Source organism: Cinclus cinclus, chromosome 9 (assembly GCF_963662255.1).
Source record: "Cinclus cinclus chromosome 9, bCinCin1.1, whole genome shotgun sequence".
Taxonomy (NCBI): domain Eukaryota; kingdom Metazoa; phylum Chordata; class Aves; order Passeriformes; family Cinclidae; genus Cinclus; species Cinclus cinclus.
In genome coordinates this window covers 5666215-5738303 of record NC_085054.1, presented here as the reverse complement: position 1 = coordinate 5738303, position 72089 = coordinate 5666215, and the positions used below count along the sequence as shown (strand labels likewise).

The following is a 72089-nucleotide window of genomic DNA, read 5'->3' as shown; positions in this document are numbered from 1 at the left end:
TACCAGGTGAAACAGCTGTGCTTTGTCTGAAGCCAGACCCCTGTGATTTCTTCTCCTCCTCCGTGAAAGGATCCATAGGCAAGATGGAATAATCTAGAAATCCCATTATTTTTGTTATCTGCACGTGTTGCCTTGAAGACAAATTGGACATTTTCACAGCTGACATTTTCCTTTGTAGCTAAGAGAAAAATCTAATTTTCTCATGGATGCCAAATACTTTAATTTTTCAATCTTTGAGCCAATGTTGAATCATGCTCCTCTGGCCACAGGGAGACAATCATGACTGGAATCACAGGAGTGTATCTCCCCACTTCAGAGCAGAACTAACCTATTTCTGATAGATGCTTTCCTCTAGCACCTTCTCAGAAATCGTCCATGACTCCACAGTCTCACAGACAAGCTGCTTTATTGTTGCACTGCACTTAGGAGGGTGTGGTAATCTTAGGGCTAGGAAGTTTTTCCTGATGTCAAACATAAATCTCCCTTCCTGCAATTATGCTGAATTTATCTCTTGAAGATAAACTACTGTGTTCAGCAGGAGATGATGTGTGGATGATGATGTGGTGACTTGTGAAAAGACATCATCACTCCTCAACGTGCTACTCTTACAAGACAGGTGGTTTATATTTTCACTAGAGATCATTTAGTTGAAAAGATATATTCATCTGAAGGAAATAGTACAGATCTTAAAGAAATATAATTTGCTATTACAGATTTCTTTTTCAGTTTATCATACTGAATATTATCATACAATATTGTGTACAGTACAATGCAAATACACAATCTCATTGAGAGTTTTGTAGGGAATGTTTTCTGTTTGCATATAATAAAAATTAAGTCTTGAAGGAAAAAATGCAGATTTTTATTTACACATTTAAATTTTTTTTCCATATGTGCTGAATAACCTAAAGAAAAGGTCCCTTATAAGTAGCAGATACACACTAATAGACAGTAAAGACTGGAGTGTTTTCAGACATCCGAAAATTTTGCAGCATGTAAGTTCTTTAATTCCTTCAGAATACACCTAGAAAAAGTACTCCTTTCATAGCATTTGTTGACAGAAAATGATGATTTCTTATTTGAGGTAAATTAAGAATTTTACATTTCCTAAGGTTAAAGGTTTCTAAACACAGCTGTTTCTGGCATAATCAGACAAGAAATGCATATGGAAGAGACACCAACTAACATATTCTGTTTCTTGCTGCTAAGTGATTAGTTTATCAAAACATCTGACTTCTTCAGGAAAAGATGACCACATTTAATTGGTTAAATGCTTTCTGCATAGCTTATACTTGCTGGATTTTATACCTCTGGATATTGATTTATACCTCTGGCAAACAATGAATGAGGAATGTAGAGAAGAATATACAGGCTAGCACTGCTCATCTGTGGACTGGAAAAGACTTCAGACTCTTCTGGGGACAGAAGGGGATTCAAACTAAACTAAGCTTTTACATCAGAAACAGTGAGTTCAATTTGTACATCAGTCCTCAAAGAAAACAGTAATGTAGGATTGGCTGGGATAGAGGGGATGTGATCAAAGACATCAATGTGTGATGAATGTAGACTGTAGCAATGACAATTTCATTTTTAATAAGGGTACTGAAGCTGCTGTTGTTGAAGGTCTAAATTCAGTCATTGTCTCAGCAGCCCAAAGGGATGATAGCAGCATGCAACACTGTGAATGTAGTTAAGAAAAATAAAAGAGCTATTACATCCCAGAATCACAGCTACATTTCTGCATTGAGGCAATTTGGCAATTTAGTGACCAAAAGCTGACAAAGCAGGAGAGGCAACTGACACACACTGACACAGAGAACCATTGGCAGTACAACTGCTCCTGGCAGGGAATGCGTATCCAGATCCAGACCTGCTGCAGAGTAATTGCAACTCCATTGAAACCAAACATTTTAACTGTGCAAATTGGGTCTGAATTAAATCTTTCAGGTTTTATACCGATTTTAAATGAGCCCCCTCAATTTATTTATTTTTTTCCCCAGGATAACAATATTTGGTCTAAGTGGTACCAACAGCATGGAAAGATGACAGTAGCAGCAACTTCAGGATTCTCTGTGGTTCTTCTGTGCTGCTGAAGGAAGTGCTGAATTCATATAATCGTAGCATGTTTTGGGTTGGAAGGGATATTAAAGACCACCTAGGACCAACCCCACTTGGGGGTCCACTAAACCAGGTGGCTCAGGGCCCCCTCCAACCTGGCCTTGAACATTTTCAGGAATGGGGCATCCACAACTTCTTTGGGAAAGCTCTTCTAGTGCCTTACCACCCTCACAGTGAAAAATTTATTTCTCATATTGACCCTAAATCTCCCCTCTATCAGTCTGAAGCCGTTACCCCATAGGCTGTCCTTTTATGCCCCTGTACAAAGTCCCACCCCAGCTCTCTTGTAGGCTCCTTTAGGTACTGGAAGGTGCTCTAGGGTCTCCTTGAAGCCTTCTCTTCTCCAGGGTGAACAACCCCAACTCTCTCAGCTTGTCTTTAAAGGACAGGAGCTCCAGCCCCCAGATCATCAACTGGTGGCTCAACTGGTATCATCATTACATTTTTCCCGGCTAAAATGAAAATTCCTAGCTATCACAGTAATCTACAAGTAGCTCCATAAAACAGGAATATGACAGGTTGTGGGTTAATTTTCCACATGGAATATTACATACAGCTTTTTACCTAGAGAAAGAATCTTCAAAGGAAAAGCAAACTAATGACTGAAGATGTTGGCTGACAAGGGCAAGTCTGTAAAAATAAAACTTGTTTTAATTGAAAAGATTTTTATTAACCACTTAGTTAACACTGACTCAAAATAAAATAGACAGTAAGTCCCCCTCTTAGGATCTAATCATACCTTTCACCCTGCAAACATGTCCATGAAATTCTATGGTGTTCAAGAATTTTAGCAAAGTCAGAGGCCAGAGAGCAATTAAAATTAATAACTAGTCACTTTCTGTGAAGAAGGTTATATAGAAATATGCTTGCTGTCAAAAGTGTTAATCTATCACTTACATGACACCTAGGGAACACAAGTATGTGGAAGCAGGAAAATACTGCATTGGAGTCAAAACATGCCTTTTTCTTCCTTTTCTTCACTCTTTCAACTAAGATACATGAAGCTGCTACTGAAAACCTATTCATATTTGGAACCAGATTAGGTCTGAAACACATTTAATATATTCTATCTGAGGAAAACAAATAACTAAATAAGTAATTTATTTACCAAAACCCTGCAGCTATGGTATAACTTAACCCAGAGCAAACTGTTATGAAATAAGAATTACAACATTCCACACAGGTGTAAATGAATAATTACACACAGAACATAGAGTGAACAACAGACTGCACAGGATGCAAAAAATGTTCCCATTTTCACTTAGATTAATATTTAACTGTCACTAAATCCACCTAAGTACAATTTCCATTTTTTCCATATCCTTGGGTTTAGTTTTGTGTGTGTGTGTGTGTATGTTTGTGTGTGTATGAAAGTATCTCACGTGTACTCACTGCTCCTATACACATCAAACAAAAGAGGGTGACTCACACAGGTGCATCAAGAGTCCTCCAGGAAGGTTTGTAGAAAAATATCTTTACGAAAACCCAGACTTTTATTTTTTTAACATGTTTTCTGGTGTTGTCCAGTACATATTCCTGGCCAGGAACAATTCCCTGCCATTTTTGTAGGACCTGGGCTCATTCACAGCAAGAGGAGTCCATTCTACTGTAGACCCCAGTCATTTCTCATCATTATACACTGCACAGCTACTTCACTGTAATTCATGCCTTTTGAAGTGATTTGGGTAATTTCTGCTTTGATTTCAACTTAGTTTTGCTCATTATTTCTTACAACATGTTTCACACTTGTAAGTTCTATATTCCTGGGAAATGCCTGTATTAAGAATTTCATAGTACCGGTTTAAGACTGAAATATTCCAAGAATGTGTTAAGGAATCTTCATCTTACTACTGTCAAAAGGCAGTGCAACTGAAAGCATGTGTTTTCCTTAAGCTTCCTAAAACATATGTAACATATGTAAATGTTTAAGAACTATGGGAACCATTTTTCTAACTACAACCATTGCTTACTATTCCAACACAATATAGTGATCAAAAAACCCCAAAGATGATGTCTCATCCAAAAGATTTATCATCTAGACAATACAACAGATTAAGAAACAAGTCCCCAGCAAGTCTGTGAATATCAGAGTCCATTAAGCCTTCTTTCTATTAGAGTTCCACATTATGACAGACTGGTTTTGGTAATAATATTAATGATATACCACAAGTTCACTTTTTATTGGACACCAAAGAATACACACAGGAGAAAAAAATTTCAAGGCTGCACCTGTGGGAAAATCCACAAAATCAAACTCTGCTTATGAAGAGTCCACAGAGGAGAGAAACACAGACTGAGGATATAATCTCTCTAATACCTAATACATCAAGTCCCTCAGTTCTCTGCAGGGATTTTCTACTGTCTAGCAAAAATAAGATCAAATTACATTCTTTCTTTTCAGATGAATACAAAATAAATTTATTTTTTTTTTCTGTGTGGCCATCGTCTTTGATAAAACTTAAAGACACTTCAAATCCTTTACTCCTCTTCCAAGTTTTGCCAAAAGCTTAGGATGCATTTGCACAGTATAATCACAGACATTTTTTTTCCTCAAGAAACCAGTCCTAAAACCAGATGACAGAAGAGCTAACAAGGAGCAGTTGGTTTAATATGGCAAGAGGTGACAAGGCTGGACAAGCAGGCACTTAAATGGAAGGAGCTGGAATGAAAGGTCAGATGAAGCAGGGTGGCCAACCTGACACATGAGAACTTAAGAACATGAAAGCAAACAAACTCAAGTAGAAAGAAAGAATAAGATGAAAAAGAATCAGAGAAGAGAAAAAGAAATAAATATATACTGGATGAGAATATGGAGATTAAAAAATAGCTTCTTGGGGAGTAAAGATTGACACTACTTAACAACTAGACCCTCTGGATATAATCTCAAAGGATATAATCTCAAATTATTTGCAAGAACATTCATTCATCTTCATGCAAATTAGGTGAGGAAAAAGAGGAGGGCATCTCAGAGGAGATGTTATCCACTCAGTTCTTCCACTTCTCTGAGGAAACAGCATCTGCTCAGCAGTTCCAAGGCAAGGAAGAGAAAACTAGCTTTATATAATAGCTGCAGATGTAGACTGCCAAGAAGTCAAAGTAGCTCATTGCTCCTTCAAGAGTCTAAAAATTCACAGCTCCTGAGATCCACTGAAAGCTTGTTGGGTGCTGTAACAAACAGTTTGAAGAACTCTCCTGTGGAGAATATCAATTGTGGGAGCACAGAGGAATGATGCAAGCCATGGAACCTACAAAAGGAAAAAAAAAATCTATATATTTCAGGTGACATAAGAGATGGCAGTGATCAGAGGCTCTGGATATCATTGATATTCTCCAAGATGGAGCAGAGAGGGCAAAAAGAAAGAACGTTACAAACTGAAACTGCAAGAATGAGAATCTGTTCAGAATAGATATTTGAACAATACTGGAAAATAATCTTCAGTTAAAGAAGGCTCATGCCCCAGGATTGCCTTGGGAAAGAGGTCATGGTGAGAGAAGTTATGGAGCTCTGTGACAGTTAATGAGTAACTAATAATCTGTAAATGTATGCACTCACTGACACTGTAACTGGTCTGGAAATGATACAAAAAGGGGAATAATTGTAAAGATTACAATTAACCTGATCTGAGGACAAAAAGGTCTTTGGTTTTATTTAGCAATGTATTGTGAGTTTAATGCTAATTTAAAACCTAAAAATGCAATTGAATGATTTTAATCCTTTCCTGACATTAGTTTAATGAGGGCCAGAACACCTCATCAGCTCTTGTACTGTCCTTGCTCTTAAGAGCATTGTGGTGGGTAGTGCTGACCATGATGTAAAAACAATCCCCTCCATACCTGCCCACGCCCACCACGCTCTCCACAGCCACGTCACAAGTCCCACCCTGCATAACTGTGGGAAGGCAGACATCCAGAGAGGAGCACAGGGGCTGCAGCTCTATTTGCATCACCTACCCCTACAGAGCTGAGATCTCTCCATTTCTCTATTGCACCTTTTCCAGAAAAAATGCCATAGTTTGACCTTCCCTATAACAATAACTAGTTCTCCCTTTTGGTGGCAGGAAAAGTACACGAAACGGAGCAAAGAGGTAAGGCTGCACCTCATTTTCAGCTCTTGCAAAGAAATGAAAAAGCAAATGTTAATTTTATTTCCAGAGAACAGTCCCACAAGGAGCCTGAGCAGTCAAGCCTGAGGCTTGACCGTGCTTCACGGAAATTGGGAGGGAGGGTATTAGTAGTGCCCCTCTGCCCAAAAATTAGATGTGTTTCACAACAACCCTTTCTTCTCCTAATTTTTAAAACTGATTATTTTCAAACAAACTCTGAATTGACAGTACCTGTTTTCAAAATCACCTTGGCTAGACTACATAGCCGTGCAAATGACAGACCAGAAGACACAGGTAGTTCTGTATTTCCAACTGCTGGTCTCAATAAGCCTTAGCAACATGCACTGATTATTGGTTCCAAGGACCATGAAATGTAAATAGGAACAATTCTCATTTTACAGATGAGGGAACTCAGACACAGAATGGTTCTGTGACTCTGAGGTCAGAGTGTAGCAATGCTATCTATCTCATCTGTCAATCTCTGCTGCCCTTTCCCACAGTATATGATCTTCTCTCACAAATTAATAACCAATATTACAACAGGCCACAGTTCTAAAGTCACTCTTTCCTTCCCCCAGACAGGGTTTACCTGACTTATTTCCTCTTCTCACTCTCCATTCTGACCTTTTCTGCTTTCCTCTTTTCTTCATTGATGCTTTAAGCTGAGTACATTGTGGAGCTAGCAGAGCTAAAATAACATGTTATACTTTACCCTGAAGGCTTTGGATGTTGTGATCATTCCTCTCAGTTTTTGCAAGGGCCTCAGAAGTCTTCTATGTCTTCTGCTGTTACGAGACTTACCCTTGAGTTTAGGAGAAACGCTGTACATTATGTAAAGCAGATGGCAGATGAGAACATTGTCTGAAAATAAGCTGTTCCAGGTAGCGACTGGAAAACAAAGCTTTTAAATTGAATAATGATATTCTGAAACTGACCCAAATTCCGTGGAGGCCAGCCTACACAGAGGAGCAAACCTCTTAGATTCCAGGCAGCAGGGTAACTATTAGTGAACAGGTACACCCAAAGACAGAATAGAAATCTCCCCTTTCTAAAGCTTGGCAGAAAAGAGCTATTTATTTTTCAGTTGGAAGTTCTGTTTTATGAGGAAATGTTTCTAACTTGAGCACAGCTCTGAACAAAATACAAGTTTGCTTCTTCAGATATGATCCTGGCAATCTCCCAGCTCCTTTGCCAGGTGCTGAAGCATTCTGTAGCAAAGGTGGACAGGCATTACCCCAAATCAGAAGTAGGCATTTTGTACATTTCAAGGGAGTGCCTTTTCCCAGAAATCTGTCAACTTCTTTAAAGATATTAAGTCCTGTGACTGCTGCATGGTTACTGCCCCCGAAAGAAAGTTGACCTATTCTGTTAAATATGCTCAGGTCTCCCTACAGTACAGTCCTTCCACATTCACAGCAAGTTCTCTCACTTTTTTTTCTCATTTTTCTCTTTATTTTTACAGGGGGCAGAACCAGAGATTGCCACTTGCCAGCCCTAAGCCTCTGGCACAAAAGCACTTTCTATTCTGCTGGATACTGCTTGTATGAACCCTGCTTTCCAATAGCTCAGAATGACCCCATCAATAGCATGGTAACTGCTGAGAAAAAAATGTAAAGAAAAGAAGCTGTGTTGCACTTTTAAAACTCTTTTTCCATTTACATATTTAGTTGTTGGGTAGAATTCTCTGAAAGATTAACTTGTGAATGTACAGACTGGCTTGACTACTTCCTTGGTACAAGAAAACAATGAAAAATAATATATAATTTTAAAGAGTTTTGTTTGTTTCAGGATTTCTTCATTGAAAGAGATATCAAACAAGTGTTTTACCTGGGGCTATATTAGCACCATAATACTTCAATGTGAAGATTGAGAAAGATAAGCAAACAGAGAAACGTCTATTTTTTTCTGAAGACTTAAAATGCACATGGAAAAATTATTAAATTAATATGCTGATACTTCTGAATAACTGAACCATTTTATCCTTGATTTGATGCTGAGAATGTAAAGTACCACACCAATACATAAGATAACTATATACTGGATATTAGGAGATATATGGAAAGCATTGATGAGAGTTTACAAGCTTTTCTCAAAACAACCTGGCCATCTGTTTGTATGTTGGCATTTAAACACTTAACTTGAACCTGTGTTCTAGTTCAACACTAAATTAGATTAATTCGATTGACCAAGATATTTTCTCTTAAAATTTCCACCAGTAGGATTAATACAGTCTACTAGGAAGAACATTACTATTTAAAATCATGATCAGCCTGACAGCAAAGGCCAGAAGTTCATTCTTACACATAGCTCAAAGAGAGACAAAAATAAGCAGACCTCAGGAATAATGATCTCCATTTAGCTATTAATTAAAACGACGTAAGGTAACTTAGGAATAAGAATACCCCTGAGAGATTTTTTTGGTAGCTTTCAAGATCATGGATACAGTACAAAGTAAAGTCATCTTTTGATGTTAGCTGAGTGGAAGCAGCTTCACTGGCATATTTTTTTCTGCTGTTTTGAAGTTAGCACCATGTTCTTATTTGTTCTGTCATAGCACAGTCCTCTCTTTTTATTTAACCCAAAAACACTCATAAAACCACAGTATGTTAATATTCACATTAAATATTAGTGAAAACATAATAAATGGTAATAAATGATAACTGTTAGAAACTCCAGTATAAATAGGCAATACTATAGTTGGTCTGATCCAAGCAGAGCTGGCATGAATTAAGCTTGCATTTCCTACACTTTCTCACCAATGTTGCACAGAACACAGGAGCATCATTTCAGCTCAACTCCAGCTGCAGACATTAAAACACCTTAAACTTAGGCTTTAACTGACACTTTCATTGTGCTAATTGTATTTTAAACTTCCCCTCAAGTTCCTACCCCACAGTGCCATCTTCATGAATAGCAGATTCTGTGATACACAAGTGCAGTCATACAAGACTCCTACCTGAAGGGATGGAGTAGGTTAATTTACATATTTATTAAACATTGTAAGTAAAAGCACAAACTGCAGAACCACACTGCATTGTGAAGGAGGGCTCCAGTAGCAGGTGGGATTAGTGCACAGGAAAACACACAGCAGTCAGTCTGTGAATATACATGTGAATAAAGATTGGGAAATGACACAATGGCTTTTTAAGATTAAAAAAAAAAGAAAAAAAGAAAAAAAACCCTGAGAAATACCTTAATTTGGCAGTGCAGCTGTGCTCCACAGGGGCACGGAGATCATCCTTGGTCTCTCATTCTCTGCTGGGAGTGCAGGACAAACAGCACAGTGGCTAGCCAGGAAGGACACACATCCATCAGCTGCTACCCAGCCAGAGGAGCAGTAGTGAAGGACTCCAGAGAGGGCCTGGTTCAGTTCTCAATCGGAGAGGATGCTGCTCCAAATCATAAAACAGAAATTTTCATTACAAAATGAACAAAAGCTCCAAGAAGAGTTTGTTTTTGAAACCATGGGACAAGACTAAAATCAGAGTGGTCTCACATGTGCTAATCATAACTTCTTTCCTGTGCAAAGATTTCTGGCTTGTCATACTAAATGAGCTGCTTGTAGATAGTCACATCTTGACATCACACAGACAGGGTGATAAAAATGACTGTAACATTCAACCAGCTCAATTCTAAGTTTGCACCACTTCACCACTCAAATACTTCAGAGAACCATTTCAACATGCTGAATGGCAAACAGAAGGCCTCCACTTGCCCTGAGGATCCAATCCTTTCTTATTCCAGGGCCTGACTTTCCATCTTCAATGTCTTTAGCCGCAATTATTTGAGACCTCACCACTCAAGCTCTCTGCTTGTATGTGACTGCTCCAGCACAGGAGGTAGCAGATCAAATACATAGGAGTTCTTTAGCTGAGGCTGCCCTCCCCTCTCAGCCCTCACCACCACTGTGGCTGGAGATCCATTCCCCCACTGCAACTGGAAACACTGGACACAAGTCCCACTATGGGAACAAGTCCCACTGGCCAGGGCACAAAAGAAATTGCTGGGAGTTACAATACCTTCTGTTATTGTAGAGACTGCCCAGCAGGCTCGAGTCGGGGCTGTGGAAGACCAGCCCTGCCCAGTTATTTGCAGGGGTGATTTATCATGATAGGGCCCTGACTTGACTTTCCTGTCCCTTTGTGGGAGATCAGGGCTTCTGCACATGAAGGGAGTGCACAAATGCAGATAGCTTTTTGTTCCTAGTCAAAAAGCAAGACGCCACAAAGCTACTCCACAGGAGTCTTTGGTAATCCTGATCTTCATAAGCCAAAAAAAGGTATTGCTTTTCTTTATTGCAAAACAGCATCAGTCAAGCCAGTCTTTACACAGTGCAGACATGACAATGGCAAATATGTACAGGCCTTGCCCTATAATTAGGGTGCTTTCAGAAGTGCCCCTGGCTTTCCAGGCAGGCAAATGTAAAGCACTGTGACTCATCACCAGAAGGTGTGATGGCTCTCAGGAAATTTGTAAGATTTCCTTTAAATGCTGATAGGTTCCTTCTTCAGTGGGATGTCAGAATTTGAAGAGCCTGATGGGAACTGGAGTGTCAAAATGCTGATAAGCCAGATAAAGCTATTTGTGCCAATTGTCACCAGCTCTAAAGGCTATGAAGGAAATCTTTTACTCACCTAACCCCAGGGAAATAAATAGGTTAGTCAGACTGGGGCAGTAAGGACCTGTCTAGGATCTTTTTTCTTAATAACACACTCAGGATGGGTCAAATTAGTCATGTACTTTTTAATTATTACTTTTCTATAAAAACATCCACCAGCTTATGAATAATGTCTGCCTCATGTGTATGTTTCTTTCTGACCTCAACTTGGTGAGGTGAATTTGACTTTATAATTATCTTGCCTTCCCTCGGCTGGCATGAATGAGGATATCAGCTCGATTACTACCAGCCTATTCACTTTCTGCTTTCACTCAAACTTTGGTCTCTTGGAGCCACAGCTTTTATGGTGCCAAAGGTTTCCAATCTAAGCAGTCTGCAGATAGCACTGAGACATATGCCTGCGTGTAGACTTACACATAATTCAGTCTGAGATAGTTTAGGGGTGGAATGTCTCTATTTGTAAAAGGGAAATGTAATTTTTACTAGGCCTTCAACATTATTCACTATTACAGCTTTCATGGCAGATCATCACACACACCGAGAACGAGAACACTATTTTAGTACATCCCCTGAGCAGAAAAGGGGCAGATTTCACACTGAAAGTTTTCCAGAAATGCTGGTCTGCCAGGGTTGTACCTCTAGAGCCATGCTCTCCCTAACTTATGATTTACACACTATACTGCTGAATATAGACCACAACATCATTTTAGGGAATTTATGAAGTTACTTAGAGACCTATTGTTCTCACACTTTGGTACAGGTAAAACTCTGCCAGTATTTACATGTTACTGTACTGTAGTCAAATATTCAAGACACCGCACTAAAAAATAAATGCATTAAAGCAACTGTAACTACATATATCTATAAATAAAGGAGAAAATTACGATTAAAATTTCAAGGGGGAAAAAAATCCTCTTGCTTAAAGATCAAATTATGCTTATTTATTAAGGGAAATACCCTCACAAAAGTCAAATCACTTTTGTCCAGTAGCCAAGAAAAATTCCACCTGAATTTCTCTATTTTTTTCCCCTGTTTTTCCTAAAGCTTTCCAAGTAAAATGAAAACTGTAACGATTAAAAGCTGGTGAATACAAGCTGCTTTTAATGAAAAATAAAGCATGGATTTTTTTAAAGCACTGATACTCATTTGACATGCACAGCGCTGAATTCATATGAATGACTACATACAGGAACTCCAAAGGGGCCACTGTGTTTTTTCCTTGTATCAATAATCCACACATAAGGAAATAATTTACATGACAGAACACAAGAAGTCCATGGGAGCACTGTAATGCAACCATATCCACATGATTTTATGCATTGAAAACATGCATTTATCTGTCATGTTTTTAAGCACTTAATGCTAATCGGCCCATTAAAAACCATTAAAAACCCATTAAAAACCAGTAGCCAACTGACCATTCAGTCTTCCAGTGTGTAAAACACAACTGTCAAATACAACGTATGGGGAACAGTAAGACTTACTGTCTACTTCTTAGGATTATGATGAAGATTGATTAATTAATACCTGTAGTGCTGTAGTGCATACTAAGTATTTTTCTATGGATTTAGATACAGCAGTACTCAATGTTATAAAGAATCCTAGCTAAACAGCTAACTCCCGTGTTAGAAAATGTTGGCAAAATTCTCCTCCTGATTCTACTGAAGCATGTAAGGATTCAGAGAAGGAAAGATATCCTGAAAAGTCTTGTAAGAATCCCAAGTTCCAGGCCTCATGACAGGCCTGTCTCACAATTATCGCTGAGCTACAGCAGCCTCCAAAAAGTCATTTTTCAAACAAGAACAATTGAAGCACAGCAGTATTCTGGCTCCTGCCTTCATTTCTTCCACCCAGTCTCCTTCCATCCTTCCTCCACCATATTCTCATGCCAGACTTGGTAAGGTGGAAACACAAACCCAACAGAGGGGCTAAACACCAGATGACAAAGGGACGAGGAGGTGGCTTCCTAAGGGCTGGTTCCTGTCTCCTGCCACATCAATTTTACTGCTCAACAAACTTACCTCCTCTGTTCTTGCAAATTCTTGTGAACACAAGTGAAACATAGTAGAAGACATTGCTCTTTAGGGACTTATTTTTCCTTCATAAACCCCAAAGAACCCACAGCATCACAATGTAAGAATAATCCCATTTATGGTGAAGGCACAACAGGATGAGCTGCAGCTACTGCAGGCTTCCTGTACTCCCTTCTGTAAGTCACTACATCCCTTCTTGGCCCAAGATTTTTGCCTAATCTGCTTTCCTAGAACTCTCTGTTAAAACTGTTAATTATCTTGGGACAATACACACTGAATATTTGAAAAAGAGCTACCTGACAAGAAGCACTAGTTGTTACTGTGACAATACCTACAAATAAAAACACAATCTTAATTTTACCCCATTTACTTTAAAAAAAAAAATCTAATTTCCTCATCCTGCAGCTTGTGCCCATCTATCTGCAGCACTGTAGCAGGGTGCTGTAGTAGGGCTCCAGCAGGGGCTTTAACACAACCTGGAATGGGAATACACTTAGGACAGAGAGATGCATTGCTAGGTGATGAATTTACTGTCAGGAAACTATGACTTTGTAATAAAAAAGATTAAGTATACAACTGTAAACATTAAGTAGCATTTTCAGCTGAGCTGCTCTTAACCATGAAAAATGTATGCTGGCCTTATTTTACCATCTGTACACCTTAAAAATGATCAGGGCCAGGAGATCAAAATGTTTTTCACCTAGTTTTGGTCCCATTGTTTGCTATCTAATAACTGCATGTCAGATGGAGGAGAGTCAGCTGTGAATTCCTAAACATAGAAAAATACATTCAGATGTCTGTGCAGCCCAAGGCAGCTGTTCAACCTCTGTGTGCTAACAGAAACTTCCTATCTGTGCTCTGACAGAACAGGGAGGTAGACAGACCCAAAAAGACACTGCACTTCTGAAAAAAAAAAATCTACCAATCTACCACCTTTGCAAACAGGGCATCTAAAAAAAAACCCAAAGAACACAAAAGAAACAAAACATAAACAACAAGGGAAACTGACTAGGAAGAAAATGTAGGCCTCACCCTGAGTGCCCAGGACTTCCTTAGGAAGGCTCTGCAATGCCAGCTGCACTTCCACAATTTGAGCACACCATAAACTGACAGAGAAAACACATTCGTGATGGGTACATCAGTTAAAATTACACTGACGTCAAATTATGAGGGATATGAAAAGTCACAGAGATGCAGATTCGTTACAACAGCTACTAAAATTGGCATTTCTCCCTCTCCTTCAAACTGTACCTTTCAGCACTGCCTTCTTTCTGTGGATGACAACCTAAAAAACATACCCAAGGAACATAGCACTTCCAAAGGACAAAGTGTCATTCTTTGAGACCTGATGTCAAATTAATGAATATTCAATCAATTATCTGTTATGTCCATATGTAACTGCTGTAGTAAATTAATTTTAATATAGTAAAAAATGCTGGGGAAAAAAAATGAAATCTAGAATAGTTTTTCAATTAGTCTCCATTAAATGGGCTTTCTTAATTTTCACTTTGTAGCCTGAAAGCCACAAAAGCCACACATGTAGTAGTTGATGTGGTGTGCAGCTCTCGGCCAATCTACTTACTTTCATTCCGCAGATGTACATTCTTCTACTACATTTTTGGGATGACTGCAGATTTTCACCTGCAATATTTTTAAAGACTTAATCCTGACTTTCAGAGCTCCAGCAAGCTTCATCGTGAACATTCTCAACAGAACGAGAGGAGAGGAGGGGGAAAGGCTCTCGGTGCTGACTGATAAGATTCTTGATATTGCTGTGCTTCCCTTTCACTAATTATGCCCAGATTGCTCATCATGCCAGACACTGTTTATGCTAGGAATTTTCTACAGCATACCTCAGGGGCAAATTGCCTGTAGTGGTGAGCTGGGAATTCTGTATAGCCTACTTTAACAAACAAACCTCCAGTATTCCTCCACATCGTATCATTCAACTTTCCTGCCAAATCTTCAGCATACTTTTCAACTGAGCTAACTTCAACTAACCCCAGAGAAGGGTATTCCTTGACACACAAGTTGTTTATTCCCTCTAGAGCACCGTATATGCTCTCTGACCCCTTGATCTTGTACAAGCCACAGTAGTTTTAAGTCATTAGACTGTTGGTAATGAAAGCTATCTAGGCAAAAGCTCTTGTGCTGGACAGCAACTGCCAGTCTTGAGACTTAAAGTAAATTTCACAAACATTTATAGTAATTGCTAATTTCTTCTCTGCAGGAGCCAGCTACCCACCACCTCAACCTCGTCTACTTTCCACAGCTAGACGATCTTTTATAGAGAAACTGGATTTTAATGCCAGTGTGATCAGGCTCTAAGACTGGAGTATTTGCGTTCTCTAAAGTGGTGGATTGCTTTGGGCAGACAGTGCGAGAAGCTGTTCCAGTGCACGCCACCACCGTGCATCTGCGATGGCCCAGAAAACTACATCTCCATACTATCTCACCTTTCTGTGACACCACAATTGCTATCGATCATCCCCCTTCCTCTTTAAAACATTTGTGATTCGGTGCGCCGGCTGCTCGCGGAACAACTACCGAATACTCCTGCTGGGGGTGGCGGGGCTGCAGGGCGGCCGGTGCTCCGCCGGCCCCCATGCGTGACAAAGTGCCGAGGGCAGGCGTTTGTGGTGGCGGGTGAGAAACCACCGAGGGTCCCGTTGCTGCGCGTGAGGTGTGAGGCCGGCGAGGCCGAGGGCTGCGGGGACCGCTCGACCCGCCGGGCATCGCTGTTGCCGGGCACCGGCCGGGCGAGCCCCGCGGCGGGCGGGAGGCCGGAGCCCCTCGGGAGCCGGGAGCCCCTCGGGAGCGGGGCTCAGCTGCGGGCGTCGCCCGGCCGGGCGGAGCGGCCGTCGAGGAGCGATCCCCGCTCCCCCCCCCTCCCCCCAACAACCCCCGGGCCGCCGCTTTGTCCTTGCCCGGCCCGGAGCACGCGCGCCCCCGGTGACGCGGGAGCGCGCCTGCGCGCGCCCCGGCGGCCGGCAGGCGGGAGCGAGCGCCCCCTCTCCCCTCCCCCCGCTCGCCGGGAGCTCCGCCGGGGCCGGGGCCGGGGCCGCGGGCGGGCGGGGGAGTCCGGGCGGGGGCGGGCGGAGCCCGGGGGCGGCCGGGCCCCCTCCCCGCCTCCGCTCCGCGGCGCGCCCCCGCCGCCCCCCGCCCCGGCCCCCCGGCCCGCCGCGGGAGCCCGCGCCGCAGAGCGGGGCCCGCCAGCGCCACCCGCCGGCCGCGGGGCCGCACCGCGCCTCCCCCCGTCCCCCCCTGCTCCGGCTCTCAATGTTCCACACTGCCCGGCCACAGAGCCGCCGCCGTCGCCGTAGAGCCCCCCGGCCGCCTCCGTCCCCTCCTCGGGCGCCGCGGGCCCGGCCCGGCCCCCCGCCATCCCGCCCCTCCGACCCAGAAGCGGGACAGGACGCCGGCGAAGGTAAGGGAGCGGCGGGCGAGGCGGCCGCCGCGGCGGCTGGGCGAGCGCGGTGGGGGGAGGCGGGGAGGAGGCGGGGGGGCTGGTAGAGGAGCTTTGTTCTTGTTTTCGGCGCTCGCTGCCTGGCGGCGGCCGGGGGCGCGGGGCCGGCCCGAGTTCACGCCTCACTTGGTGCACACGCACGGTGCGGAGCGGGGCCGGGCGAGCCGCCGCCCGCCGAGCCCAGCCGAGCCGAGCCGAGCCGAGCCGAGCCGAGGCGGGCTGGCGCTCCCCACAAAGCGCGGCCGGGCGGCCGCCTGGATCCAGCCCTGCCGCAGCTCCCGCCGCTCCTCCTCGGGCCCCCCCGGCCGCCGGGGCAGCCCCCTCCTTCTTTCCCCCCCCCACCCCCCCGCCTTTCCCGATCGGCGGAAAAATGTCGGTCTGCCTGGCGGAGCTGCGCGGGGAGCGGCGGCGGGGAGAGCTGTGCAGAAGGTGCAGTTTGAATTATGCTTCTTCCCCCTCCGGCAGCTCTGTGGTGGCCAAATGCAGTTCTCGCTGCTGGCCATGTAAATAACCGGGGCTGCTGCTACCCCAGTGGCTTTAAATGCATCGCGGGGCTTTTCCCCTTCCTAAAAAAAAGCCCTGCCACCGAGAAAAAAACCAAACCTCGTCGTCCCGTTTCCCCCCCCCGCCCCCCCCGTGCCAGCCCTTTAAATGCTCAGAGCAAGTGTACATTTCCATCTGAAATCAACGCAAGTGTTACTGGCAGTGTATTTTGTCGGAGAGAGGGGAAGAGGGGGGGATCTGGTGTTTGGACCCAATAGAATGCTCTGCTCCAGTGTAAATATTTACAGGTTATTAGTGACTTTTTAAAAAACATTTTCAGTGAGGTCTGTTATTTACAGTGTGTCATAAGTTATTAATGTTCATTGCCTAAGTACCCTGCTAAATCTGTCTCATGCCTTAGAACAAAGTCGACAATTGGCATATCTTTTAAAGTATGAAAAAAATGCGAGTGGGTTTAAAAATTGGAAATATCTGTATTTTCAGCAGTGTAAATATTGCTTTGTAGCTGTCAAACTCCAGCCCTTGGGTATGAGACAAAGAAGTATATTTTGATTAATTTCTCACTGAAACCGACTTGTCACCTATTCAGAGTTTTCTGTAACTTGGGGAATGCCAAGAGAGAGTCCTGCCGGTTGTATGAACTCTGCCTCTTTTCTTCCCCAAAAAAGTTCTGCGTGATATCCAGTGATAGGCAGAGGTCAGTGGAACTTGGGGAATGACAAGAGAGAGTCCTTCCTTGTGTATTAACTCTGCCTCTTTTCCTTCCCCAAAAAGTTCCCCACGATGTCCAGTGATAGGCAGAGGTCAGACGATGAAAGTCCAAGTACCAGCAGTGGTAGTTCAGATGCCGATCAGAGGGATCCGCCTGCACCTGAACCTGAAGAGCAAGAAGAACGAAAACCCTCTGCCACCCAGCAGAAGAAGAACACCAAACTATCCAGCAAAACTACTGCTAAGCTATCTACTAGTGCAAAAAGGTAATAGGGACAGCGAAACTTCCTGCAGTATTTTATCACGGTATTTGGAACCACGGTACTTGTGCTGCACTTGTCAGGGCAGAGGGATTCTTCTTGTAAAGCTATATGGATGGGAGTGAACTATCAACTGCCTGCTAAGCAGTGTTTTAATTAGTCCAAGTCTTGTTGGGGTAGCAGTTACACAGACCTGTCCTATGTCTTTTGAACAGTTGGTACAGAAGTTGGTAACTTACAGACTGACTAAGAGGGGAGCGCCTAGGTGCATTTTGTATTGGCAAAAATATGTGAGAGAGCTTCGTAACTTTTTTTCAGAGTTAGGTTTCCATGCCTGGTTGGTATAGGGTGGAGTCTTCCTGGAGTATTTTATTATGGTCTGTGGACTGATGACAGGCAATGCTGTCTAATTAACGAAGTCATAAAACCCCAGTGGCTTCTCTGGGCCTTATGAGAGGTTTTTCATGATGACGCGCAGGACAGCCTTACGCACCTCGAAGGAATGGGCTCATTCTGCCGTTCTTTTGGGAGAAACTTGGGTGATTTTTCCCCCTTAGGATCTGTGGATTTACACCGTGCCTTTCTACAGGTAGCCTCTACCTTTAAATATGAGAATCTGCAGAAACCTTGTTTAGTTACCTTGGTTGCTTTTTGTTCACATCTAAGTTCTTTGGCAGTCTGGCTCTCAAGATGTATACTCTGGTAATTTTCTCGAAGATCAGCTGTGTGAAATACTCAAACTTTAAATTATTTAATTCCAGCTGTCTTTGGAGATGAAACATAACTTGCCAGTCTTTTCGCTGGAGTTGCTTTTCTTTGCAAACATTACAAGTATTCTGTAGCAAGAAAAGTTGTAAAATAGTTGTAGTAGCTTCAAATTTTGCTTATTCAGTGTGAGTGTTGTAGTTCTGACTTTTACAAACACTTTAGTAATTATGCATTGGACTTAAACTTAGTAAATGCTTTTTGAAATATGTTAAAATTATTGCAGAGAGTGGCTGTGTGGCTCTGATGACTTTTGAGCTTGTTAAAAAAACCCTTTGAAATAGGACTGGCCAAAGAGAAAAAAGCTTTGCAACTCCTGTGTAGCACTTGTAATTTGTCTTTATTTGACCAGCCTGAGATACAGGTTTTTGACACTGAGTTTTCCCATCTTGTCTTTATTTCACTTAATTGTTGCAAGTCTAATTCCACTGCATCTCGGATAGTTCAGTGGGCTGACTGAGCTTGTTGGTGTTAATGCAAGGACATCCAGAGCAGTTTCTGTTAGCTCATCTTTTAACACCTGCTATATGCAAGAAATTCACAGTATTGTTCATATGGGTCCTTTTATGAAGGGAAGTCTTAACTTGATGTTTTTAAGAGGAGTTTAACATGTATTTTTAAATTGCACCTCTTATGTACCTAAATAAATTTAAATTGACAGGAAGTTTTCAGTACTCATTTTTCAGATCTTAACTCCTTGTCAATGTCTGTAATAGAATAAAGTTACACACAGATTATTTCAAGTTATGGTATCACCTTTTTATCACATAAATACAGCTACTGTGTAAGGTTGCAGGAGGTAAGGCAGCAGAAGGTATGGAGAGTTGATCCAGAGAGATTATTCCAGTAACAGAGACAGCCTGGCAGATCTGCAAATCCACTTTTTAAGCACACAGCAAAGTAGTAGGTAAAATATTGTGAAAAGAGTGCGTCTGCTGCCAGCACGGTTCAGTTGAGCCCCAGTCACAGGTCCTGTAGCTCTGGTTTAAAGTCATTGTCAAATCTGCCTGTGCAGGCTCCCCCCCCCCACCACCCCGCCTCATTTGCATATTAGCTTGAAAAGAAAATCTCCCTGGTAAAAAGTGCTCAGATGTGAAAAAGAGTTACTTTTCTGAGTAGCTGTGGGAAATTTCTACCCAACTCAGCTGTAAGTGTTCTGTTTACGTACAGCGTGGAGCAGGAAAAAAGCTGCAAAGTTTCTCAGCTGTGGGATTTGGGTTATGCCTCTGAGAACAAAGAGGAAGCAGCCATGTTAGCATTACTGAAGGCAAAGCCAATCTTGCATTTAACTGCATGGTGGTAGAGGGCAGTGTAATTCCCTGATTTATTCTATAGACTATCTCAAATGCTTTGTGTCTGTTCTCATTTCACCAACAGAATCCAGAAGGAGCTAGCTGAAATAACCCTTGATCCTCCTCCTAACTGCAGGTATGTAATGGCTTCTTAAATTGCGGTCCGTGGTAGGAAATTAATGTGCTCAGGTTAACAAAAAGCAAACTTAGTGTTTTCCACGGGTGGCTGTTAGGCAGAAATTGCATACAGCAGATTGAACCAGCATACAAAATGTTTGAAACTGAAGTTTGATATTTTGTCTGCATGTTGGACTTGTAGTCATTAGTGATTGATGTGCACAATAAAATCTATTCAGTTTGTTGTTCATAGCTGGTTATTGCCTTTGTGAAACATTAATTATATGAACGTCAAAACAGGCTGAAGATTTCAACTTAATGTCTGCATGTAGTTTGAACTGGGTTTTTGAGTGCTGAGTTTCCAGAGTGATCTTTTCATTCTGAAGTAAAGAACTGCATGTGATTTTTATATGCTTTCTCTTAGTATGTTGTTTAACAGATAAACTGAAGTATTGCCTCTAAATTTATGTGTCTGCTGGTCAAAGTTGCCTCTTGATAAAGAATATTTTTAAGGAAGTTCCCAACTTGGGAGGCACTCCTGTTTGGTTTTAGAAAATGAAATTTTGAGCATGGAAGACTGAGTGATTTAGTTTTAAAGTGATGGTTTGGAACTGAAGCACTTGATCTGTAGGAAAGTTAGATAGCAGCACAGTTAGCTGATTTCTTTTTATCTTTTGCATGTTTTACTTTTGTTTAAAGGATGCATAAAATTCTCGTTAGCTCTGAGCACCCAGTGTTCAGATTTGCAGTAAAGCTAGCTTTAAATAATGTTGCTTTCATTTGAGATTTGGAACTGGAAGGTATCTTAATAACTCATGTAACAGTGAGCCATGTACATGTTTTTAAAAAAAAATGCTGGCAGTGCTTTCTGATTCTTTGTTGGAATTGTTTGGCTTTTGAATAGTTGGAAAGGTTTGGTGGGTGTTTTGTGAATTTGATAAAATATGAGCTGTTCTTCTGTCTCACTAATCCATGAGTGCAGGGACTAAACCAGAGCAGTGTTCTGTTGAATTTGTGGTGAAGGCGTCTTGTCCTGAGGACTGTGCTGTAGATTGCCTGTGGCAGTCTGATATGTTTGCATGCAGGGTCAGTGGCTCTATTTGTTTAGGGTATGGTTTTTTGGGGTTATATTGTGGGGAGATGAGTTTGGTTTGGTTTTAAATAATTACTTTAGATAACCTTAAATAAATCACTGGGATCTAGTTTCTGTGTTGGTCCCACACTTTATATTTGGACCATCAAAGGTAGAACAGAAAGTATTTAAATGAAATAGAACCCTGATGCTTTGCTTACAGTTGCCAAAAAGATAATTGTAGCAGTTTTGGGTACAGCAAGTTACAGCTTTTAGAAAGAGAAGCTTTCACATTCTGCAGCACTACCTGATACTTGGCTCCCTGGGAAAGCGTGTTCCTCTCATATTAGCACAAGAGTGTTGCAGAGCATTTTGCTTGTGAGCTGGTACAGCCAGATGCCCAGGAATGATACTGAGAATGATGAAAACCCCCCAAAGTGTCTAAAATTATTCAAGTTTCTTTCCTACAGAGAGTAGGAAAAAATGTTATTTTCTTGCCAGTGAGGAAGTCAATGCTTCTGTTCCCATAGGTATTTTTAAGAGGAGTTTAGTGGATTTACTCAGTAACAACTTTATGATGAGTGCATTTTTATCTTTTGCAAAATAAAAATATCTACAAGAGAAACAAGCTTTTCTAACAGGAGATCTGGGTTTTCATGATAAACAGTTTGAACAGAATTTCAGTGCCCAGAGTACTTGCTGTTCCATTGACACTGACTTGTTAGAAGGAGCCTTTCTGGTGCCAAGAGGTAAATGCAGCGGTGTGTTATGTGCAGAAACAGTTGACACTTTTACTTTCTTACAGGGTATAGTAGCACAGATTAGGCTACAGACAAGCACAGCAGGCTGATGACACCTCTGCATTGCTGATCATGCAACAAGCAGCTACTTACTGCATTTCTTGTGAAAGAAAAAGAATTTGTAAAAAAAACCCCAAAGTATTTAAAAGCCTATATAATTTGGGCATATTCGCGTGTGCTTTAGAAATAAAAACCTTGTGTCTAAGTTCTCCCAAAACTAGTTTTACATGCACAGTTGTTTCTCTTCCAGTTCTAGAGAACACCCTTATCATTTGCAGTCCACATGTTGCAAGCTTCACAAGAGTACAACTGGCAACTAATGCTCTTGGATGCTGGTAGTCCTTCAGGTTACTCAGTTACATAAGTAATGAAAAATTAGCAATTTTTAGAATGCAGTAATGGCACACATAAAATGTTAAATGTTACTTTAAAAGGATATGGTACAAATACTAAAGTAAAAATATGTTGAACTCTCTCCTATCATGCTAAACACTGATATCTGCTGCCACTTCTCACCTGCCCGCACAACTGCCCAGAGTCACCCCATGGGAGTGACCCGAGGCTGATTTAGCTACTCTAAAATGACACTGACTGGCTGCACTGTGATTCTCATGCAAAAGAGTTGTGGATTTCCCCAGCAGTTGTTGATCCCGAAGTCACATCTATTGCTATAACATCTGCTTTATAAAAATGCCAGAGCCCAAAGAAAGCCTTGTTCCTGGGTATGGTGAGCAGGCCTGGGCTGCACACTGACTTCTATTTTAGGCACTGGGATAGCAGAATGGCAGGCACAGTAAAACCGGCTAAACAGTAGTTTTCTCTTGCCTGTCTCAACAGTAAAGATTGGTTTCTGATTCTGTTAATTGGGCAATGAATGGTTGAATAAATAATGTTGTCATGTAGCATGCTGTCATGTTTGTGAGCAGTGAATACGAGCTGCATCTCGGGGGTAGCAACTAAAAAAATTTACTATCTTCAATGCTGATAGCTTTACTCTTTAACATGCAGTAGTACTGAATTCCTGTGATTTTGGTGTGATTTTCAAGAAAGACAAAGCATCAAAAGCAATAAAATTAAATTCAGTTTTTGGCTGCTAAAGATATTAGAGAAAAATTAAGTGCTGCTTTCACTCATGTTTTCTTCTGTCCAACAGAAGAGCCTGAAACAAGTCAATTACTGTCCAATACAAACCATAACATTAGGGTGCATGGGTAAACTGAGGACAGGTATCTGATTCCATTTTTTCTAGCTTTTGCTGGCTTGACTCAAAGCTGTGCTACTTGATGCAGTGTGCTGTATTTAATTTCTTTTGTGCTTTTAATAGCATAAACCAAAGCTAAAAAGATCTTGGCCCTATTGCTCCTAGGCAGCTCAGTTTCAAATCATGGCCAAGCACTTACACATACTTCAAGGTGTGGAAGGGTGCCAAACCCCAGTGTTACAGACTCTCAGGTAAATGCTGCAAAGGTTTCGTACGTAGTGCATGGTAAATCTGGGCTGCCGAGATGCTCTTAAATAAGTTTGACATATCTGGAATAACTATTTTCAGCTCGTAGCATAACACTGTGTGGATCAGAAGTTACTGCTCTGTAGTTAAGATTGTCTGAGGCTGCTGTTGTGACCTGCCCAACTTGGAGGCTGCAGTTCAGGTGGAGCTGGGTACTGCTCTATCCAATGCCCATTGGATTTCCTGGATTTTAGGGCTGGCGCAAGTGGGGCTGTTCCCAGGGATGCTGTGATTTACAGCAGCTTCCTCTAGCTGTTCATGGCTGCCCTGCTGATCTACAGTAAAAAAAAATGTGCACTCCCAGTTTTCTTTGCTCACTCTTCCTCCTTCCCATTCCTAAATTAACTACTGTTCTTCTTTGTGGAAAAGTTTTTGAAGTTCAATTCAATAACACTCATGTCAGCTTAATTTATAGTTTACAACCCATTTTACAACAAATCCACTTTAGTGTAAACTTTGCAGGAAATGAATGCAAACACCAGTGTATCCACTCAGAGCATAATTCATGTGGTTTAAAAGGTGGTGAGTTGAAATAGTGCATCTTTCCTAGGCAAGCAGGAGAATGTAAGTCTTCTATCCTGTACTGTAAATTGGCTTTAATCTCTTGACTTAGTTAAACTGAAAATCAGATATTTGAAAGCAAATGGTTTAAAAGAAAAAAAGTAAAGTGGAAAGTCCAGGCAGAACACATGCCTTGGAGCACTGGTCAGACAAACAACTTGCTTTCTTTGTAGCTGCTGGGAAATGGGACTTATTGATATGGGAGAGCTGCTTGGTTCCCCCAGAAGCTCCCTGCTCTGTCTCATCCTCTAGCCAGTGAGTGCCTGACCTTATAGGTCTGTTGGAAAGAGATTTTCCTTAATAGGGATTACAATATTGATTCCTATTTATTTTCAGACCTTGTATGCTAATGTGATTTCTTGAGCAGTACTACAAAAGGTGGAAGTTGATTTTGCTGTTTGTAGCCTTTCCTAGACTTGCAAATAGATTGATGGTTTATGAGTAGTTCATTTTGAAATTATGTGTTTTAAAATAACACTCCAAAGTGTGTGGACTAAGAACAAATAGAAGCAAGGCGTGTATGGGGTTTGTTTTTATACAGGATTCTTCTGCTTCCTAAGAACTGCATTTATCCCTTTCATTACTGCCACATCTTGGGCTAATTCCACCCTGCAGTGTTGCCAACACCAGGGTCTGGAGTTTGACACAAAGAAGAATGCCTGCAAAACCCTGGCAGGCGAACACTATTACTGCTTCAGTTATGGACCCATGGATCCAGATGTTTGTAACTGTCGGACTGTGCTTGTTATTCCATCAGTGTGGGAGCACTGCAGTATGTGTTTAAAGCAATATTGTGAAGGTATTCCTCAGACCAGCAATTTAAGATCTTTCAGCTGAGCTGTCTGAAACAATGAGGAGCAGTGAACAATTGTGCTGGGGGTGCAGGCTCATCCACGTGCAAAGGTAGTGCTGGATTTGAGCTAATGCAGCCTTGTGTTTGTGAGGAAGGTGCTGCAGCTAAGCTTGTAGAAGCATTCCTTTTGTTAACATACTTTGCAGTAAGGTTATAGGCAAATGTTTACTCTGCAAACAGTTGTGCCTGTTGAAGATGTTACTGCACAGCTGTGGTTTGTTCCAGTTCTGCCATGGAGGTGACTACTCCAGTCAGAAAGTGAAGCAGATTCATGTGATTACTCTGTAATGCTCCCCAGGGAGCGGAAAAAAAGGGAAAAAAATAATCCAGGTTTGCTTAAATGGTTTAAATAGGTGATTCAAATGAACTCTGCTGGGTTTTTCCTTGCTCCTCTCAGAGTAGGCATTGTTCACACAAAGCCTTTTGCCACACACACCAGGATATGAATAAGCCAATCCATTCCTTTGTCTCTCAAATGTAGTAGTTTCCATCTCCCCTTTTTCAAAACTAGGCATTCTGTTGCTTTTATGAAATCAGGAGAAATAATATTTTGCATGCAGTCAAAATAGCGGGCCTTTATACAGTAGCACAAGTGTGTGCCCATCTTCACGTGTACATTCTTTTCTTCCACTCAAGCTGCTGACTTTTCAGATTGATGCTAGGTCCCCCAGTTTTGTGTTTAATCTGCTAATTTCTTGTTGGGCAAATGTCTTCATAGTGCTAAATACTCAATCCCAGTGAGGAAAAAAAAAATTGACAGATTTGCTAGTTTCCACCTCTACAGTGAAAACCCAGTTGTGAACACTAAATGGTTCCCTATAGAAGAGCAGTTGATTAAGGTGTGTAAGAGATATGTTAAGAGTACGCTCACAAATACTTGTCCTGAAGCTGAACAAGCAAAATTTTTAAAAAATCACCCAAACTCTACTTGATAATGTATCTTGTGACACTTACATTATGCTTTTTATTTTTATGTCTCTCCCTGCCCAGCACTGTGTCACCACTGAGTGTAATAAATGCATTCTACATGAAAAGAAAGCTGAAGTTTGCAGAATGGTTTCAAGAATGCAACCCACACAATTATTTCTAATGCTTCCTTCCCTATACAGAAGTTTGCAGTTAAAAAAATACAATTAAGAGGGTTCATGGCTCATCTAAAAACATGTTTGAAGTAACTCTCAAATGAATATTGAAATTCTGCTTGTTTGTATTGCCCATCTCTGGTTTGTCTAGAATTATTTCTCCTGAGCATTTTCTTCTCCTTCTTCCTGCCTGTTTTTCTAACCAGAAGACTGTAGTCCAGGTCAGAGTAGGAAAGAGTGGTGTAATTTAGCACAGCAATCAGAGGTGTGGTATTTTTGTATTTCTGTCCAGTTGTAATAGCAACCTTTATGTTACAGAGTGGCTTTTACCTTATTTGCTGGTAGCGAGGGAAATTGCTTCAGGAGGGATGATGCAAATTTAGAAAGGCATTTCAGTAAAACGTTTAAGTGTTAAGTAGAGCCAGAGTGCATTGTTATTTAATATACTTTCATTTTAAAAATGCAACAGTGAAAGATTGTGTAACTCCTGAATGTTTTGAATTGTCAGAATATTTAAATTACTTTCTTTCCAGCTGAGACTAGATGACAGATCCACTAACTCAAAATACCTCAAGTTTTGGGGTTTTTTCCACTCTGCTAGTATTGACCTCTTGCAAGCTACAAACCAAGGTTTTTTATCAGCCCCCACGCAGTGAATTTCTCAAGCAAGTATTCTCAGTGGCATAATTAAGAGAGGGTTATGCAACACAAATCAACGTATCTACTCATGGGAGTAAGTTTTCATGCCTGCAGATTTGCAGGTTTGACACTTGTGTGAGCAGTGTCCACAGTACTGTTCCACCTCCTCTGAAATCTGTGTGTTACTCCAGAGGTTATATAGATATTTCACTAGTTTTCAATAGCACTGCTGTCAAAATGAAAAGAAAATTAAAATTAATGGTAGTCTACCTACTTTACAGATGCAGAAATAGTTGAAACACTTTTCATTCAGCTACTGGTGTTAAAGACCTGATGCTCATTGTATCTTGAGTTTTATCTGGAAACAATAGAAAAGCCTGAAACACCAGTTTTTTAAACAATTCTTTAGGCATTGTTGTGCAAAAATTTGTGAAAAATGCCAAGTAATGGGTCTTAGACTCAAGGACAAATCTGCTTTTTGGATATCCATTTGTATAACTGTACAAAGGCCCTCCAGGCTCTGTGATAAAACTGACTAAAATATGCCATGTATATGTGGTTTTTTTCTTATTTTTACACTCAAACTGTGCATTGCTCACCACTGCCAGCCTGTAGGAATTAGTTTGTGATCAGCAGGATGTGTGGCAAGGTCCTAGCACCAAATGCTTCCCCTTCAGGCTGACCTGTATCTGTGTATCAGTTTTTTTACTGTTACAGACTTGGGACGACTACTTCAATTAACAAAGTGCGAATACAAGGGAATCGGCTAAACAGCATCAAACCCATTATGTAAAATTATCTACTTCCTGTGAAACTGATGTGTGGAGTTTCCTGGAGCTGGTGTAACTCGGGTTTGCATAGATGTGGAACATTTTGAGACTGGTAATACACAGATGAGGAAGAATACCTTGAGCATATTTTCTGAGTTCAGGGCTGGGTAGGCAGGAGCAGGGATATGCAGCTGCAGTCTTGGACAGGGGCATGTGTACCATTAAGTTATCCAGGAACTGTGCTGTTCCTTTACATTGATGCCTTACTTTGAGCCTGTGACTGCTGGTGATAAATGAGTCCTAACCTGCTTGCATTAATTTGGATTAATTTTCCCTCTGCAGAGAGTGCACTATACTGTTACCTAGTTCAGAACTGTGGCTGGAGCAGTTGTTAATTTTATAACACTTACTGTAAAACAGACTGGCCAGACCTTTTAGGAACTCAGTACAAGTTTAATTGCCAATGATTAAACTACCACTGTAAGCATCACTTTCAGAATAACGAGAACTGCAAGTTACAGTTCTTTAGTACACATAATCAACTGCACAAATCCATGGGGACAAAAAGACTGGATGAGGAGCATCTTCACAGGAGGATCATGTGCTTTGAAGGAAGAAGGAAATAAAGGAAAAGATCTTTGGATATAGAAGAAAGTTGCTGCACAGGAAATAAGGCAATTGTTGCTTGTCCAGTTGGTAGTTATGAAAAGCAACTTCAGGTGCCATAATGAAGACCTAATACCATGGTAGGAGTACCTGAACATCAAGACAGCATGCAAAAGGTAGTGGGTCTGCATTGCCAGAGGTTTTTAAGAAACAAAGGACTGACGGGAGCAGTTTAGATATAGTTGGTTCTACTTCAAGCAGGAGATAGACTTAAGTGACCTCTTAAAAACCAGTTTGACCAAACTAGCATTTATACTGGATTTAAAGTATAATGCTCAAGGAAAGCTTGTGGGGAAACCAGCAGCAACAATTATTAAAAAAAAGTCACTGTAAGTGTACAGATTCTGTGCTCTTGTCAGTCAAAATAAAGCAAATGTCCCGTGATTTTTCTGCTCCTTTATTTTTCTCCTCTGTCCTTCTCCCCCCCAACCCCCAATTTTGGCTTTGTTTTAATTGTTACCTAATCCTACTTTAATTGCACAAAATTGTCACCTTCTTCTAACTAGAAAGAAACCAGACACATGGCCTCAGTTCTCCAGAAGTGTGTCACCTTTGTGAGAAACAAATAGCACAGTAGGTCTGCAGTAGATCTTGATTTTTGATATTTCGTATGCTCTGTGCTTGGATTCTCTGTTTGTTCCACAGGCACATAAGTATTTCTGACACTGAGCTAAACAATAGTGAGGGGCATTTTTGTCCTTACACAGAGGCAGTTTGCAGTAGCTATGCAAGCACTAATGCATCTTGCCCAGGACCCCAGATGGATTCCAGCACATCAGAAAGCAGTTGTGTAGTGCTGTCTGTGACCATGGATCCTGTCTCAAAGCACCCTCTGGAATCAGAGCTCAGACGATTGTAGTGAAAATGTAAGCAGCCTGGCAGGTTTCCAGCTGATGAGTTAATGCTGCTATAAACTTGAGTAGTTCCTCTCTGAGGCATGCAGAAGGGTGCAGGCACTGGGAAGGTAGCCAGCAAAGTCAAAGAACAGACAGCAAAGCTAAAGGCCACCCTCAGGGATTCACAACAAATTGTCTTGAAGGTAAGTTCCCCCCTTGCCAGAAACACTTCATGTAGCTTCAGTGGCAGGGTTGGAAATCAGTAAGCAAATGAAGGCTCTCATTCAGTGCAAAGCCAGCCTGCCTTTTGGGAGCTTGTTTAACATAGCTGGAGCAAAGGTAGCTGTTTCCAGCACTCAGGCCACCCTGTGTCTGGCTTACCAGTACAGGTGGTGCAGAAAGCCAAAGGTTCTCAGTCAGTGCTGGCTCAGTTCATTGAGCTTGAAGCTGCAGGTTTGAACTCAGGTTATCACTTCACTCTGAAGCCTAGACATGGAAGTCACCAAAATGTGACAGGGTGAATCAATAGAGCATCAGCTGGTCAGATTTCATTGGACTAATGGAAACATGGGTGCACTCCTTTCTGTAAGGGAAGGTTAGCAGCAGAAAGCTATTCTTGTTTGCAATTTCAGTAAAGTGTTCATGCTGTAAATGCTTTGAGCAGAGTGGGTTTTGTGGCATTGGGAAAGTGTTTCAATAGATAGCTATGCAGTAGGAGAGGTGTTCAGCTGATGATGGTTTTGCTGTGAAGGCTGCTATTGCAGCAGACAATGGGCAGATTCCTCCCCAAATACACCTTTTCTGGCAAAGGAGCTGTTTGCCGTGTCCCCACTGCCTGGGGTTGGGTAACACTTCAGCGGTGTTTGGCCTTCCCCCAGTGTCCCAGCATCAGACTCCATCCAGGCTGGAGGATCCGAGGGACGGGTGAAGAGTTGCAGGGATGGTTAGTTGCCACAGAGCTCTGTGTTGTCGTTGTGCATCAGTGCCTGTCCTAACTTGTTCATAGATACCTAGGCCATGTCTGTATCTACTTCATTAATATCGGTGGCAGTAGCTGTGGTTGGACATTACAGATTTCGCAACACCTCCCTCTACAGACACCCTGAAGGCCCAGAGAGCCAACACCCTTATGCAAATACCTGGCTTTCTGTTCAGAGCTTTGGACTTAGAAGGAAAAGAATGAGTTTTGGTTTTATTTCTATTAAGCAAAGAGAGGTCTCAAGAGACTAGAATGAACTTGCACTGAGCACTCTAAAGCTATATTCACATGCAAGCAAATCTAAGTGATCTAAGTTACACAGCACAGCCTACTGCACACTAAGCATTGCTCAAGTGGTATACATTCTTATGCAAAAGGTAGAAATATTATAGAACCTAAAATTCTACAAGCATGATTGAACATTAATCTCAGAAGGTGGTCTTCACATGATAAACTATTTGAAGCACAGTCAGTGGCTGAAAAAGTGTTCCTTGTCTGGAGTAGAGATTTTGTGTGATACCCATACAAGTTTTATACACCTCGGTAGTGCCTAGCTCCATGATCCCCTTCTTCCACAGAGTCTTGGATTACTGGGGTAGTGTGAAGTGTTGCAGTAGCAGCTTGGCTGCTGTGTATTTTGGGTTTGGTTTGCTTGTTTTGTTGTTTTTTTTTTTTAAAGCCAGAATTCCAGGTGTTGTACTTAGTTATACCAGAGCAAACACACCACAACTTGTGTTTTTTAAGAAAGAAACTAGGTTCTGAAGTGAAAGGGACATCATCAAAACAAAGCAGTGATTTGTTTGATAATACAGAATAGCAAACCTTAAATAGATCCATATGTGGAGAAGTTTGTTTCTTTTAAGGTTCTCTGAAAACGAATGTAGTGAAAGCATTTTACTTCAAGTGTTTTGTTTAGTTTATTTTTCATGGTAATATTCAAGACTAGTGTTATTTAAAGTCTTTGTTTTCTCTTAAATCTGCTTGGGTTTTTGTTTTTGGTTTTTTTGTTTTTGTTTTTGTTTTAGGAATAGAAGAAGCAAAGTAATTTCTTATCAGTTAGAAGGCAAGGCAAGCTAACAGTAGCGGCTGTCAATGCTAAAACAGCTGTTGCAGGCTGAGCACCATGTGGTTCTCTTAGATATAAAGGGCATTCTGGCAATATTCCTGTACAATGACCAGTGTGCCTTACTAGAAATTAGAGAAGGTGGGGTCAGGGATGGAGGAAATGGAGAAAGGTCTGAGCTGTACTACTCTGATAAATGAATTTTCATCCTTCTGGATGCTGTTTTTGCTGTTTGCATTGCCTCTGAATTCATCTGTAGGCGGTGCTTGATATTTTTGTTATAGATGGCTACTGCCTACTTTTCATTCAGGTGGGACTGTAGGAGAGATTTTCATAACTCTGCTTTTTTTTTCTGGCAAATGCAAGTTGATGCGCTTAATTTTTCTTTACTCCTGGAGTCTGACCTTGGAAAAATAAATATAAATAAAATCTCTTATCTGGATTGTCAGATTCAGCTGTGCTTGCACTCTCTTTTTGTTTGCAAACATGCGAGTGAAGAGACAGGAATGACAGTGAACACACCTCTCCCCACACCTGAGATAAGCTGGATACCTCCCTGCTAAAATCATCCATCCAGGCTGGGCAGCTTTCCAGTAAAGATGACACGTGCCCACCAGTGTGATAGCAGCTGGTTTCAGGAGATGGGAAGATAAGAGTGCTGTTTGAAAAAAAAACCACACCAGTGGAAATACCACTTTGGTTTTCTGCTTCTTGAAAGTGTGTGAAGAACAGGTAATTATGAGAGACCGTATTCCCCAAGGTCTTAGTGCAAATCCATTTATGCCCAGAAGAGTTCCATGTTTATTAACTTTGAAAGAGCCATTGCCTTTTGAAGCCTGAATGGGAAAAAAAAACCCAGGCAACACTAAATTGTGCAGTGAGCATTCCATGCAGTGCACTGAATGTTATTTCTGAAAGTAGCTCTGTTGGTCTTTTTCTGAAGTTGGTCGCTGCTCACAGAACCGGTCAGTTCTGGTGAGCTTTGCAGCAGATGCCATAAGCGATGAGTGCTTGACGAGTGTCTGAGATGCTGTGCTGCATCTGCTTGTGCTTTCCATATGCAACTCCCCCTTCCTTCAAAGTCATCTGGCAGAGTGCAAAGCACACCGTGAGTCATCCTGGCACTGCTGGAGTGTGTAACTACAGTCTCTGAGCTAGGTGCAAGCCAGAGGCTGGCTTTTATCCAGTTTGGATGCAGAGCAGGACGCAGAAACACCCCATTGTGCTGTTCTGTCTTCGGTGGGTGGATGAAGTGCAGTATGAAATTGCACCGTTTGCACGTGTTCCCAACAGGCTGAAACCTCTGTTAGGAGTGAACTGGGGCACAGCTCTGCTCCAGAGCCAGCAGTGCTGCCCTAAGCCAGGGCCCCTCTTTCTCCTGCGAGCAGCAGTGCTGGGCCCAGCGTGCTGCTGGTGCAGCCGCGCTCCGCTCGTAGCGTGGCTCCAGTGCCTGTGCTCGTGGGCACTGTGCCTCTCTGTCTGTCAGTAGTTTCTCTGAGCTTTTTTCCCAGCCTCTAAAATTTTAATGGTGGAGTCTGGAACAGGAATTTGGGGAGAAAGATTTTCCTGAGGGAAGTTTGAAAGACAGAAGCTTTGCTTATAAAACGTTTCTGTTCTTGTGTTTGGAATCTGCAGTAAGTTGTTCCTGATGTTATTAATTCTTCTGGCAGGTACAGTTAATTTGTGTATTAGTGTTCATGCTGCTGTATGAATTATAGATTTAATTATGGTCCAGGTGCTCAGAGCTTTGCCATTCTTCTATATGTTAAATATAAAGAAAAAATAAGTCTGAGTAATTTTTTAGCTTACTGAATAAATGTAAACACTTGGAAACTGTGCCAGAGTATAAATAAATAGAGGATTTACTTTGCAGAGAATGTTATCTACTCCAGGGTATTCTGCTTTGTGGGGAGGATTAGTGCTTTGCATTATACTGGGACACACCTTTTTACAGCTACTGCTCTATGCAGCAGAAGATTAAAAAGTTTTCCTGTAATTCCTTGTATTTCCAAATTTTCTTTTGCAATTACAGCTCATTGCTAGGGCCAAAGGTTGATTTGAGTTAATGTAGCCATGACGAGAAACACACTCTGATTCCCTGGTAGGTGTAAATTAACTACCTACTTGTAGTATTCCTCTTCTTCTGAGTTCCTCAGTCTTTTCTCCCTGACACAGTTTTATTCTTGAAGGTTCTGTACTGCAAAGCTACTAAGGTGTGTTTGTTTCTTGTCCTAAAACAGTTTTCCATCCTACTTTCTCCTATATAAAAATTTAATTTTTGATTGCAGTTTAACTCCATGAAACTCTTTCCATAACTGTTTGTTCACAGTCAAGGCTGGATAGAAGATCCTGTGAAAAAAACCCTTTTTTACTGTGATTTCATAGGATATTTGGGCAAGGAACAAGTATATGAGATATGTTAAATAACTGGGACTTACTTTTCTTCATTCCTCTTTTGTTTCTACAGTTTTGTTTTTTTTAGTTACTGCCTTTCTGCTTTGTGGCCCTGAGTCAGAGAAAGCCCACCTTTCTCACCTTTTCCAGGAAACCGTGTGTGTGTTTAAATGCTTTTCTGAAGGGAGTTTAAATTGGCCTTGTTCCAGCTGCCATTAAACATCACTTGACAGAGCCTGTGGGATAATATCCTGTGTGTCTTCTGCGGCATTGGGGACCAAAAAAAATTAAGACTATACTTCTTTAATATATTTCACTATTAGAATATGTCGTTTCTGCACGCAATAGTATGGAATTTTCAGATGAGGGTCAACTAATTTATTCTTGCAGTTGTCCCCTTATGCTTCCTCTAATTTGTGGGTTAGAAAAATGAGTGTCATGATTTCATTTTTCTTTTGGGTGCTGCAACTACCCTCAAGAGTCTGCTCTTCCTTAGAATCAATAACGTATTTGATGCATCTCCTGAGGAAGCAGCCGAAAGTGCATGTTCTGACCTCATCTTTAAGCCTTTCCATTTCCTTTACTCATACTTAATGAAGTTACTTTCACAGCCATTAAGATAATTCTGTAAAAGTAAATAATGTAATTATTGAAGTTGCACTGGTTTTAGTATAAAGTCAAGCATTGATTCTGAGTCTTTATTTTGGCCCAGTATGGCAATGTCACTTTGTTGGATTTGGAAGTGTGCTGTTTGAGATGGCTAGGGAGTTTGTTCTGAGGAAATCTGAATGGTTTAGAGCACTTGGATGCTTTTGTTTGAGAAAATAAATTAATTTACATTGAAGAGACCTGTTTTAAAGTCTCAGAAGTTTTTCCTCTGTTTCTCTGATGCTTGGTACCAGGGATCATTTACAAAAGTTTTGCCAGTGTCCCTCAGGTCAGCTGTAGTTCACTGGTATTGGTGCTATGGAGAGCTGTATCTTCTAGATATCACTGCTGTGAACGGATCTACAAGTGGGTTCCTTACACTTACTGTAAGCTCTCTTGAATGAATTCTTGATTGAATCACCTTTTGATTGGGGAAGCTACACGTGCAATTTCTTTATTTGAATACACCTCTAATGTGGTTAAGTTTAGACCAAGATCTGGGAGTAAACTCTTTGTAGGGATTTTCCTATAACAAAGCCTAAATTTAGCCTTGTTTTCTATGAGCATAAGATTAGATCATGAAGTACCTACACCTTGTGGGAGGTTAGTGAATGAATGGGCTGGGTGCTGACTGCGTATAGGTTTTCAAGTTCATTTTCTCAAGAAGGAAATGCAGTTGATGTCAGCATGTTAATTTGATGGAGTACATTTATAGGAGGCTTTATATAACTGTTGGGTGTTACCTTAAAACTGTGTCTTCATTTGCTACATTTGTTTGTTTGTTTGTTTGTTGTGTCCTTAGGTTATTAAATAAAATATGCAGTGAGACCCTAGAAAAGCTCCTGCACTTTGTCTTCCAATCAGCTGTTGTCAATATTAAGGTTCTTCATGTCTTGAACAAAGCAGTCATTTTTCCTTATAGCAAAAGTATGATTTTGAAGAGTTCATGTGTTACTGTGTATTTTTATTTTAAAACTGAATTAAATCAGTTGGGCCTTTTCTAGATATTGTAAGTCAAATCGAGTCACTGTGACTTCTGCAGATAGAAATGCTACTGTATAAAATCCTTATTATTTTGAAAAACATTCAGAGAAACATTTCAAGTCAGTGCTCACGCTCTTCAGATCCCCTTTGTTTCTGAAGGCCACAGTGGGTTTGACTGCTGTATTTCTGTGTCTGTGGTAAATGAGAGCATACAGTGGTGCAGTGTGTGAGCCAAGGTTGGCTTGGCACTGCTGAATTATCATCGGTCCGGTCTTGTTATTACTCATAAACTGTGCTTCGCTGTGAGCACACTATAGATGCTCCCTGTTTAGTGCTCAGGAACTCTTTCCTTGGAAACTGTGTGCCTTTTTAATGTGTCATGGCTCAATTATCACATTCATTTGGGCTGCCAAAATAGCCATATATATTGTCTAGCAAGTGACAGCCTGGGCCTTTATCTCTTTCTGGCTGTTTGCCAGCTGTTTAATTGCAGCCCTGTGTTTGCTGTGTGTCACATCTTATGGTGGTCTATTATACCCAGCTAAAACAATATTTTGAAAATGTTTCAAATGTAAACTAATTCTGTGAGACTTCACATCCTGTTATTTACATGATCTGCTAGGAATGTAACGTAGGTCATTTTTCCCCCTACAAATACAACCATTTGTACCTCTGATCATGTTACAAATTTCCAGGGCAGAGAGAAGACAAGATGGGGATGCAGAAATGCTGTCTCGTCCCCTTGAGAGATGTAATTAAAGCTGTACACTTGTCATGCAATTTTTCATTTGTAGTTTCCAAGACACTTTTAAAGCCAAATATGCACTTTGTTCTTCATTTAGAAAAGAGCACGCATACAGAAACTGAGTTGAGATCTCAAAAGGAATAGCAAAGCCTGAGGGCCATATTTCTGCCCAAATGGATAGTTGGGGTGAAGGTGATCGTGGGGTTTGTGTGAATGGTGTCTAGAGAGGCAGAGAATGTGCAAGTGCTGTACACAGCTCGTTTGGTTTGGCAGCCGCCTGCTTTCCATCGGGAAAGAACTAAGGCAGGGCTGGCTCTGTCCTGCCACCCCACCTGGGGGATGGAGCCTCTCAGTGTGAAACCAGGATACTGGAGGGCTAAGCACTCCACAGCACTTAAGTGTGCAGGGAATCCTTGGGCTAGGGATGAGTCCAGTTTTACCTGCCTCTCTGTGTACAGATATTTAATGTCTTGTTCATTTTCCTCTGAAAAGCTTCTATCTCGAGAGTTTCAGCTCCTGGATGGATTCCTATGGGGTGCAAACTGCTTTAACCTTAAGAACCATGAAGGTACATTAGCTAACAATCTTGGCTATGCAGGTTTTTTGGTAGAAACTTTGCTTTTCCACTGCTTTAAGAGGAAATCAGGATTTGTTCTATTTGCTTGCATAATAGGAAGAATAACTATTTAACAAGAAAGACATGATAAAAGTCTTCGTAAACAGCTTTGCAGTTGAGAGGAAGACAGAACAGAAGAGTCCTTAAGGAAGAACCCATTTTTGTGCAAAACACTAAATTTATAATTAAGCAGTAAGGATTAGCTTAAAAAAAAACAGGAGAAAGAACAAGTTATCCTGTAGGCAGGATTAGATCTACAGGATTTCTTCTTCTTAATTGGAGAGTAAGGGATCCCATCTAGCTAAAACCATCTAGCATACTGGAAGAGGTTTGATATTAAAATGGGCTTTTTTAAAAGGAAATAAAATTATTAAGAGTGCTCTTAAACCTTGTGATAAATCCAGTACTGTGTGAAGATAATATACGCTCACATGTGCACATTTTCTGGTTAACCTGCTAGCAAAAATTGTAGTAAATAATGCCCTTTTAACATACCTTTTTCAGAAGCTGACCTATTACAAAGTGAGTATTCAAAGATAGTTAGGAGAGAGTTGTACATAAATGGGGCAGCCGGAGTGAGAGTGGTTGTGGCAGTTCTGCTGTGCTGTCACTGCATGTCTCTTCAGGGAATGCATCAAAACAGTCACTAATATAATTTTTTTTGGTAGCAAGATCTTTGTAATTTCAGTAGTTTACAACATGACCAGTCTATCCAATGTCAAAAAAGGCCACTTTGCTTGAGTTTCTGCTTGACAAAACTCCTCATTGTTCCATTAAGCTATTGTGTAAGTGCTGTGTTTAGAATGTTTTGAATGTGAGTTTCTTGCCTATCTCAAATCACTTTGCTTTCTAGTGAGTCTGAAGACATCATCAGCTAAGTTTTGTAGTATACAGATAAAGTGGGTGCTGAAAGGTAGCCTGCAGAAACCCTTCCTCTCTTCATGCTGCCTGGTTCAGTAAGACAGGTGTGCATGTGTGCCATTGACACAAAGAGTGGGTGTTTATTTGATTTGTTAAGAAGTTGTTATTTCTGAAGAGAAGTTCCAACACTCAGTGAATAGATACCCTCTCATTGAAAAACGCTTGTGTGTTAGATGTGGTCATTGCAAACTAATGGTGGCTTAGGGGAAGTGAAGTTTCTCTACTATTTGAGGTCTTCAAATATCCCTGGGAGTTAGATACAAGGAAATTAAATCCCAGCAAGGTGTGTACAAAGCCCAGCTGGCAAGGCAGTGAAGCCCATTATTTTTCGTGGCTGAAAATTCACAATCTACTTGACAACAGATATGAAAGAGAACATGATCAGGACAGGTCACAAGAATGCACAGCCCATACACCACTACAGGCTGATAAAGCCTGAATGTTGGAATAATGAAATGTTAATCAAATGCAGGAAACTGGTGGGAAGCAGGGTGAGAGCAAATAGCTGTGCTGTGTTTGCTGTGGAACCATTGTAAGGTGCAGTGTGGTACAGCCAGAGCGTGGCACTGTCCCAGATCCATGTCACAGGTCAGACTGGGTGTGTGCTCAGCTGCAGTACTGGAGCTTCAGGGTTTTGCTTGGCTTGTCATGTCCCTAAGCTTGCTGTGCTTCCTATTCCAAGTCCTGTTTCACATACTTTGTTCACTGTTTCTGACTTCTTGCATCTTCTCCCTCTCCCATCTCCACAGCTGTGATTTCAGTAATTGGGACTAAACACTGGCCTTTCTTCAGTGGAATATTTCTTGTATAATTATAGCTACTTTCTTTGGGGATTAAAAAGAAAAAAATAACAACAAAAGGAAAGAAAAAATTATACATCCTTGGCAGGAATATGCAGCATGTTCAGTGTTAAAGCAGACCAGGAAAAGGGACACTTCCCTTTCTTGTCAAATTAGCTTTGGTTTCTAAGATCCATCACGCTGGAATGCAGCCCTGAGATGCCAATTTTCTTGTAAGGAGGAAGCAGAGCCAATTGACTTAAACTTTTAGTTGCATCTGCTGGCAGTTTCCACCAGAAGCTAATTACAGCTCACAGCCACCACCAGCAGATGACTGACTGGTTCCACATCACAGAAAAGAAAGTTTAAACCCACACAGGGATTTCTTTTTCCTTGGAATTGTAACACTAGGGTAACATTTTTCAAGCAGGTATTTTACACATGCAAACAGAAATCTTCAAAAATCAGGCAAATTATTTTATCATACAAATAGTATCTTTAGGTCTTTCCAAATCTGAAGGTCATTTATTGGGCTTTGCACTTCATCCCGATATTGTATCAACACTAAACAGTGTGTTCATTTTTAAATTGTGATGTGATTAAACCAGCTCATTTTCTGTATTCTGTAGCTCTGTAAATTACTTCTGGATAACTAAAATAGCTCAGGCCTTTTTGCTGTTTTAGTGCTGCCGGTTTGAAAGTGCTCATGGGTACTGAAATATTTGCACCTCTTGATACAGTGGTTCCACAAAAATGAATTTTGCAAGCGTGAACCTTTTCAAGACTGATTCTTTACTACAAAGAATGAAGCGTGACATTTTTTGGCTAGCATCACTAGATGGCGTTGCCTAGTAGTCTAACAGCTGAGAGTCTGAAAATAGATGAAATTAATGTAAATCTGTAGAGTAATTAAAACATCTAAATATTCCAGTGTGTATGTCTTAGGTATTTTCTTTTCCTTTTCAATCATGCTTGTAATTGTTCAAGAGAGGGTGTTGTGCTGAAGTGTTACTTCTGCTGTTGCAGCTCATAAGTATCTAGTGAGTGTGCTGTAGCTTCTGCTGTGGCTCTGCTCTTCCTTGGCTTCCTTGAGCACTCCTGGAAGTTGTGTGCTGAGGGACTGAGGCTCAGGCAGAGCTTGTGCTGCTGTTTTATGCACGGTTCTCTCTGTACACAGTTAGCCTTTTTTAATGGTATGCTTTAATACTAGCAGAAGGACTGCTTGGAGGATGCCAGAGCAGACAGGCAACAAAAACTCTGCTGGTATTACTTTATAGAAAGCTCCTGGTATGGCATGTTTTTCTAAAGTATGATGTCCACTGTTATTACAGACAACATGAAATAGAACAAAAGTGTTGTTTAGGGCTTTTATTCTGTTGTTTATTTTGTGGTTTAGACACCATGGCACAGTTTTTCTCCCTGGTTGGTTTCCTCTGTTTTGCCAGTGGTCAGTCATGGTCTGGCAGCAGCACTAACATGACACTGCTGTGCCTGCTCGTGGGGCATGACCGTGCCTGCACGCTGTTCTCTGCTGTGCTTTTTCCCAGGCAAGGCTGGAGGAAACCTGCCTTTCATATGAGTAGTGTATTTAGCTGAAAGCAAAAAGACATCAGGTAGGTGGGTTTATTCAGGGAGGATGGTAAGGAGCAATGATGAACCAAGCAGGTTTTGTTCAGTGCTTTCAGTTCAGCTCCATCATCTGCCTCTTTAAATTGTGAGAATTTGGCATAACCTGTTCCCTTTTCTTAGTTTTCTAGCACTTTTAATTTGAAAGATCTCCTGCTTGACATTGTCGTTATTTTTAAATTCTTTCTTAAATTATTGCAGATGTCTTTATCAGTCAACTAAAACTAAATAACTGTTGTTGACAGGAATTGGTATAACTAATTATTTTCATGTCGTAGTTTAAATAATATTTCTAGATAATGTCAATCAATTTGCCTCTAATTACACATTTAGATACAGAGAGTGTACACACTTCTGGTTGTTTTAACACTTGTATTTACAAAACAGTATTTTTAAAGTCTTCATGGTGGACTCTTAATTGTAGGATAATGTTGAGGGTTTACATTAACAGTTTGGACACCTATAAAGCAGTATCACATTTCACAAAAGAATGAGGAATAAAAAAGCCAAGTTAAAGTAACCAACAAACAGTAAGCATGTACCAGACTGTATTTGGATGAAAGTTGGTCACCAAAGCTTCTGCTTATGAAAGAGATTTAGAATTACATGCTGGACCTTATTTGAACAACTTTCTGGAAACCTGTGCTGTGTATTTTTGTAGGTTAGGGTAGCTCTTTGTGAAGCCTCACTTGAGAGAAATGGCAAAAAAGATCTGGGGAGAGAGCAAAGTTGTTTGAGAACTGCAGCACAATGCTTAATAGCTCGTCACATGTGCCAGGGAAGCAGTGTAAGAATACCAGATCAGGAAAACCCTTAATCTTCTTTTATGCATTCGTGTTTTTAAATCAGAATAATGTGAGTAGCTATAAAGTGATCAAGTCACTTACAGGCTAATTTTCCATCACTTTACACTAGGCAATTGATAATAAAGGTACAAAATTTGGTACCAGAGAGCACTGGTGGGAAAGGTATACATTCATTGGAACACCCCAGCCAGTAAAGTACTGAAGCACATGCTTGTCTCCCATTGAAGTCACTGGGTTTTAAGCACTTGCAGAAACACTTTCCTGAGCTGGGTCTGAGGGAGGGGACTCAGTTAAGGAGGGCCAAACACAGACAGAGGAGGGGGAACCAGTGTGGTGACTGCAGTGAGAAATAGCTATCCCGTTCATTATTTTGCAGGGAAAAGCTCTACCTGTAGTTGCGCTAAAATTTGTGCCAGACCTCAAAACCTCATCTTCAAGTATGTCTGATTCCTGTATGTCTGACTCCTGTATGTCCAAGTATGTCTGGCCAGTCAGTGTCAGGTCGGTGCATTTGGAAAGCATAGGCTTTGGTGCCTGAGCAGGGTGAGGAGGGAGAAAACAGGGGAGCTGGGGCCTGCCTGCTGTCCACTTGCTTTGCCCGCTTTCTTGTTGCAGTTTCAGAAATACGCCATTCAGAGGGATAATGTTTCTGCCACACCTCCATCCCAGTGTGCTGTCTGCAAGCAGGGAGAGGCAGAAATGTGGAGCCGGTAGTTTTGAGCAACTGCTCAGAGCATTGCTGTTTGGAAGGACTCTGTTTCATGAGCATAAAATCAAAGTACACGTTCAGTGCCAGTCTTTTCACCTAAATTTTACATGAGGGCTGAATGCTCATTTAATCCTGTTTATTTGGGGGCATTCAGCACATAATACTAAATGTGCTTGATTTTTTTTTATTTGCAGGTCACCTTTTAATGGAGCTGTAAAAGTAAGTGTAAACTGCACCTTCTTTTGTCATCAGTAAGTGCTGAAGGGTGTAATGCTCAGGGCAGGAGTGGCTCTGGGCTCATGTGGGAGAAGGATGGGCAAACCCTAGCACTACCCAGTAAGTAAGAGGGTTGAAAGGCATCATGGGCTCTTGTTCATTTGCACTGTCTGTTTGTACAGGCCTCCTCAACACTACAAATACTTTTTGGTTTCTTACTTGGGACACTTCTCAGAAACCCTGTTGTGCTAATCCTAACAAAGACATGTCCAGAAGGACAGTTTTTGCACTGAAGAGTTTATCTGCAATAGCTAATGGTTCTCCTGCTTGGTTGAAAAAGAGATCTGGATAGCTTGTCTTGATGTCCTCCAGGTCAGACATAATTAGGAAATGGCTCAGGCTGCTGCTCTGCACAGGGAGGTAGCACATACCCCTTTCCGAGTGTCTTACAGAGGAACTTTGTCCTTGGTAGAAGTCAATTAAGTACATTTTCCACATGATGCAGGCAATTCCTGTGCTCCCTATCCACAGTGAAGAGAGTCTGATCTGGATGCACTTCGCACATGTGCCAGAAATGCAGGTGTAGGCCAGATGAAGCAGTCATAGATCTCAAACCTCATTACCCCCTCCCTGATTTGCAGCTGTGGAATTCATTAGCAGCGCACATAAACGGGAAATGACCCAAAGGAGGTTCAAATTCACAGGACACTGTGAACACTTTGGGCTGTAATCTGGATGAGTAGTGGAATAACAAGTCATATCAGGAGTCAGTGTTGTTCTGAGCTGCCCTCTTCTGTCACAGGAGCAGGCTATAACCCTGCTGCTGCAGATCCTCCTCATTTACTCCCTTCCTTTGCAGCTCCTGTGTTTGAATAGGCAATGTCTCTATATCTGTGGTGGTGGGTGGAGATGAGAATTAGGATGTCTCACCCCAGATCATCAGTCCCTTTCAGACACCAGGCAGGAATGGGCAGTGTCTGGAGGTGGCTGCCCAGCTGCCACTGTTCTGTGTGTCTGTCTGCCTGGCCTGGGTGCTGAGTGCTGTTCTTCTAGCAGTTGTGTGATCGCTGAAATCGGGATTAGGTTCTCATTTCTTATAGAAGCTCTGTGTGCTTATCTTAAATCACAACTTTTCAGAAGAAAACCCAGCTGTTTAACCATGGCGTTTCCAGGAAGGTGAGAAAAACGCCAAATGGAAGCAAATGTAGTTTTTACTGGTTGTGAGGAGTAGACTTGAGGATCTGTGTAACACATGGCTGCCATCACTGCAGAAGTTGTCTTCCTCTGCACGGGGCTGGGTTCCCCATGTAAAGTTAGCATTGTAGGAAATCATATAAAGCAGATCTGATGTCTTGCCTCAGTGCCAGACATGGGACTTTCTCTGTTTGGTTTGAATCAGTTGCAATAATAAAAAACACTTTGGCTTGTCCTCAGCACCTGAAACGCACCTTTATGATTGTCAGCAATTTCATCCCAGTTGTTTTTTCAGATCCAAACAGTTTGGATGACTTTTGTTGTGTGAACATGGAAGAAAGTAATATTAAGTGCCAGAATCAGGGAGCTGAGAAAGGCCTCAGCCCTTGTGCAGGCAGGGCTGTGTTGAGGGTCACTGTGGTGCCAGTGAGCTCTTACATAGAGTCACATGCACAGTTGAGAAGAACAGACCACACTTGCAGGCAGTGGGCATCTACCAGGGATTTCCTGCCTCCTCTGGGAGCTGCTCTCCCTATCAACTGGGCAGTGTGGCTGCCAGCATAAGGAGCAGGGCTGAGACAGTGCTGCACTGAGCTGCCCTTCCTGTGCTGCTGAGAGGAAGGCGAGGAGCGTGAGGCACAGGTGAGCTGCCAGGCCTGACAGAGAGTGCCAAATGGCAGATATCCACAGAGGCATGAATACTGTAAGGGAACACCAGCTGGCCTAATTTCATCTTGAAGGCTGCCCTTCAGTACAGAGCTATCACAGGATCCTGTGAGGAGCTGTGTGAGCAGCAGTCTAACAGCAAAGGCAAGATGGCCAGTGCTCCTGAGAGGGACCCCCTCCACACCCTGCACTTGTGTAGAGAAGACAACAGGAGGATCCTGGAGCAGGAAGACTGGCAGAGTGTTTCTCAGGAGCTCTTCCCTTGCCTTGTATCTTCCAGTGCTCCAAGAAAACATCAATGCTCTAGTAAAATTTTTTCTTTTTTTTTTCCAATTAAAAAAAAAAAGCATTGCTTAAAACAGAAGGTTCAACTGGAGCCTGTCAGGAGGAAACACTCAAGTCATGTAGGTACAGAGAGGTTGATGCAGGACATTTTGTGTGTAGAGCCATGTAATGGCACTTGCATGAGATGCTCTTCCCGTCCCCCAGCTCGGGCCCACTGTGTTGTAGCCTTATTTTTTTTTCAGACGCTGTGTGAATCAACTCAGGAGCAGGAGGTTGAAGCAGCAAGACAGCTGCTATCCTCTCCTTGGAGACTGGGAAGTATCAGCATGCCATCAGACCTGCTTATATTACATGGGCAAAACATGCTCAGTTCCCTTCTTCAGTTTGTTTTTCATCTAAAGGCTAGAGCACAGGCTGAAAGAAGAGGGACTTTGAAGGGCTGGGCCCTCTGCCTAATTTTGCATTAGGCCCCTTACAGTAAACAAGTAAGTCAGAGGCTGTCTCCTAAGTGTTCTCATTCTATGGTAAAAACTCACAAAGGGGCAGTGGTGTTCAGTTCCTGCTTTCCCTTGTTGTCCATGGAGCTTGTTCCCAAGCACTTTCTCTGCCTGGAAGCCTGCTCTGTGACCAGGGAGACTCTTGCCCTGTTAGATGTGAGACAAGGAGGGGGAGGATCATTGTTTCCAGGGAAAGTACTTTTGGCAGTGAGTGCTTACCTGTGAGAGCCAGGGACAAGCTTGGGTGCCTGCCACTCTATTCTGAACCTGCGATTGGGCAAATGTGAGGCTGTAGGAGGGAGAGCACCCAACAAAAGTGTGGAGAAGCAAACCTAAAAGATGAGTTTGTCCAGCTGTGTCCTCTGTGTCCCTGAGTAGCTGAGGCCCAAGTACTTCTTTTCACAAGCTGACCATGCTGCAAGGAGCAGCAGTCTACTGCAGGGGGGAAGAGCAAATTGGCTTCTCCCTGTTTGGCCCTTGACAAGACGTGTGCCATCAGGAGTGAGCTTGGAGTAACACTTCCCTAGCAGAGGGCATGACAGCAATTTAAATGGCTGATCAGGACCAAAGGAACCTGCTTTTGCTTCCAGCACTGTGTGGTGAAAAGCAGCCCCCCTCTCCAACAGTCTCATCCTCTTCATGTTCTTTCTGGCAGCTTCCACCGTGGTGCCTCTGCCTTGAAACACATCTTGTGATCCTTTTTAGACCAGGCAGTGGTAAAAGGCTGGTGTGGGTAGCATGGCTCTGCTCTGCACTTCGCTGCAGTTACTGGCCACGTGTGAGAATGTCCCATGTTTCAGCTCTTTCCTGACCCACTCTCCAGACAACTTGCTTTTCTGCATCATCCCAGGGTTTCTGCAATCTCTCTTATAACCCCTGGCTTTTAGTTGGAGGCTTCAGGATTTTTTTTTTTTGTTTTGTTGCAGCTTTTCAAATTGTCCAGAGGTCCTGCTGGCTTCTAGGTCTGGCATAAAAATGAGCTGATATATCCATATTGTCCACTCTCTTCTTTTTGTTGTTGGACAGGCAAATTGTTGCTTGCCTGAACTCTTCTTCCCTGCAGAGACCCAGAGATTCAGGAAAAGGGCTGGGCAAGGACCCCTGTGTAGGTAGAACAGGGGACAGAAGGGTCCACCCAGCTGCTAAGTGACAAATGCTGTGGGGAGAAGCACTGTCTGTATTTGTTTGCATTAGGAGGACAAGGAGACGTTTACAGAGAGAGGAAGGAAAGCACAGTTCAAGTGTATTTAATATTCATTTGAGCTTAAAAACCCATAAATGTTTATATTCAAATAGATAATTCAAATTTACCGAAGTATACCTTCAACAAGGAAATATTGCAAGCTAAGGGCTTTGTGATTGCTTTGTTGATGGAGGATGGACTTTGGTTGAGGTTATTACAGTATCGACTTGGAGAGGATGGATTTGCTAACGGGGTGGGTGATCTTGTCTGGCCCCAGCCAAGGGAAAAAAATGAGGGAAGTTAAAAACTAGTGCCAGCTTGTGGCATTGGCTGAGTAATCTCAAACAGCCATAAATATATTGTAGCTTTAAAGTTGTAGAAATATATGGTGAGGAAAAGGAAGATTTCATTCAGTAGGCAGGATAGTGGCAGTCAAGAGAATTAGTTTACATTTTTATTAGGCATTCTCATTAAGGGAATGGGAGAGCAGGATTTATTCGCTTCCTGTCTCATAAGGCTTATTGGGGATGTTTCAGTACTGAGATCCTTTAGCATCTCCAACTAATGAAAAGATCATTTCAGGGCTCTTGAACTGCTTTATAGCTTGTGATAACAGAAAAGATGTGTTTGTTTTGGGAAAGATTGTTTAACTGGTAAAGAAATGTTCTTAAGCACTGGCAGAGCAATATGCCAGCAGGTGTCACGTACATATGTAACACCTTAGCTGAAAATGGATCTAATCTGTTTACCAAGACAGCAAATAATAAGATTGTAGGGTTTGCCCTTGCTCAGAACAACACTGAATTAACCTGAAGAGATTTTGATTTTTATGCCAAGAGATTATATTAAGAGACCTTGTATCATATTCAGAGAGACTGTAGAGGTTCTGACAGATTTTTCTGTAAAACAAATATTAAATTTAAAGAAATTATAAATAGATTTTTATCTAAAGCACTGGAGGTCTGATTATTTTTCAGTTTTATTGCCTCATTTTACATTGTTTATTAATTCATTAACTAAACTAATTCATTAGTTATAAATTATTAATTAGTGATTTAGTTGTTACTTGTTAAATGTTAATTATTGTTAATTCATTAGTTATACATTAAAGTATACTTTATGCCTTAGATAAAAGTACAAATTGCCATCTTTTAATGAATTTTGAATTAAGTAAATTAATTTTTACTAGCATTTCCTAGCATCTAAAGTATAATGCAATGTATTGGTTTAAAGCAGCTCCACTGACAGCAGTGACATTAGTTAAGCTTCAGCCAAGACTGAGAAGAGAATTTGGTCAAAGGGACTGAATACACTTGTTCATTTTAATAATGCTCTTCATAGCCTATGCCAGCAAAATATTTCTATACCAACTAAATATACCAACCATTATATACCCTGCATGTATCCTCGGAAATGCTTCAGATTAAAATAGCTCTGCTGAAATCTTGTCAACCTCCTCCATTAAACCTGGGAGGAGCATCTACCCAGAAAGCCTTTAAATAGGAAAATGTCCTCAGTTTGGGATCTTCATTGGCCTTTATTGCCTCCCTGCATGTTTCTTGGGTTTGCCACTAAAAGCCATTATCAGCTCAAGAGCTAAACCTGCTCATCACATTGACACAGACAGTGAGTAGTCCAGCTTGAGGCTGAGAAATCAGCTCCTCTACCTAGATCACCCCAGTTCCCTGAGGCTAGTGGTGTCTGGTAAATCTTCAGGAAAGGGGACAATAGGATCTCCTCCTGTACTGTGTTCTGCATGGAACGTTTCTAAAATTGTTCCAGCCAATATAAATTCTCACCTCTCTAAGAACAGAAGGTAATGCTGTGTATTTTGCTGATCTCATTTATCATTTTAAGGCTCTATTTAGTTGACCTCTTGCTGCTGGCATTTGTTACGTTTCCCAGATAATAAAGCTGAGCCTTTCTGACGTTCTGTAACTACTGGGAAAAGGGTCCTCCTCTCTGCTCCACTCCTCTCTGCAAGTTCCCATGGACCCTCTGCTGATAGCTCCTCAGCACTCATGAGAATTCTCCCCACAAGTGTGGACCTGAGAACACAGCTTTTGTTGCTATTTTGGACATGCCTTTGTATGCTGCTCTTCTAAGTAAGAATCAAGATTGCATCCAGCTGCTCCAGACTATTTAAATTTTTCTGCAAGCATGTTTGTCCTGGAACAGTCCTACTGAAAGGAACAGAGTGGGACATGCCAAGTGTCTCCTTGGCAGCTCTGAACAAATCCTGCCTGATAACATGTTTCTGTTTGTTGTTCAACAGTGTTGTAAGTTTATTGAAATCTCAATTATTATAATTAGGCTTCAAAAGTTAACGTTGTGTCAGCATACAGAAAAGATGCTGAATGTTGCCTTGTAGCCAAATTTCGGAGTTGGTGTCACTAGTTCCTGTGTGTGTGGTACATCTGCCAGGGCAATGACATCTGTAACCTTATCTTCAGCAGGTGTTCCCATCTAAGACCAGTAACAGCTCTAGTATAGGGCATCTTGTCAATCCTTTTGGTACAGGACATACAGAGGCAGGCCCTCAGGTGCTGAGGGAACAGTGCTGACCCCTTTCCAGCCAGGCTTTTCTGTCTTTAAAATCCCATGGGAGTAGCTTCATTTGATGAACAACTCCTTGGAATGCAGTGACTCAGCTGGTCGAGTCCAGTTTACTTCATCCAATACCAAATTCATCTCTACTTCAGTAGAGTTTACTTTTGATGTTTCTGTGATTAAAAAAAAAATAACCACATACAGTTTGAGGATTTTGGTTTTGAGCATTGGGTCTTTCTGGTTTATTGTTGTTGCACCACACATGGAACCTGTTGAAGTCTGGAGGTGGCATTTGACCTGGCAAACGCCTCTCAGTTACAGAGTAGGGCACAGCCCAGAGGCCAATAAACACCATGCAGATGGCTTTAACTTCTCACCATTACCTGCCTTATGCCAGGCAGGGAAATGGATTGATGCAGCACTCAGCTGACTTGTTTCCAGACTTCGTTCACGTTCCCCATGAACAAGGCCTGCTCCTGTCCCCCTCAGCACTGGTGTGTCACATATTTCCAGAGCAGTGTGGGACTGAGGTGATTTTTAGGAAAAGCAGCTTTAGTAATTTTCAGTATTATTTGTGTGCAGCACATGCTGGTGGAATTTTCCTGCTGCTCTTTCCTCCTTATTCTGGTTGCTCGTTTCTGCTGCTGAAGCCTGATTGTTCTTGAAGGATCCAGTCATAATTCAGTAGCTTTGCAGAAATCCCTGAGAATGTTTCTGTAGGTTTTGACTGGGTTGTGTGTGCTTTTGCCAGTGTGGCTTCTGTGGGTGTGTCTGTGCTGCAACACTGGGATATCCAGCCTCAGGCAGGTGAAGAACTTTCTTTGTCCTTCAGGGAGAGCTGGTTTAGTTTGGATGTGCTGCTGCTGGGATAATTTTTCTGTCTTCTTCAGCAATGTAGCTATGTTTTAAATCTAAGTCTTCAGCTAAAGTAAAAGTAAGGTATTTTGAGAAAACTAAATCAAAAGAAATCACTTGTTTCTGTTATATGTTGAAATGTTTACAGGTTTTTTTTATTGAGATAGAGGGTGGATGAAATAATGTCTTTACAGATGAAAAGCATTCTCACAGATGGGGGTCTGCAGAATGAATTATTCAAACCTTTGGTCTGGGTTTTTTTTGTTTGTTTGTTTGTTTTGTTTTGTTTCTTGGGTTTTTTTTTCTTTTTGGTGAATATATGAGTGTTACCATGTATCTCAAGCTCTGATTTAGATACAGGTTGCAGAAAAGTAACATCAAAGTAATGTAGATGAAAGCAAGCAGGATGCAGGGAAGCAGCCTTGTGCATGGCAAATGTAGAAAATGTCCTGGTCGGGGGACTGAGAGCAAGCAAAGAAACTCCCAGTGCTGGCTGAGAACTGACTGTGAAGAAATCAGAGGATTTTTATGTCTTACTGCTTTTAGGCTTTCTTACAAAAAGTGAGGATTTGGAGTACTAAGCTGAGAAGGAATGCTGCTGCTCGGGTACTTTACAAATATCTGAGTGTAAAACAATTGCAAATCTGAATGTGCACGTGTATTTTTATGGTAAACAGACTAATTGCAGTATCTCTAAAATGATACACACAACTGTCCTGTACTGTACAGTTGCTTTAAATTTCTGTTTGTTTTTCAGATTGAGGACGCTAGCTTTGCCTGTTTTCATGTGCACTTACTACATCCTGTAAAATTTTATTTCTTGTATATTTGCCTCATTCTACTGTTATGACACTGGCAGTAGTTTCATGTCTTTGCTAGCAAAAAAAGCCCTGCTTTTCTCCAAGACTTTTTCTTCCTTATCAAAGTTAATGGTTTAATTCCTTTTAGCAGTGGAACTGTCATCCTTCTAATTCTTTCAAGGGATGTTAGTGGTGAACTCATCTTGGCATATGAGCCATAGCTGTTCTCTGGCATTTTGGTATTTTGACTGGCAGGAAGGTGGGTATTGACAGTTTGCTGTATAGGTTATAGGTACAAAATATTTGTCTTACTAACAGGTGGTGTCTCTGAAGTTGTGAAAAATTATTTAAGACACAGTGTAGAGTCAGGTAGTTAATGGGAATGTCAGGAACTTATAGGAGAGTTTAGAATTAAAGTTGTCATGCGTAACTTCGTATTTAGCATTACCTAGTTTATAATTATTTAATCATCTGCTATAATATTTCTTTGTCATTTTTCCTTTTCCTTTTTTATTTCTTACTATTGAAATATTTCTAGCTTAAAAAGAAAGATTTTTTTTTTTAGAAGAAATAAATGTTGACAGGAGGAATATAAGCACTTTTAACAGATCAAAGTATTTCAGGTAGCTGCAGCAGATTTGCATTGATATAGTTTTGAGATTAGGATGCAAACAGCAAGAGGCAGTGCATCATCCTCTTTAGACTTAATTTATAGTAAAAACATGATTGTTTTCATATTATGCAAGAGACATAAAGCAGCCAAGGAGTATTTTGCCAGTGTGGAGAGGGAAGGGTTGAAAGCAGAGGAATGGCAAGGAGGATGGTAGATTCCATCAAGTGACCTTGCAGCTGGCAATGCCAAGGCCTGGAGAATAACAGTGTGGGAAACCATATATTATGCCTACTGTTGTTTATCCTTTGTCTGTTTGAGAAGTAGAATTTCTGTGTAGAGATAGCACAGATGTTTACAGAAATTAGGAGGCCTTCTCCCAGACATGCTTGAACTCCCTGTGTTGGGAGAGAGATCAAAACAGATGCCATAAAAAGCAGAGAGGAAAATCACAGCATGGTGTTAACCCACACGTGCGTGGCCCTTTGAAAGATGAGTGCAAACAGCCCTGCTGCCCTGCCTGGGACTGGGCTGAGCCTGACAGTGCCTGCGCCCTCATTTTGTGTGTCTGCAGCCTGATGTGGTTTTGGGATCCTCCAGCCAGTGAGGTAACAAAATAAATTTATTCTTTGCGTTTCAGCTGTGGTTTTCTGGTTGTCCTCAATCAGCTCTGTGTGTTGATTCACACAACCACATAAAAAGAGGGTCATTTGACTAGAAATTCAGGAAGAAAAAAACCTCTATTTCTCAGTGGTTGCTGTTAGTTTAATGACATGCTCAGAAGTAAAGTTTTGTGAATGAAACTCCTCTAGTTTGAATATAAGTCTAAGGTGAGTAATTCAAGCAAGTTGGAATCAGTGGTGGTGAATGACACTTTGGTACTGCTGTGTGTCTGATACATATTTTCAGCAGATAAGAAGCACATAACTATGTAATTTATAATTAACGTTTTCTTCCTTGAACCTGAGGGATTGTCTAGGAAAAGGGATTTTGTGTTCATGGGATGAGGATTGCCTCCATTGTAAGAAGAGTAACAGAAGGATTACTAGGGGTGTATCGAGGAAGGGGCAGAAGATCTCTTTAGGAAGAGATGGGAGGCATTCAGCTGAGCCAGATGGAGGAAGAGAGGTGGAGCAAATGTATGCACATTCTGGGAGAACCGCCGTCGGTCTCTGCTGGCTGAGTTTTTAGTGAAGACATACTTTTTTCTTGCATTCCTGAAGGGAGGTTGAGAAGGCTGTGAATGGAGTGGGGAGGTGTAAAGAGCTTGAAAATTTGAACTATAAGGAGGATAGGAACATACAGCCTGCAGAGGTGGTATATTAGTTTTGTGGACCAAACTTGTCAAAATTAGTCAAACAACGAGTAGATAAAGCTGGAGGGAAGTCAGTGTTTAAAAGCTGGGATTTATTTTTCTCTTGGCTGCTTTCTGATGCCAGATAGCTATGTTTAGATTATTTGTGCTTGGCATATCAAATGTGCCATGTTGTTTGGATACAACCCTTAGCCATTCCTGCTTCACCTTGTTCCTTGACTCTGTGCTTGGAGCGGTGCCCAAAGACAATTCAGAAGCTAAAATCCAGCCTGTGCCTGTTTGCTAGGCAGCACTTTATTGGAAGTGCCAGCAGAATTGCCTCCTGGCTTTTACTTGGGTTTGGGGGTGGAGTCTCACCTTCAGAGCATTAGAGATTTTCAAGGCTGGGATATTTGCAAGGTGGGTCCTTGCTGCTCCATTCCTGCTGCCTCGGGAAGGTCTCCAAGGGGCATCCTGATGGCACTTTCTCTCCAGAGCCTGGCAGGTTCACATTTTGCAGTGCTTCACAAAGTTCTCCCCACATCACACTGCAGGTCTGGTCAGGATTTGTCGCTCTGCTATAACTGAGCCGAGTGGATTAGTTTATGACTGTGTAGGCAGTCGATTTTGAAGTGACTACTGTTATTCTTGTTCATAGGAAGGCTTGGCATAACCACTTAGTTGATCCAAGAAGCACAGAAATGCCAATCTGCAGAGTACGTATAAAGCTTTCAAAATGGAAAGAACGTAGAGAGGCATAATCAAAAATACAAACATATTGCCATGAAATGTTCCACTTCATATTGCTAATCGCTGTCTGTACACCTGAGTGGTGTAGCACCTTGTCCAAGGCCTGGATTGCTGCATCTTCCATGGCTCAGATGAGTCAGAGGTTAATGAGGCCATGCCAGTGCTGGAGGTCTCTCCAGGGCAGATCTTGAAAGGGGGGTGCAGGCTCTCAAGTGTTTGAGAGGCATGTGAATGTGTTATAGATTGACTGCTTCAGAGCATGCCAGGTGATGTATCTTTTCAAAAAGCCACATTTGTAAAATTGCTGCTGTAGCGACTGAAATTTGTTAACATCTAAAAAAAAAAAAAGAAGACACATGAAGTGTTTAAGGCATTCAGGATAGCATGGGGAGCCAAGTGCCATGGAGGAAAATGGTGTAAATCTTTTCTTTGTTGTCAAATATACAGAAACTTATGATGGACTCCCGAGAACTGCCAAGATTGACAAGGAAAGCTTATGGAAAAAATCAGAAATTACTTACAGATCAGTTCAGGATTGACTCTCAGTGGGAGAACAGTACTGCAGTTTACAGTACTTCTCTTCATAGAATATATTCTAAACAGTTTTTTACTTTTAGTCTCATTTAAAAAAACCAGTGTGTCTGCCTTAGCATTGCATTTTCGACTCCCATGTGGAAGCCCACGTGAGCCTCTGGTTCGTCACAGCCGTGCAGTTCAGGAGCAGCACTGCCTTGAATGGATGAGGCTTCTTGCTTCCTTTCTTCCAAAGGCAATGAGGATGTAACATGTGGTAGAAGGGGCCAGTCATTTCCAAATTTTGCTGCTTGGCAGCTGTGGCCATGCCAGCAACAGAGGGCTGTTGTGCCCTCTGTCTGTGCTTGCTAAAAGGGCAGCTTCATGTCACCACAGTCTTCCTGGATAGTAATCCGCATGTGAACACAGCTGCTAACTCTGTGTGCCACTTCCTTTTAGCCATGGAGGTTTTATAATGAATACTAGTGTTTGCTTGGAAAAGCAGCTCAAATTCAGATGGTGATTTAGGTGTCACTTGGTTTGGGATGTTGCTTCTGTAGTGTTGGTTCTTATAAACTTGGTGTTTCTGAATGCTTTTGAGTATCATCTGCTGAGAACCATATTTTAGGTACTAAGTTTAGTATTTTGGAGAAGGGTGGAAAGATGATGCTTGTAACAGATGACAGATGTGTTTAATTGACAACATCCACATTTAATTTGCAGAAAATAAAAGTGAAGGTATTGCTTCTAGTTTTAGTCACGACAGTCTTTCCAGAGCAGGTGGCATTCAGCAGCCTTGGTGTTTTGCCCAGGGTGAAAACACTTTTGTCCAAAGAGGTTTAAATAAAGCAATGCTGATGTTAGCAGGACATTCCCACTGTACAGCTACCAAAAATATGTCACCCATTCCTTTTGGCTCTGGGCATAGGATACATTTCCTAGGTAGTTCAGTTCTCTTCCCTTCCATAGCACAGTCAGAGCATGGTCAGACATTTGCTTTACAATCAGCTGCACAGAGATGCTACCAGCTTCTTTCTGTGGTGTTTCAAACCCAACTCTACCAGGTGGAGGATTCATGTGAATGAGGTCTATATGGAGGTGTGTATTCCCACTTTGTACTGAATCCATCCAGTTACTTGGTAAGTATCCCTGTAAAATAGGTTGTATCAAACTGACAGTCTCCTGTGTCAGCAGTACTGCAGGAACAGAAATACTCAACCAATTCTTCATATTTTTCACTATATCTCCCAAGAGGAGACATTTTAAAATCATTTCCATCCTTGTAAATTGTAGACTTGAATTCTCAGTGCTCTGCAGAGTATACCTCTGCATTGCTGCTAGCTTTTATTTGGAGTAAAATGTTGTGGGCAAAGCTGTTGCATCTAAGTGAATGTCTGACTTGGTCCACTTCTCTTTTCATCCCCCTATAAGATTTTATTTTAGATTATCCTCAGTAAGTACAGCACTTCAGGTGGCCATCTGCTTGGCAAAACACAGATAATTTACAACTGTTGTTTGTATTCATTTTTTAAGTTCTGAAGTTATTTTAAAAACACAGCCTAAAGGGCTTCTTCCAGAATTAATATGTTTTCACATCAGTCTGGAAATGCCCCTATGTCTGCTCAGATCTCCAGAAAAGTGCATTTAGTTCATTAGTTTCATGCTGAAGTGTTAACATTTTAGGTTGTTTTATTAGGAAAGAACAAAGAACTCCTGCCTTGTGGAAAATTTGTTACACAAAATAAGGATGAAGAGGTTCCAAAAGAGCTAATGGTAAGCATTGGAAAATGGATGAGTGTGCAGATTGGAAAGCTTTTCAAGACATCTGGTAATTAGCTTCCAGTTCTTATGGAGTCCTGCCCTGTGAAGGCTGCTGCTGCTTGTGGTGAAGGGAGAACAGGAGTGAAATGAAGTGCAACTCCAAAAAGCTGGATCTTTGAGTTCACAAATTATCAGTGGGATATTGAGAAGTGTATGAGTACCCCTTTGGAAAACTAACTCCTACCACAAAAAAATGTCTATTATCTCTGCCATTGCAGGAATGTCTTCTGTTGTGGCATTTGCTTGGCATGATGGGGAGAGGGAACAAGCAATCAAGGAGCTCTTATGGCTTTCCCTGCCTGAGCCAGTGTGCCAGTTTGCCCCACACCAGCCTGCTGTGCTCCCCAGGGGCTGTGCCACAGCTGGGAGTTGCAGGAGCATGACTGGCTGGTTACCTCCCCTGCCCAGCCCAAAATGCCAGAGTGGCTTGGCACTGATGTCAGAGCTGGCACCTGGCAACCTTCTCCAGGGAAGTAAGATACTGCACTTAGGTGCAAGAGACCCAGAGCCAGGCCAGAGTTTGATCCTTTTGTTATTATTGTCATTGTTGTTATTATTACTACTACTATTGTTACTTTCCATTACTGTTTTTCTGGTTTCATTAAGGAAGATTTAAGCAAGAAAGAAAACTTGCCATTTGAGTTAGTTTTTAGTAAGTTGTCTCTTGGGAACACTTACCTACACCTGGTTATAGGGTAAGGGGTGTTTGTGGGGTTTCTGAAGTTCAGATGTATAAACCTTCAAGCACTGAATGGGAATTGCTGAGACCTAGTGCTTTGGTTACTTTTCAGAGACTTGGGAGACTCTTCTGTACCCTGTTCTGTCCCTTACCTGTGCAGTCACTTTTACCAAGTCATTGCCCTGTCACGTTTATTATTCTTTGTGTAAAACAGGATATTAATCACGTCTTAGATATCTGCAGTAAAAATGGTTAAGAACAAAATTATATGTTTACTACTTCTTTTGTTTTTACAAATATTGTACTATCTGAACATCAGCAGTCAGCCCCAGCACTCACTACTAGTAAAAATGTTTATCTTTTCAGCTGAGTCTATTAAGTGCAATGAGCAGACAGCCTGTCTTAAGTTAATTTTTATAGCAGCGCACTTCTTAAAAATTAGGCATTTGCAGCAGAGAAAAAGCTTCATTGAGATTTGTTATCAGAAAGAAAATTATTTTTCCTAGATTGCAAATGTAAGCCAATGTGTGGTTAATGGTGTTCACTAAATTATTCTGACTGAAAATATGAAGGAAGTAGAGTTATGTATGAATATATAATATTAGGACATGTTGGAAGAGATTATATTTAATGTGTATGTAACCTGATGAATTTTGCTGCAGTAGACAAATTAAGCTTATTCTCTCCACTGATAAATCATGCTTATAGCCTCAAATAAAAACCATACACAATGTGAGCCTTTTCTTGTTAAGATCACAGCCATTCCGTGTCTGTATCGTAGCAGTATCTAATTCCTGAGTGTGGTGCAACAGTGCAGCTACCTGAGCTATTGGAAAGAAGGGTTTAGCACCCAGTGGTGGTGCTGTCCATGTGTTTTTGATTTGCTCAAGGTCTGAGTTGCTGTATCCTGCTGCAGGCAGTAAACTGCAGGCCACTTTCCAACAGCTGCCTCAAATCTGGGCTTTGGGAGAAAGTTACCTTCCTTACCGTGGAGTTCCAGCATATTTTAGTCTCGTTGTACCAGTGGTCCAATTCCGTGGGGCTCACAAATTCCCTAGCCTGTCCTGAGCAGTGGCAGCTCCCTTAGAGGAGGGGTACAAAGCCCTTCTCCCCTGGCTAACCCAGGCAGTCTCTGCTCCTTGCACTGCAGATATATCCACAGAGAACATTTGCTTTGAATACTGAATTATTATTGGTGGAGGAAGAAATAGTTGGGCTGGATCTGGCTTTTCAATAAGCAGTTTTTACTAGGTGAGACTTGTTTCACTCAGATGACCTTTCTTTCCCCTGAAATTATGATTATTTTCACATATTTTCACATTATTTTTCTTTAGTGTAGCACACCTTTGTGGAGTAAAATTAACTCATATCAGACATTGATTTCTGTGTATTTGTATGCATGATGCTTTCCCAGTTCCCTTGAATTGCTCTGCTTTTGGAACTAAAGTTGGTATTCCCAAAGTGTTTTAATGCTTTTTATCCACAAATTACATTTATATATTCTCTGTACCAGGTGTTGCTTCAGCTGGCTCCAGTTCTGTATTACACAAAGCAGATTCCTATCCTCAACTGCTTTTATTTTGAAGCTCTCCAAGCACTCATGTTTAACTAGTGAAGTGGACATTGTTGGGCTAATGTTTCAGAACTCAGATGGAGCCTACCCTGTCCTGGTACAGGGCAATTAATGCTCATAATGTTGGGTCACTCTACAACTCACATACTACATGAGCATTGTGGAATGGTGTCAGAGAGAGGATCCTGAGCCCTGTAACTCTGGAATTACACACACAAAATAGAATTGCAACATGTGTTAAACCAGTTTGGGTTGAGCTGCTGCATCTCCCTCCCCAGTGCAGCAGTTCTTGTGCTGGTGCTGGCATCCAAGCCAGTCTGCAGCCAGCTGCGGCTTCCAGGAATCTTAGCAACAATTACTGGTTACTTCTCTATCTTCTCAGCACCACAGAGCAATTAATATCAAATAATAAATTAGATGTTTAAAAATTGTCAGCAAGGATAAAAGTGCCCCCTGCATGGAATGTGAAGCTTATAATCATTTTGCTCTAAGCCAGAGTTCTGGTGTTCATTTCAGTGGAAAAAGAAAAAAAGTGAGAAGCTCAACCCTCAGTGTAGGAAATTTTGTTACCCAGTGTGGAGACGTAATTAAAGACAAACCTTCTGAACACTGAACTGTTGTGCTGATCCAGGTTCTTATGTTTGCCTAATCAGTTTCACACCCCTTCAAAACAGGTAAACTGCTTTCAATTCAGCTAGTCCACATGGTGACACCAAGCATGTTTGGAAAAGAGCTGGACTTGAGTAGGTGTCTATACTGCATGCAAGGTGGAGAAGATCTTGGTGTATGAATTGGCAAAAAACAATTGTGTTTTGAGAAATACAGCCTTTTTCTAGTTACAGAGATTTGCGTCAGACTTTTATGGCTTCAAGGTAGGCATCTGACATAGAGAACTATGGCACAGCCTTTTGTGGTTTGTTAGGCTGTACAGCCTGATGTGGAACTGCATAGAGGCAAGAGGAAGAAAGTATTTAGAAGTAATAATAGAACTACATTTGGGAGAAAGCCTGTGCTAGAAGGTTAGGAAGACTGGACCAAGAACTGACTTAGAGGCTGAAAATACAGACTTCTTTTGAATGAAAATATTCGGTGCTTGCTACAGGTTAACATTCAGGAAGTTAGTATGAAACAACTCTGAGTACAGAACTGATATGCATTTAAAGGTCACTAAATCCCCAGGTAGATACTTCTTATTCAAAGTGATAATGTGTAATAAGGCAGGCAAGGTTATCTGACTGGTTGGTTCTGTCTTTACTTCTGTGTGGGCAAGCTGAAACTTAATAGCTGAAGTTGAAAGCTGATTTTTTAGAGGAGGGGGGGAAAGGTAACTTCTAGCTCTGTTGTTGTGAAGTGGTGGAGAAGCCCAGTCCTGGACATCCTTTAGGCAGAGAAGGAAGTTCCACTGTGGGAGCACCAGGCATTTTGCATGTTCATCTTCTTGACAGGTGGATACACACACATTACAGTGAAGGTGACTTCTTAGCAATTCTCTCTTGCTTGGTCCTTCATGAAGTACGTGAATAAATCATGTTCTATAAATTGTACTTTATCTTTTTACGATATAAGAATCAAATTTTTCCACAACATTAACGCCGTTCACAGGTTTAATCACAGAGTGCCTTTAGGTATGAATTGTGGGATGGTGGTGGTTCTCTCATTCACCAATGTGCTTTCTGTCTTGAAAAACACTGTTTGTAGATGTTCCTTACAATTTTTGGATTAAGAGACCTTCCTTAGAAAACAAAACATAATCTGCAGAACAGTAGAAGATTTTTTTAATACATTGGTCGCATTTTTAATGCATTTGGAATTTTCTAATAATTGATAGCTGGGAATTAATTTGAACAACTTTGTTAACGTGCAAGCTTAGTCTGTTGAAAATTCCTCACTTCTTATTCGTAGGTATGAGTATTTATAAGTATACTCTATTTTTAAAGCCAGTTGTATTCTTAGTTTAATTAGGTCTTCTAGTGAAATTTTTTTAAGTTCTTTCTTCATCTGAGGGGTGTGCATAAGGGATGTTTAGAGCAATAGGTTTTTCTCTTTGTTGACATTAAAAGTGTCATTGACAATGTCAGTAGGAAATCCTAAACTGGATTTCTCAGTGTCACTTAGCTTTGTGATGATTTGGCAGTGAAGGGTGGAGGTGGCTGATATCTGAAACACATGGATGTCCCAGAACAACTGAATGACTTACTAATATTGACATCTCCAGAGGGTAAGGTGATGGTCTGGGATTTGGGAGATTTACATTGCAGTCATACTCCACAGCACACATTTTCTGGATGTATTTGTGGGCAGACACCTTAAACTAAGGCTGCATGATTTCTCAGAAACCATGTGATTTTTTTATGTATGAATTGCTAGAATCAGTAGGGAGGCTAAACATAATGAAGAACAAAATATGTGTGTATCCCAAATGAGTTATGTTTGTGTTACAGAGTTGAGAAGGATCCTGTCTCATAGAATCAAATCAAAATTTTCCATGTTTGCTAAACCCAGGTTCATCAGTAATTTTGAGGCGAAGGAAAATGGGAACTGTGTACCTAGTAGAAAAATTTCTTCAATAAAGTGAGTTTTCCCTAGCACAAATTGAGCTTTATATCAACAGCAAGAAAACAGTGTTTTGACACTAGTACTACTGGCCTTTCAACACTGATGAAAGGGAGCTGGTCTTTTATTTTATGCTGAATTAAAGCTTTGTTATTACGAACACAGGGCGGAGTAGCAGGAAATATTTCCCTTTACTGACTGTCCTGCTCTGTGTTTTATTACAGAGTATGGATAATATCTCCAGTGTAGGCATATGAGAAGGACTTTTGTGCATATTTCAAGTTAGTTCCTGCTGAACATTTGGTTTATTTTAAATTTCTTCATGCCTATGAGTCCTCTAAGATTTCTTGGTTCAGAAACAACTCACATTTGGTAAACTTCTTAGTGTGTTGCCTAGGTACAGCTTCTCTGTTAAGAGCATAGACACAGACAATCTGATGTGTTTTGTTACATGGTTTAAGTTAAGTGTTTCAGTTGTAATTTAGCAAACTGTGTTCTGGTATTTAGTTATGTTTTCAAAAGGAAAATTACAGGAATTCTGCTTTTATAATTGGCTAGGGTTGTTTTGCAAGATGAAAAGGACCTGTGCAGAACTTCTAACAGCAGCAAGAAAGGTCCTAGGAACTAGCAGGAATACAAGGAGGAAAATAATCTAAAGCTATTGTAGCAATGAACCAATTTAATGGGGCTTTAGGCAGTGGAAAAACTGTCAGCTTTCCAAAATACATTCCTTGGGTTTTCTACATATTACAGCTTTGATGGAATTAGCAAATAATTTGTTACTTAGCTTCCTTTGGTAACAACAGTGTATATTCTTTTATTAATGGGGAGTCTAGCACTGGAGGTTCTCCTGGTCTAAAACTCATCTTTCCCTTCAGGGTGATTAATAGCAGATCTGCACTGGCTTAGATCCCCTGATGGTACAATGTGACCTGAACCAAACACAGCCACATGGTTACATTTCTAAGCCAGAGCAAGAAGGTAAAGTTCATGCCCTAGTGTGGCTGCAATGACGCCTGATTAAGCATAAAGCTAATAATCCATTGATGGTTTTTGAACGTTTATGGTTTGGCCAAGTTAGTTTAGGCTGGATCAGCACTTTGCCTGGCGTAGGCACACCGCTTTTGAGGAGCTCCCAAGTTGCACTTGCTTTGCATTGGACCATGTCCTTGGGCACAAGTCCTGCACTGCTTTACAATCAGCTGAATTAATTTTTTTTTGTCCTTTTAATGCTAATTTCTAGATTTCATTCTTAAGGACTTGATGGAGTTTAAAGAAGTGACAGAAGGAAAGATTTGTACACTGAACTAGATCCTTGTATCCTCAGTTCCACAGAGCCTCTGTGGATCTGCTAGAAGCAGTAAATGACCTTTTCCAGCAAACAGATGTAGCAGGTTCAGTGGCAGGTAAAATAAAAACAGTTATAACTGTATAAAGAACACAATAGACTGAAACTTTCTCTTTTTAAAAAATTGCACATAACATGTAAATCTTAATAATAGTGAGCACCTCATCAAAATGTGTTTTCTGCACAGTTTTGATACATTGCTGTAGACAGCCCTCATGTGTCCAACCTTAGAAAAATGCTGTAATCCTAAAATTAGGGCTATACCTGTAGCTCTTGCCAGTGAAATCAGAATGTTTTCTGTGTTTATAGGATGTAGTACCCAGATTTTGTAAGTAGAGGTGCTTAAGCACTGGTACTGGTAATATGAATGCTGAGAAGCAGCATTCCAGAGAGCCTTGTAAACAAGGCATTGAAAAATAAAGAAAATGGAAATTACTATCCATGCTTGTCACAGGTCACGGAACTGAAAGTCACCCACAAACATGCCTTTTAGTTAATGTTCATTCCCTTTCTTGCACTCTGTAACCAAAACCACAAGAGTGCCTCCACACTTGGAAAAGAGGATTAAGAAAAAAAAAAGGACAATGGATAATTTTTCTTCAAAATGTTGAAAATATCAAAGCAAGAAAATATTTTGAGCATTTTCTATTCCCATGCTTAACATTAAAATGTAACTACTGGTAAGTTATTTGTGCTCTGTCCAGGCCTCACTGAGCAGCTCAGACAGCTTGAACCAGATAGAGATCCTTTGGTTGCTTGGGAGATTATTTTGTTCTTTCATTACCAGAAACATGACAGTGCCTATCTGTAGCTAGATAAAAAGGTAGTGTGCTACAAGATAGGGTTGTGTAGCTCTGTTTTCACTGACTTTCTCACTGCATGGAGGGTGAGGAGGATTTTCTCAAGTGCTGAGCTTAGCAGCTTGAGTTAGGAGCCAGGCTCCCCATGCTGTTGGTGAAAAGTAGATGTCACCAGAGGGAGATGGAGGACGTTGGTGTTAGGGAGTATATAGATGTTCCATGTGCTGCAGTCACTCTTCTCTCTACCCTGCTTGTCTGGGTGGTCTGAGGGGCAAACATCAGCATCTACACTAGATACTCTGCATGGCAAACATTAATCTCCACCTCTGTGATAAGTTGAAGTTACCTGATCCTGGGGCACTTTTCTTCCCCTGGAAATGAGTTCATCAAGCTCCGAAGCTGAGATGGTGAAGCAGGCAGACTCCCTGCAGATGGGGTCTGTGTATTTGCCTGAATTGTATATGCAGATGGGATCTGTCACAGCCTCTTTAGCATCTGGTGGTGTCACACTGAACTAGATCATCCAACAACTTTAGCTGAGACAGTGGTGTCCAAAACACAGCCTTTTATGCTGGTAACATCCTGAGTGCCTTTCTTCCAGCAGGGTTTGTAAAAGTCAATTTCAAAGCTGTGTTGAGGATTTTGCAGAACTATACTGTATAAAGTGGATTTTCCAAGCACAAGGTTGTGGAACATGCTTGAGGGCATTTTTCTTTCTTAGTACCTTCAGTTGAAATAAGAAAAATTAAAAGAGATAACTTATTTCTCTCTTAAATTGCTGTCTTCACTTCCACTGCTGTAAAAATTGCATAGTGACAGAGTTGTGGCTAAGCACTCTGTGAAGAACTTCCAAGAATTTTACTTTTGCTGAATCTCATTTTGAAATAAATGTTTGGGAAGGATAGAGGGAGGTCTTTCCTTACATACTTCTCACCCTATGTACTCCATTTGGTTTGTTAGCTGCTGCCTTTATAATGATCAGTAGAGATCTTCCCCAGCCTTCACAGCTCTATGATTCTGCCTGCTTGTGTATCACACCTGAGGGTGGAGCCCTTGAGAGAAGAACGTGAGAAAATATTCCACCACTTAAACCTCTGCCATGCAGACACCCTTGGTGGTTTTCTTGAGGTGTAGACCAGTACCTTTAGTTTTATGAAAGCAATGACATTTTTCAAAAGACTTCTAGAGTCTGACAGGCTTCACTGTTGGAAGCTTCCTGAAAACAAGCACACCCACCCCCCAGTTGTGTTTTGTATGTTTTATATTGCAGACATATTCTATATCATAATAAAGCATAACACAGAGTTAACATCAAATCTAGCCAAATTACATTTTCCTTCATCCATTTTCATCTCAATTAGCACAGTCTCAGTGCTATGAAGTTGCATTCCGTTGCCAAATTTAGGGCCCTGTATTTCAGAGGAGTGCTATTGACAGCAGTGCATTTAGCAAGTGCAGAAAGCAAAATGCTACCAGCATCATGTAGATTGGAAATTTCTTGTCCTAGTTTCTTGTCCTGCATTTAGTTCCGTATGGGCGGCTTCAGTGCATTTTGATTTAATGAATTGTAACAAAAGCTGAACTTGGATTTCTGTAACCACTGCATCAGGAGTCTAACAGGCTTCTTGCTGGTGTGAATGCTGCTGCATCCACATGAATGCTCTTAACACTGTGCTGGAAAAGCTGTTCTTCATCTTCAGGAAACTTTAGAACCGGGGTTCAGCAGAGTTAGCTATGAAAGACCTGGTGTGAACCCATGGACCCCTCGAGTTTTACCTCATGTCTCTCCAAATTCACCATCTGAAGTCACACATGTAAATTAAACCTGTTCAGTGGACTAGCTTGGCTGCAGCATGACTACAGCATTATGTGAATCAAGTATATATCCCTCAGTGAAGTATACGAATAAGGAATATTTGCTTAGGAAGCAGATGCAGCCAGTTCACTCTATTTTTAAAAAGCGATTGATCTTTAATGTATGAAGTACCCCCCCCCCCCATTTCACAAATAATATTTTGTCATTTAAATTAAATTGCTTTGTTATTTTGTCCAAGATTTTTTTAGCCCATGTTGTAAAAAAAAAATAATCAAGTGGATTTTTTTATTGCAAATGAAGTCTTGGTGCCTTTACTGAATTTGTGATGTTCTGAAGCTAATTTAGGAGGCCAGCAGGCTGTCCTCCCATTAGCAATTGTAGGCTCCGTAGCCAAAACACTGAAGTTTTCGTCAGACATATTGCTCCATCAAAATCCTGTGTTTTAAAGGACTGGACAGAGGAGGACTTTTTGTCTCTGTGGAGTCCATGTGGGAAGTTGTAAGGAGCTGGGTCTGCCAGTGATGAGAAAGGGACAAAACCGTGGAAGTTCCCCACTGTAGTGCTGTACCTGAGGTGTTCTGTCCAGCGTGGCAGACAGAGAGGAGTCCTAGGCTGTCCATCACTGCCGTTCCCAGGGTTTTAGGGGAGATGTTTGCAGCCTGTCCTTGAAGTAGGAAAGTCTCTTGAACACCAGGAGAGCTTCTGGGTATGAAGAACTCAAGGATAGTCCGTAGATTCCCTGTGCCCGCCTCTTTAGTGCCCAGCAGGAGGACAGCATTTCTACTGGTCATATCAATGTAAAACGTTAATAGAAATCTTCAGTAGAAAACATTTTCAATAGAAAATTATGGACAGAGTAAAGCTTCCTCAGTCGCAGCTTTCAGCCCGGCTGTTGTGCTGTTGCCTGGGAAGGGAGAGGCAGTTCGTGTGCCCTTGGGCAGCGCCGGGCGATGCCTGCAGTGACCGGGAGCCGAAGGCGGTGCCTCCGGCCGGGCTCCAGCGCCGCTCGCGGCTCCGACCCGGCCGAGGAGTGGCCCGGGGCTGGCGGGGCTGCGCTTTTCGCTCTGCCTGCGGGCAGCCGAGTGGGTGGAACCCCCCTGTCCCGTCCTTGTGGGCATCACTGTGGGGGCTGCGGCTGCTGGGAATGGGGCTGCTCTCTTCCGCCGAGTCGTAGAGAAAGTGCGCTTGTTTGCCTCCAGAAGAGATTACTTTGGCATGCATACACTAGACAAAAGTGGAGTTTGGCTGGCCGAGGATGATTCCTAGTGGAAACACAGGTTCTCAAAGCCAAGGCACGTGTCGACTCTGGTCTGTCGTCTTGTGTCTCCTCAAACCAATAATGTAGCAATTGCAGGTATTTTCAGGCTGCTAGTGAGGCAGGGGTATCTTTTACACCGCTGGAAGTGAGATACCACTTCAGCTGTTAAATAGAAATTTAACAAATCTCAGTGAGATAGAATGATTTAACATTTTAAAATTTACTCCTTTCTCTAAGTGCAGTTATTGTTGCAGCTTTGTGTTTCTGTTGACGTTGCAGCAATCTTTCCCCAGCAGTTAGGATGGATTTCAAACATAGCATTTTCTTCTGTTACAAGGTTAGGGCCTTGCAACCCTTCTCGTGTTGCAGCCCGATCCTTTTCGGTATTGCTGGTGGTAGCGTGGAGGAGAAGAGCAGACAATAACAGGCAGAGGGCCATGGCACTGGGCTCCTGGCTACCAGCTCATGGATGCCCGTGCTCTGACTTGCTAAGTGATTGCCAGGTAGTTTGACCCTGGACTGGTGCTGCAGTTAATCGTGACTGATTCATTGGGCTGAAACATGTCACTGATTTGATACATCCCTTTCATTAATTTCATTGAATTGCATCCAGCTGTTGGAGGTGTATGAAAGAAAGGTACCTGACATGCAGGGCAAGAGCACTAACCTCTGCATTAAACTATAAAACAGTCATTAGGACATCTAATGCTGAAATTGATTTGCTCCACAGAAATTTCGTTTTCAAGCACAATACTAATTAGCTGTAAGCTTGATGAATGTCAAGAATTAATTGAAACATTTCAGTGGCCTGTGTGGGTCTTAAATATTGTCATTATTGACCTACTATTTTCAGTTCTTACACTAATTGCTTTTTAGAGAGCATGAATAAAATTAACTTTTGGAGTGGCTGATGGTACAAATGGTTCATGGCATTACCAAAGATGGACTTGTTTGCTTCTAGATTTCCCCTTTTCCCCCTTAAAATATATCTAGTATTTTCCTTCCACTTTTCTGCATGCATTGCAAATAGAAAGTAAGATTTTTAGACCCAAACTTTATTTTTGACAGCACTTGTAGCTTTTTCTTTTCCTAACTGTGCTCTGCAGGCCAGCATTCTCATGTTACCTACTTTCATTTTGGCAACAGGAAAATAGCTACAGCTTCATAAAGTATTTTTTTGTTTTTAATTAAATAGGGTGTTATCCAAATTCCATGATTATTTTATCTTGTTTATGAAAGAACTGCAACATTTGGTACATGAAATGTCCACAAGATAAAAAAACATCTTGGAAAATTATGAATTGAAAGAGAATTCATAATCAAAATCAGCTTTTTTTTTTTCTCAAATATGATCTTAATGTAAAAATAGCTATTTTTTTGTGTGGAGATGGCAGCTCCATAGTGCAGACTGCTCATATTCCTTGTCTCTGATGAGTGTCTCCACGTTTGACTACATAGTAAGGATGAATGTCCAACGTGTCGTGTTACAGACTGCAGACATACGTATGACAAATACGTGGGGTGACGTGACATAGGAAGAGCCTCAACATTTGTAGGGAGTTTCCTCTGTGTGTCCAGCAGTTCCAGAAAACACAAATTCCCAGGCTCCATAGTGGTGCCATTCCCTGTCACTTGCTTCACGTGCAATCAGGTGTGACAATCCTCCGGAGTTCTGGGTACCCCAGAGGGAGAAGGGGGGGCTGCTTCAGCATGTCTGGGAGATGGAGGTGGTGCCTGGGGAGCTGCCCAGGTGGGCAGAACTGAAGGGATCTCTCCCACTGCTCTGTTACTGGCTTACCTGTGGAGATGTGATCAAGCCACTGTGTCTGCGTCAGCTCAGTGCCGTTCTCTCCCTAGCAGTGAGTTCAGTAAGTTTGGCTCTCAGCAGGGAGGGTTCAGGACTCTTTGTGGAAGGTTAGGTTAAGTTTTATCCAGACTTGCTAAAGGTTTGATTTTTTTGGTGGTTGTTTTTTTGGGGGGAGAGGGGGTGGAAGGGGTTTATTGTTTAGTTAGGGTTTTTTGTGAGGAGGTTAGATGGTTACTGTGTGATAGTAGCATTAGTGATGGCTCAGTAGAAGTTGAGAAAATGCCAGTTCATTATCCATTCTTTCAAACCTTTAATAATTAATTATGCAGTAACCCTTCCCCTAGTGAGAAATGCATTCTTAAGGTAAAATATTTTTGTCTCGTTTTCTCAACGCTGATTGCCCAGAGACATAATACAAATATATCCTGAAGAAACAGTAATTTGGAATGACTGCTGCAAGAAGCTCAATTTCCATGTTACTTGATTCTCTCTCCTTTCCATAGTTTTGTACCCAAGGGTGTTCAATTTCACTCTAGCCTGTGAAACAAGTAGCAATAAGTGTGTATCAACATACTTGAAAGCCACATTTTTTTATGAAGGTGTGATCTGTTAAATGCTTGGAGAAGACCAATGTAGTCAGGATGCAAAATTCCTTTTGTGTGTGAATATGATGGTATTGAAAGGCTGATGCAGAAAGGGTGATGTAGAACCTCAGAGCAATGACAAACTCAAGAAAATAGATCTGGGGATATGTTTTGGACAGTGAAAAAACAGCAGTTCATGCTCATTCTGTTTCATTGCTGTTTCTCCAGAGGGACAGCAGGGTACCCAGCTTTTGTGTCAGTTTAAAACACCAAGCCACTGAAATCAGCTGGAAATTGGGCAGGTGTTAAAAATAGTCCAGTGGTTTATATTAAATAAAATGAATGCTGAAGGAAATCCATAAAATGCCTTTCTCAAAGGTACATCTGACTCTTTCTTTCCCTCCTCTCTTTTTCCTTTACACAGTGCGGGTCCTAAAGGAGATAACATTTATGAATGGAGATCTACTATACTTGGACCTCCAGGTTCTGTATATGAAGGAGGTGTTTTCTTCTTGGATATCACATTTTCATCTGACTATCCATTCAAGCCACCAAAGGTAAGGGTAAGGTTTTTATTGTGCTTATCATTTTTTTTTTCATGTGAGAAGAATGCAGCTTGCAGCCAAGTGAGTGCTCTTTGCTTTTTGAATATCAAATTTGTTTATGGCCTCTTGAAAACTACAAGGTCCAAAATCTTGGCTTGTAGTCTGAGAAAAATCCTCTCTAATTTACTTCTTGATTACCACAGTTAGTACTGATTTCCAAACTTCACCAAGTGATAAATGAGATGATAATTCTGATCAGGAGGTAAGATTCAAGAAATTTTAGTCCTAATGGAAGACAACAGAAGACTTTTTTATGGTTCCTTCTTCTCATTCTAGTTACTAAAACAGCTATGTTATATTAGATTCTGTATTAAATATTATCATGTAATTTTTAACAAAATAACAAAAAGCTAAAATAAGTTCACATAGAAAACTGCAGTGTTACATTGTTATGGACTTAAAATTGGGTAAATTAGTGCAATGAATTTCCATTATTTTAAAATGTCTATTTATTACTGCTAAAATCAGCAATCTTGTTTGATAATGTTTTTGAGCAAAAGCTCTTTTTATTAAATTTAACTAACCTTAAATTAAAATGTCAATTCCTTGCTCAGAAATAGTATGGACACCTAATAAATTTTTATTTACTAATGGATATGAAAGAGTTAAAAGGTCATTCCCTTTTCCCCTCCCTTACTGCCAAATTCAACTCTTGACCAAGTCACGAGAAGAGATGCTGCAAAACTCTCACAGCTAAATACATTTTACCACACAACATTCTGCAGCTTACAGCTTTGGGGGTTATAACTATTTTGCTGTAAGTCTACTACCTTTTTTCATTCCCAGAATGATTACATAAAGAATATGTACTCTGTATTTCATACTTCTCTTCAACTCACAGCATTTAATGTGTTCTGAATTAAGAACGTTATACTGAAGTGATGCAGCTTTAGACAAATTCCTCACTCAAATCTTGTAGATTTTTTAGAGCATATTTTTTGAATTTTCAGGACACATTGTGGATTCCACTTTCCCTCCATCAGTGAGAAAAAGAAAAATTTCCATATTTTCTTGTGCTTTTTGTAATTGAAGCAGTTACATATTTCTCACTTCTTATTTGTGCAGAATGTTCACATATTCTATCAGTATTAGTCTGAAATAATTTAAAAACAAGGATGGATTTAGTTAGTGTAATAGCATTGTTTTGGCTGTATATTATATTCTGCCTAATGAAGGGTAAGGACAAAGATTTAATTGTTAATTTAACAAGACTGATTTTCATGGTCTGTATTTAGGCTTTTGAAAGGAAGGAAAAGATCAACTAATACTGCACATGCAGACAAATTCTGTGTATTTCTTCACCTTCAGAAACCACAGTAAAGTTACATTTGTGATTAGACTGTTCCTGACGTGTGTTATGCCCATTAAATAGCTTTCACATTATACAGTAGGTCCTAATTTTTGTGGGTACCATACAGAGAGCCTGTGTGAAAACAGTTTCTGCCCCTAATCTCATCACGGTAGGTGTCTTCAAGGCAGCCCTGGCAATGGAAAATAGTCACTCTTCTGTTAAACAATTGAGGTTTGGAAGCCAAGCAGAGAGGAGCTGCCACTGCAGAAGCTCTGCAGAGCTGGGAGTCCCACGGGCTGCTCAGAGCCAAGGGGCACCATCCCTGGGCAGCATTGAATGACTCCCTCTGTCTCTTACGCTGTGGTTCCAGGTTACTTTCCGCACCAGAATTTATCACTGCAACATCAACAGTCAGGGAGTCATCTGTCTGGATATCCTGAAAGACAACTGGAGCCCTGCTTTGACTATTTCAAAGGTTCTGCTGTCTATTTGTTCTCTTCTGACAGACTGCAACCCAGGTAAGGAGCTGACAGTTCACTGAGAGACTCTCAGTCATTTGACTTAATTGCCGTGGAATGTAATTTGTATATTTGATTTCATGCAGATTAAATAAAATGTGGTATTTTTTTAATTTGCGATGAAGCACTCCAGATTGGATGTGGTCCCACTTTTAATGGTGTGTTTCATTCCTGTGAAACAACAGAAATTAAATATCACTTAGTCCTTTTTTTTCCCAAGATATGATGGAGAAAATAACCTGATGTCATTGAAGGAGCTCCAACAAATGAAAATTCAGTCTTGGAAGGGAGCAACATTCTCCTGAGTTATAAATCCTGCATGTTGGAAGGGGCTGTAAGAAGTCTCTTTAGGCAGCAGATGAAAGGTTTAATCTTGTAAATGTGAGGGAGGTGATGTTTGGAGAGAACTCTCCCTTTTTCAGAGACTTCCTTGATCGTGTGGGGAGGGGAGGAGCTCCATGGAAAGCAGTAGAGAGCCTCAGCAGCAGCTCTGTGCCCAGTCATTAGGCAGTGGATGCTAATTGCCTGCGGTCAGGGCAGGAACTGAGCACTAGTGCTGAGGGAACGTTCATGTACAGAAGGTGGTCACAGCTGGGGGGAAATGGATCAGCCACTCAGGTACAAAGGCTTGGTGACTCCTGAAGCAGCTCCCCTCCCCTCGGTGTGTTCTGCAGCCCTGATGCTCTAAGTCACACTCACCTCCCTGACACGAGGGTGCCAGGCAGCGCTCACTGAATGTCTCCTGCACCCCAGAGGGGTGAAAGGAGAGCACCTGCCTGAGCCAAGATTCAGTCATACGCAGATTAAAATAGATTCTCCTGTTTTCTTTTTCTGTTTGTTGTGCTTTGTTCATGTGTGCTTTCTTGGAAATGTCTTATATGATAAGGGCTCTCCTATATTTCTGCTCTAAACTATGTTTTTGAATGGATGCTGTGTTTCGAAATGTGTTCTTGCTTGGGGATTCTTGTTACTTGTGGGATGGATTCTGATGCATTTCATCCCCCCTTTTGCAGCTGACCCTCTGGTTGGAAGCATAGCCACTCAATACCTGACCAACAGAGCAGAACATGACAGGATAGCCAGACAGTGGACCAAGAGATATGCAACATAAATGACAAACTACTTGTGCAGTGTGAAGGTGCAGAAGGCAACTTTGCAGTGTGCAACAAATCTTTATAGCCTTTACAATACGGACTTCTGTGTATATGTTATACTGATTCTACTCTGCTTTTATCCTTTTGAAGACTGGGATACTGCCCCCCAAAAAGGTAAATGCTATCAAGAGTAGAAGTTTGTAGCTGTAGATTAGTTATGTTTAAAATGCCTACTTGCAAGTCTTGCTTCTTTGGGATATCAAAATGTATTTTGTGATGTACTAAGGATACTGTTCCTGAAGTCAACCAAATATTATAGTGCATTTTAGCCTAATTCATTATCTGTATGAAGTTATTAAAGGTAGCTGTAGATTACTAGGAATTATGTCATTTGTATTAAACCCAGATCTATTTCCAATATGTGGTACATGCTGTTGTGAAAACTGTTTTAACTTTTACCTTTGTCAGTTTGTAATGAAAGGATTTCCTTTTTCCCTTTGTAGCTCAGAGAGCACCCAATGTATCATCTCAAACACAATAAACATGTTCCCCAAGGAGTAGTTTCTTTGTTTTCCTATTTTAAATTAATATTTTAATAAATTTAATTATAGTAACAAGGCAAGGCCAATGTATCACAGATCCCTGTGGATAATTTTTAAATTAATATACATAAGCAAAGGCTTGCTATTAAATGTTTAATGCACACCTGTGGTTTGTTTTAGTTTTCCCTGTTTTGTTTTAACAGAACAAGTGAAATCCCTAAAATTGTTTGAAATTTAATACTTTTGAGCTCTTTCTCAAGTTGAAATGATCACATTTCACATTCTTACTCCAGAAGTTACTGTAGCTGGTTGCTTCAGGGCCAGTCTTGCTCTCAGAACAGGCTGCCTCAGTCTTGCTACAAAGGTTTTTTGCAGGAGGAGGGCCAAGTTAGAGATAATCTGGTGCTTTTGTTTCTAAGTAAAGCAAGTTGTACTTGCTGACCTAGAGAACTGAGTTATCCACTGAAAAAGGTCTTCCGAAGCATGACTGAGCACTGTATCATCTACCCAGAAAAAAAACTACAATAAATTTAATCAGATTTATATGACATGAAAACAGCCGTGGGGGAAATAACCTTTCTTAGTAAAAATTAAATCTGTGAAAGTGTTTTAGACTACCTTTTTCCCCCTTCACTTTCTGCCTTGGAAATTTTGTAACATCTGTAAGTACAAAAATACAGCTTTATAGTACATACAGTTTAAAAGGTAGAGTCACTCATAGTTTTATTATTTAAGCTTTTATAATTTGCCTGTCACAATACTAATTATATTTTTTTAAAAGACACTTGATTCCTTTAAGTGATTTTTTAAATTACACCTAGTTTTAAATTTTACAGTCTCCCTTACTATCTGGTATTTTCGGAGATAACATAGCACTTCCATCAATAAGATGCTCTGCTCATTTAATTTATGAAAACTGAATGTTAAGTTTAAATATTAAAGCAATACAAAAAATGCTAAAGATTTAGTAACCATTACTATACAAGTCCTTGGTTTTTGTATCACATAACCTTTGACTGTGAGTTGTCCACCCTACTTTAAATATTTCTACAGATGCCTGAAGGTGGCTTGAAGAACTGTGTATCCCAAATATCTCAACCTAGAAGCCAGTAGCTACAAGATAGCTTTAGAGTTCAGGTTAAAAAGTGCAAAAAGGGAATGAGAAACAGGATCTGGCAGGTGAATATGCCTGAGTCAGGTAACAGACTAATGCCAGGAGATGAAGTGCTGGAAATCACTGCTGAAGGTGACCAGAATTTCTTGTCATGTCATTGGATGTGTGAGAAATAGCACAGATTGGCAAAGGAACAAGGGGCTATCACATCCAGGCTGCGTGTCTAAAGT

General features: G+C 41.2%; 1 protein-coding gene across 1 annotated transcript; it reads left to right on the top strand.

The window, feature by feature from the left end:
• Nucleotides 1–16781: 16781 nt before the first annotated feature.
• UBE2E3 (ubiquitin conjugating enzyme E2 E3) lies at nucleotides 16782–70335 on the top strand. The gene is given in 7 exon segments (XM_062498573.1): nucleotides 16782–17072; nucleotides 17074–17136; nucleotides 17617–17819; nucleotides 19956–20006; nucleotides 67120–67252; nucleotides 68962–69109; nucleotides 70123–70335. Coding segments are annotated over 7 exon segments (987 nt in total). The 3' UTR covers nucleotides 70221–70335.
• Nucleotides 70336–72089: the final 1754 nt, after the last annotated feature.